At 40.4% G+C, this 61,683-nt stretch overlaps 4 protein-coding genes across 4 annotated transcripts; 2 read left to right on the top strand and 2 right to left on the bottom strand.

Moving 5' to 3' along the window:
• Positions 1 to 3,339: 3,339 nt before the first annotated feature.
• Positions 3,340 to 10,234, bottom strand: vsig10l (V-set and immunoglobulin domain containing 10 like; the record flags this gene model as incomplete). Its single annotated transcript, XM_080500512.1, has 12 exons — positions 3,340 to 3,456; positions 3,564 to 3,650; positions 4,221 to 4,261; positions 4,356 to 4,475; positions 4,558 to 4,782; positions 5,154 to 5,246; positions 5,910 to 6,188; positions 6,261 to 6,503; positions 6,753 to 7,019; positions 7,116 to 7,388; positions 8,205 to 8,534; positions 10,051 to 10,234. The coding sequence occupies 12 exons, from the start codon at positions 10,232 to 10,234 to the stop codon at positions 3,382 to 3,384; spliced, it is 2,217 nt and encodes a 738-aa protein (XP_080356638.1). The 3' UTR covers positions 3,340 to 3,381.
• Positions 10,235 to 10,394: 160 nt separating this feature from the next.
• On the bottom strand, positions 10,395 to 16,888 carry etfb (electron transfer flavoprotein subunit beta). Its single transcript, XM_080501412.1, has 7 exons — positions 16,749 to 16,888; positions 14,989 to 15,147; positions 14,064 to 14,222; positions 13,891 to 13,953; positions 13,129 to 13,287; positions 12,779 to 12,995; positions 10,395 to 10,974 (listed from the first exon to the last, which is right to left on the bottom strand). Exons 1-6 carry the CDS (start codon positions 16,800 to 16,802, stop codon positions 12,825 to 12,827), a joined length of 765 nt encoding a protein of 254 aa, XP_080357538.1. The 5' UTR covers positions 16,803 to 16,888; the 3' UTR covers positions 10,395 to 10,974; positions 12,779 to 12,824.
• A 1,286-nt stretch (positions 16,889 to 18,174) lies between these two features.
• On the top strand, positions 18,175 to 33,571 carry usf2l (upstream transcription factor 2, c-fos interacting-like). Its single transcript, XM_080500685.1, has 11 exons — positions 18,175 to 18,356; positions 18,786 to 18,826; positions 19,148 to 19,242; positions 20,210 to 20,329; positions 21,877 to 22,030; positions 26,569 to 26,656; positions 28,121 to 28,159; positions 29,975 to 30,033; positions 30,361 to 30,455; positions 30,529 to 30,672; positions 31,479 to 33,571. The coding sequence occupies exons 1-11, from the start codon at positions 18,322 to 18,324 to the stop codon at positions 31,566 to 31,568; spliced, it is 960 nt and encodes a 319-aa protein (XP_080356811.1). The 5' UTR covers positions 18,175 to 18,321; the 3' UTR covers positions 31,569 to 33,571.
• Positions 33,572 to 40,124: 6,553 nt separating this feature from the next.
• Positions 40,125 to 40,698, top strand: hamp (hepcidin antimicrobial peptide; the record flags this gene model as incomplete). Its single annotated transcript, XM_080501009.1, has 3 exons — positions 40,125 to 40,262; positions 40,363 to 40,440; positions 40,591 to 40,698. Exons 1-3 carry the CDS (start codon positions 40,176 to 40,178, stop codon positions 40,696 to 40,698), a joined length of 273 nt encoding a protein of 90 aa, XP_080357135.1. The 5' UTR covers positions 40,125 to 40,175.
• Between the last annotated feature and the right edge of the window lie 20,985 nt (positions 40,699 to 61,683).

Below are 61,683 nucleotides of genomic sequence, written 5' to 3'. Positions count from 1 at the left end.
AGATCCACATACTTTTAAGATGAACTTTTAACCAGAAACAATGTCATTTCTTGACACTCTTAACAAATTTCCTACTTAGAAACAGGAACTGCTGTGTATCAGATGGCAGACAGGGCTTTTCACTGTATCATATTACAATCACACCGTTTTACTGAAAGCAACATCTGATGTTACCATCTAGAATGATGCATGAAGAACTGACATGAAGATATTACAGTTAATCCACCAATTACATGTTGTTACAGGTTATGTGTATCAACAAAGAGCACTGCACGCATGTGAAATATATAATCATACAAGCCACAATTTAACATGGTAATTGCAACTTTTTTTTTTTCATTTCCTCTAAGATTGAATATGTTTTTATAGTCACAGAGGTGACAAATGCGTCATATCGCCCAACCACAAAAAAAAAATTCCAAATGCCACAGACAATCCTGTAAAAGAAGCAGCATCGGACATTAATTATGCCTATAGATGAACATTGAAAAGTATAGCGAGTGAATAGACTAGTTCTTTACTCTGAAGAATAAGAGACAACATAAACCCTTATAATCTGGACTGTAGGGTCAGTAGAAGATGAATGTTGGGACTTTTTTTGGAAGAAATGCAGACTGTATCTTAATGCATCACTATATTAATAATTAACACGATGTTGGAAAAGCCCCAACACAAATATGTCTATGAAAAGGTGCAATGTATGGGGTCTGAACTCAAACCCGCTTCTGAGGAAATGAGAATGAAGGCCTTCACAGTCTACATGAATATGTAAATTCTCACAAAGTGTCATCAGCCAACAACAGAAAATAGAAGAAGCAACACCATCTTACCTTCCTCAGAATAAATCAACCCTCTTAAGTATCAACCTTTCCTCAGGGAAAGAGTGGGAGAGAGTGCAGGCCAGGAGTGAGCAAAACGTCAAAGAGGAAGCCCTAGGCTGAATTCCAAAAGGTTATCCCCTCCACTTTTCTGTTGATGGAGGCAAAATCCTTTAAAACAATCAGCACAGAACAAATGCACTTGAGCTGGAGGGCCAAAAGCCATGTGACTGGTTCACATTGAACGACGTGGGAGTGTTTTTCTGGCGGGAGGGGGGTTCAGGGGGTAAGGGGAGGGATGATGGCATTGGGGGATGGGAGAGGGTCTCTGGGATACAAGGCCACGGCACCACAGTCCATGTCTGTTGTTCTATGAGGCGTTCTGGAACTGTGGATGTGCAAAGGCTTGCAGTACTGCTGTGGTCAATGGAACATGCTGAAGCGCACACTTTCTTTCAGTGTGGGTGGGGTGTGGACTCACACACACACACACTTGGGACAGATACATGGCCAAATGAAACGACACGCTGCATGCAGTGTGTGCTATACATGTTCACCCCGAACGCGTAATGACATTGAAGAAACACTGCACTGCCGGTAAATGGTGAACTCATATGGTACAACATGTTGATATATTTGAAAATAAGACAAACGCATTATTCAACTGCAACATTACGATGAGCATTGCAATCCTCCAAATCAAGTTAAACGCCATACAACAGCTCTACCACCATTGCATTGGGGATCATAATGCATAGGCCAATGTAGTGCAAGCATATGAATTATCACATTAATGTATCTGCATGTGTTGTTTGCAGTAGTGTTTAAATGAATCGCATCACTTTGAGAACACAACTGCAAGATCTTCCACATCTAACAAAGAGAAAATACCAAGTTGAATCTTTAACCAGGAAGTCTGACAAACGCCTTTATAGTAACTCCATCTTTTATATTTAATTCTCGCATTTTGTAATAGGAGAAAAAAATAAGCTTTTTCCATTGTAATTCAAACCATTTAATAATTAAAAAAAATCTATTAAAAAATCCTTAAAGCTAAATAAATTGATTAAATCATTTCTTCAGCATAAGTATGTACACCCACTTTATCAGTGTCATACTTACTCAGTACTTCAGTTTCAGTAAATACGCCCCACCATTTGGCTTGCTAACTTGCAACTACTACACGCACAGATGCAGAAAAGCCTGTTGATTCAATTTCATATTATAACAGTCTCAACATCTGCATAATTAATAAGGGAATGGTGCTCCTTGCTCTGCTCCGCAGCACCACCTACTGCACAGACAAAACACTGATTCACTGCAATGAAAACTATAAAGGCATCAGTCCTTTTTTCTCACTGGTGACACTTCTATTTTTCGTCCTGTGTTCACTACTTCTCCATCTCTGTGGACCTCAGAGAAGTCAAGGAACATCTGAAGAACGGAAACAAAGGCTTGACACTTCATTCTGCAGGCGGTGAACGTATTTCTGCACCAGAACAAGTATAAAAGCAGTTGATCTCCGCGAGACAAGATTAATACTGGAATCTAAAGGAAGGACGGATGCTACAATAAGACGCTGACTATCCTGAGGAGAACCGCCGCATCAGTCACAGGAGGAAATGAAGCAGATCAGGCATCCTTGCAAATGCTTTATCTCATTATCGGCCCACCCAGAGCTGAGGTCATAAGCAGTGAGACTTTATGGTGAAAACGTATTGCAAAGGCAATTTCTAAAGATATTGTGTCAATCATTCCTTTCATAAGGAAACCAAATGCAAAGCAAAAGCACAAAAACAGTGAATGCAGGTACCTTTATAACAAGAACAATTTATGTAAACCTGCTCTATGTTTCTCACGCAAAATAATCACGGTCCCAAAAATAGGACTACCTTGGTGGTTTTGAGCAGGCAGCATAACGGGTTTTTTTTTTGGTGATTTGTCACATCAGTTCTCCCAGATTCTGTTTTGTAAAGACTGTGAAACTGTAGCAGGCTACAACAGGCGTCACATTGAAAACGTGCAGGACTGCGGCTCTCGAGGACCAGGGTTCCCTACCCCTGCTATACAACATTGAAATAAAGCAGTGGGTGTTCAAAGTGCGGTGCACACCCTCCCCGAGGGACAGCAGAGCGCTTCTAGTGGTGTACAGGAACACATTTTCCCCAGCATGATAGGAGAAGATATTGTGATAATAACGAACTGTAGGTTCCAACTAGTTTGATTTCAAAACACATTTTTAGAAGAGCCTCATCCACACACCATTATATATCCCTGAATTAAGTCTCAAAATAGACAAGTAAATATGACTTAACTTGTACATGCTGTAAAAAATATTCTGACATTTTCAACCATATAACAAATCATACAAGTGTATGTTTTATGTTTTAATTTATTACCATGAGAAAATACCGTTACAAAAGAACTTTTAGTCATGTATATACAAGAAAATTAAAATATAGAAGATTGACGTTAAAACAATACAAATATAAATTTAAATTAAAACTTTAAAATAAAGTATGCTGTACAAGTTCAACATTCATATCCCAAAACATTGTAATGTTTAAACCGTTGTAGCCACTCTGACAGGCGGTGGGGGGACAAACATGGGCAGGTCTACAGATCTTTCAGATGGAGTCTGAAAATGGAAAAAAAAAAAGACAAGCCTGTAAGGTAAAACATTTGCCTTTAGCCCCCAAAATAAACCAGTTTTTCGTCAATTACATTTATTATTGTGACCACTACCTGGTGTAATCTGTTGTAGTCAGGTGGAGACTTCAGCCCTCCAGCCAGCAGGATATGAGGACTTTTATCTGGCTGGGCTGCTTTTGCCTGCGGGTGAAAAGAAATTACATTCGTAGAGAAGTTATTGTTGTAGACAGGTAATTAAAACACACTTAATCTTAAAAAACAATCTGATGCACAATTTGGGCAGTGTGGCATAAACAGGTTAAATTACATCCATCATGCGCACTATGAGTAATAACTATATCATTATTGTACATTGATCATATTGCTAAGGAGCATGTTCCCCTTTGCATCAATATTTGTTTCTGCACATAATCATTCATATTGTTGACATTCCTTTATGCATTTTTTTCATAAAGCAAATTGTGAAGAAGGGAGCCATTTAAAATTGTTTTGGCTGCTTGTACATAAAATAATCAAATTACTGCATTAACTAATATACATGCAAGTCGATGCCTTACTGCATCTACAAAAACAACTTAAAACAGAAAGCTAGAAAATAAGATTGAGATAACATTTTATCAACCACTTAAGGCCTACTATTTATTTGTATCAAATTTGATGCCTCAAACACCATGTTAATCGTATGTCCATTTTTATTTCTCATTAAATAACAGTTACAGTCCTCCATAGTGCCACTGAATTTAATCCAACCTTCTCAACAGCTCTGGAGACCGGATATGGAGTTTGATTGTCTGCAAAATAAAAAATTTAAAAAAGTAAAAAAAAAAAAAAAGAATTTACCACAGAAGATAAAGTAATTTATGTTCAGAGCTTCAGTTCACCTACTTTTCCTTTTGCAGTAGGAGACGCATAAATAAATGAGGCAACACAGCAGGAGCAGGAAGAGAAGGCTGCAGGGGATTCCAGCTGCAATACCAGCGATGGCTGGACCACTCAGTCCATCACCTGATGCCAACATTAGAGCCAGAATCTAGGTATTCCACAGTAAACATCAACAACTGTGTCATAGGAAGGCTTGAACACTCACCTGGGCCGATCCTGTGGATCCCGGATGGCTCCCCTGGTGTCAGACGAGCTTTGGGAATGATCCGAAACCGGTAGGTCGATTTAGGATCGAGGACAAAGACGTCCGTCTTCCTTTCTAAGCCAGTCTTCCTCTGGATGGTGCGAAACCCATCTGACCCGGCTTTAGTGCGAGTAGCGTTAGGAGTGTTGCTTTGCAGTTGTGGCCCTTTCATTTGAATGTCAAACCCTTTGCAAAAGCACATCACGGATCAGTTTTTGTTTTTTTTTTACATTTGTTTGGACATTTCAACATGTCATCCTCATTTCACAAGATGACATTATGTGAATATGAGCAGCCATGTCATCCTCCAACTGCTTTTCCCAAAACAGAGTACGACTTCACACAGTCCATAATAAATACACCCTTATTTTTCATTGTCAAGCTTTTTGTTTTCAAAACTGTTCTCCCAGGGGGAGTTCTGCTTAGACGGACAAATTCAAAACAGGAAGTTTAGGTTTGTGTGTGCAGTCAAGAGAAATTCATGAGAAGAGGAGTCAGCAAACTGAGGCCTTCCAGAGGTTTAAAAAAACGGGAAAAAAAAAAAAAAACAGCTTTACCAGTAACCACAGATGCGTTTGGAACCTCCCAGGTCAACGTGATGATGGTTCTATCTTGATTAGGGAACAAACTGGAACGCGAGATCGACGGTCCTAGGGAGGGAGGGATAGTGAGCCGGGTGGGTTTAGATTAAGAAAGAGCAGAAACAGGGAGCCGAGGGAATACCAAGACTGGGGGGCTTTGTTTAAAGGGAAATAGCAATCTCAGGTATTACTTCGCTCTCCTTCTGAGAGCCCATTGTGTGTTTTCAGTCCTGCCAAGCAGCCATCCAAATTAGAAACTGAGACATCAAAGTCCTTCCAGTGTTTACTCTCAACAACACAGATTCATACGTGCATGCGAGTGGAAAAGCAAGTTACCAAACCTTTTACTACGATCTAGAAATGGACATAGTTCTTTTCTTCCAGTTGAAAGCTTGGCCTTCATACTTTTATATTCCTTAACTTTTTCAAAATAGCTTTCAATACTACATTACAATAAAACACCACAGAAACCAGACAATAGGCCTTATAATAAAGGTGAACACAGGTACCATGATGCTTTCACAGTTGTTTATGCAAATATCTTTCAACATTTGTCAATTTGGATGAACTAATAGTTGAATAGTTTTCTCCTGTAGTTGTATTTTTATTGAAAATACGACTACGCCATTAACTGTTTACCATAAAATTGACAACATTTTATGTCTCAATTTGTTAAATGTCAAGTATAAAACCTTCCACACAGTACAATCACCAAATGCAGCCAAGGTTTACCTTGTAGCTGGATTTCCCTTCTGTGGCTGCCCAGTGGGTTGCTGCATGCGCACGTGTAGTTCTGGAGGAGAAAGTAGCTGGCATTAATGTGGCGGATTGTGAGTAGCGTGGTGTCCCTGCTGATGTGGTGCGTTGTCCCGCTGGACACAGCCTGGCCACCTCTGGACCATGACACCACAGCCTCAGGTGAGGCTGCACTCAAACACTGGATGGTGACCACTATTTTGCCGTCATTGTCCACTTCGGTTCTCACGGAGGGAACAAACTTTAGGGGACTCCCTGGGGAAACACAAAATTATAGATCTGTATTCATTCATTCACCTGAATGACTAGCAAAATCAAAAGACATACTTGTTGTTATGTTGCAAGAGCGGTTCTCCAGTGTGTGCTTTGCAATGCATTGGGTGTTCTTGCCGTTCAGAGAGTCAGAGGCTTCCAGAGTCACGCTGAAGTTCCCGAGTCCATTGCTGGAGGCACTTATGGCTGGGAAGGACAGCTCAGCTTGTGGCGTTCCTCCCATCCACCCACAATGAAACAGCAGCCTGGTGTTATTCAGCGACTCCACAGAGCATGTCGGGTCATTCAGCGGCCGCTCTAGCCCAACACAACATTTAAATGGCATTAATGTGAAGCAATGGCACTTTAAAATTGGACATTTCCCAAAGTGTTGAAAACAAATGTCTTAGATAACTCGATGTGAATAGGCATGAGGACACCTGAACTGCATCATCCTGTGTTCCTTGCATTAGTCAAAAAAGGCTGATAATCTGACAATGTCCTACAATACAGATACGTGAAAGAATGTGTGCATCCGTCCCAAGTTAAAAATTTTTTTCCACATACCGTAAATGCGTAATGTTACGGTCTTTTCGCGCTGTTCTTTTGTGTCTTCGTTAAGCAACGTGCACACATAAACACCTCCTTGACTGGCCGACACATTCGGCAGACTTAGGACTCCTTCATGGGAATCAGTAAGGATTTTGTCGCCAAAGGTCCACACAGATGTTGGCTGAGGGAATCCGTCAGACTGACAGGTGAGATTTAAGGACTCTCCAGATACATAAAACGTCTGAGGTGGATGTGTTGCCAGTTTGGGCTCATCTGGTCCATCTAAAATACAGACCGAAACATGTAGAAGAGAATTATTTTTACTGAAAGATACATAGACCCTTATACAGAAAAACATTCAACTTATTTTAAACTTACAGCGCACAGCGACGTTCGAACGGACCGTCACTTTGCTGAAGGGGTTTGTGAGCAGCACTGCGTACTCTCCCGTGTCGCTCCGGTTTGGACCGAGGATTAAAAGGTTCTCCTGCTCCATCAGATAATGCGAGTTGTTGTTTATCTCTCTGCCATTGAAAAACCACACCTGATGCTGGACCACTCCTCGCAGCATACTATAGTGTAACGTGAACACGTCACTTCCCTCTTTGGCGAAATCCGGTTTTGTGTTCAGAGTCACATTCTGGAAGGTTTCTACAAAACAACAATGTGAAAAACATGGCAAAACAGGTGGATGAGGCAGTCTGGTCAACACAGCTATCCCTTAGAAGAAAAAATTAAGTACAAATGCAGTCTCAGTAAATCCAGGATGTGGTTGAAAGTCAATTAGCTGTGAAACATTCTATATTTCTGAGGGATTTTAATGAGTGATCAGTGAAGCTGAGTTTATTCTAGGTCAACGATAATCCTCGAAAGGGTTCGGAGTCTGTGTACCGCTGGGCCAGGAGTGCCACATTTATGACCAAAAGAGCCTTTTTGGTCACATTTCACCAAATGAAATTCATCTGGCGCTACAAAACTTGTAACCTTTAATATTACAACAACACAGCACACGAAACAGATTTTTTCTTGCCATATCTACAAAAATGGACTTGTGTTGCATTAATGATTTATTGGTACCATTTGGAATGGTAAACATTTTGTTTGATTTCTTAACTGTATTTAGCAGTTTCTCCCCAACATTTAAAGTATTTTTAACCATTTTGATCTTTTTGCTTCTCTGAATTTTTTTTAAACTGGTTGAAGCCATTTTACTCATCTGAGCCCATTTTCAATTAATCGTTTTCCGGGAAATTCAGTTACTTCTAGTAGTTTTTGAGCTGCTGAAGCAGTTTTGAAAGCAGTAACTGCTGCTTTGAAAAAACATTTTTTTCTCATTCATCAACCAGCTTACAGACAGTTCTCATTACACAGTGCAGTAAATTATCAGTATAAATAATTTTCAAGCTCACAGAGCCATTAAATATCTTCCTATACTGAAAACAAAATTGCTTTCAGTCAGATACTCACCAAATATTTTGAGAGTAAAAGATGTGAGCGCTTTTCCCAGTCCAGATTTGGTCATTTCAACTGTGTAGTCACCGTCATAGGCGAGAGGTACATTCACAAAGGTAAGGGATCCATCCTTCTCAATCCTGAGCACATCCTTCCCGTTTATGTCAATGTCTGGAGCTTCATTGGAGTTTAGAGTCCAGGTGACGACAGGTAAAACCCCCATGATCCAGGTGACCACAGGGTCAGGTGCTCCACTGAAGGACACAGCCAGAGTTACATTGGTGCCAGCTATTACATTGACCAGGGTGGGGCCGACTGGAGAGACCACCAGTTGACCGTGTGCACCTGCCAGGAAAGAGCCAGAGAATTAATGTAAAGTCAGTGACGGTTTCCTCATTTACCTTATGAGGATCCTGAAGGAACAAGTTGGAGTAAGAAGAACATAAATCACCAATAAATGGGAATAACACTGGCCATCGGCACAAACGTGAAAATATATTCATTCTCTTTAGTTCTCTTCTTGTAAAATACCACGACATGATCAAAGAGAAGAAAATAAAGCTCGAAGTTAATCTCACCTTGAAATGCGCTCCTGAGTAAAAAAGCCAGAAACACCGCAGCCACTTTCTTAAATTCCTCCGGACAAGTCATTTCAGCAGGCAGTGATCACATGTGTCGTTTTTCTTCTCAAAGGGATGAGAGTTTGCAGCTTATTTCTATTTCCAGATCACAGCATAAAGTTGCATGGGTCGTCTTTGAACACCTCAGTGGCACGAGCTGCTGCTGCTGCTGTCAGCCGAGCGCGTGGGCTGCTCACCTGTGTTGAGTCACACCGATGAAACCCCGCCCCCTCATCACATTACATCTCTTTACACACAACAAGGGCGCCATTATTTCTGCTTCATGACCAAGAAAATATCTTACTAATCTCACATCACGTAGAGGAATAAATACTGGAAATGCATAGTTATTGTTAGTGTATTTCTTTCTTTCAAGCTCTGTACAGGTTTGTGCTTGTTGACATTTTTACGCAACCAGAAATGACATTTGGATGTACCACTATGCACACGCGCGCGCGCGCGCACATACACACACACACAGACACACACAGTAAAAGAGTGAGCACATCAGCTTAAAACAGAACCAAAAGTGTTAATTATCACTTATCAAATCATTTGACCCAAAATTCCACATGCATGAATATAAACATACTGTAAACAACAAACTCTAAAATATGAAGTATTAATTCACCTTTTTCAAACTAGCTATTGAAAACGTATATGGTTAATAATAACTATTAAATACAATAAAAACCAACATAAACAGAATGGGTGCAAATGAATTCTTGCAGTGAAACAATGACTGGAAAAAGAAGTCATTTAATTTGGTGGCTGAGACAGATAGAATTTTTGCAATGAGACTACTCAGTTGAAAAGAACATCACAAATATTCAAAATACAGGAGGCCAGAAGTTTTCAAAACAAAGAACTGTAACATAATTCCATCAAAACAATTACTGAAGAAATCCCATAATTAGACAAAAGAAATACAAAAACAGTCTGGAGACATCGTGGAGAACATGCTGCTCCAGCAACATCCTCCAGCATGACCGGTTTGGTGGTGGGTCAGTAATGGTGTGGGGAAGCATTTGTTTGGACGGCTGCACAGCCCTCCATGTGCCCGCCAGAGGTATCCTGAGTGCCCTTAGGTACCAGGATGAGATCCTCAGACCCACTGTGAGACCAGATGCTGGTGCAGTGGGCCCTGAGTTCCTTCTCATGCATGACAATGCCAGGCCCTCATGTGGCAGAAGTGTGTCAACAGTTCTTCCATAATGAAGGTTTTGATGCTATGGACTGACCTGCCCTGCCCATTCCCCAGACCTGATTCCAATTGAGCACATCTGGAACATCATGTCTCGTTCCAGCCACCAACCACACGTTGCACCACAGAATGTCCAGGAGTTGACTGATGCGTTGATCCGAATGTGGGAGGCGATCCCTCAGGAGACCATCCGCCGTCTCATCAGAAGCATGCCCAGGCATTGTCGGGAGGTCATACAGTCTTAAAGTTCTTTTAATACACTAATTTTTAGAAGTAAAAATCTATAAATCTACTCCCAGCTATAATTTAAAACATCCTGTCATGACTCATTGTCTGCAGAAAGATTGTCAAGGGGAAAAAAAGAAAACCCAATGAAACATGTTTTTAGGTATGAAAAAGACTGGCTTGCTTTATTGTCATGGTTACCATCTGTACAATCAGAATTGAGGCGCTTACGGTAAAATATAGATTGATGATGTTTTCCTCTCATACTGAGAAACGCCGTCCAGTCAGTCCCAACACTTCACAACTTTCCCATTAACTATACAAGTTAGCAGTAGTCATGACAGTTATCTGGAAGGAAATGATCTTCTACATCACATGTTTGGGTCCATATTTACAAATATCATTTACAAAAACTGCACCTCTTCACATGTGTGACATCGGACAGACGAGCTTCAACCAGTGAGAGCCAGACAACATGAAAACTGCTCATGGAAAGTTTCACGGGGATTCTGTGACACACGAATTGACCCATGGCAAGGTAAAATGCAAAGACAGAGATGAGGGTTTTTTCGGACTGGTGTGACTGCAGGACGGCGTTTCTCGGTACTCCTCCCGTCGGTACCTCGCTGCACATCATCGGGAGCCGCAGTCTCAAACAGAAAGGATTAGACCAAGAACATAAGCCGGTCCTCCGGGCGTGCTTATGAGACGTGGGTCTGTTTTTTCATTTAGAGTCCTGCAAGGGGAGAAGAGAACATTGATATGTGATCCAAGACAAGAGCAGCAATTAAAATCTATAATTAGTTTTGCTTCCATCCTTACAAAACACATAATACCTTTTGTCAAAGCAATTAAAAAGATTTTCCGACAAACGGAGATGTTGATACAATGGAGGATAATAACGTTCATAGCAGTAATTGTAACAGCCTCTGCATGAGGAAAGTGTGCTGCACATATGAAAGCTCCATTCAGATTAATGAATGGATTATTAATTTGAGTTTTTCCCATAAATTAATCCAGAAGACTCCAGATTGCCTTTCCAGAAAACCTAAATAGATAGGTGAATACTCAATATGGAAAAATAGGAGGGGAAAAAGTGAGGATTGTGATACAAAAAGGATTTTTCCACGAAGAACCTTTTTCATACTGAACTGAATTTCAGTAGAAACTGCACTGTACTATGCATTACAAATACAGCCTTATTTTATCTTCAGATTATTATCATAAAGTATTTGGTTCTGTGTTGAATGTTGTCCTGAATTTGTTCCATAACTCCTTCCGACTATCGGACCTGCTTCAATCTTTGTTTTAACCTCCTCGGAGAACATTTCAGAGTTATGACAGAATTGAAACCAGCTGAAAGTAACGGTTATATACAGTATATTAAAGAGGCAGAAAGTGATTTAATAGAGACCAACAATGGGTGAATGACAGGGCCTAATGTTTATCATTTTAAAAAGAACTCATAAGAAGAAATCCATTGGGCTGTATATAAAATCTAGCAAAGTTATGACCTCTTTTTGGAATTTTTAACATTTCTGACAAATCACCACTCAAATTCAATGATGATCTGTGTATTGCTTCGCTACTGCATCAACACTGAAATACCTAGTATTACCATAAGCACACATCTACAGTAAGTGCATAAAACCACATTCACATTCCAAAAATTGTTTAAGATGCCTTAAAAATTCAGTATATTAATTAAGTAAAAATATTATTTCTTTAGTACGCAAGAACATTTCAGACCCTGTACTTTCTTACTGTGACTTTGAATTGATACTGAAGTACTTTTTCTTCTACATCAGTGGAAACTAGCTGAAAAGTAAGATTTAGCTGAAGATTAAAAGAAAAGCACATTTGTCTCGGTACACAAATGAAAAAATACATTCTTTACCAACTCTGGCATAGTTGATTTAATATTTATAATGTGTAGTGTCCAAATAAAAGTTCTGTAGTACAACTGGCGATGCATACATCGACTTGTCTCATCAAGAATGAATTTGCAAAAATTAGAAGAGAAAAAGCAAGAGATTTCCACACAGATGAAGTTGCACCGTAAATCAAACACTTATGGCAAAAACACAAGATTTATTATAAAAACATGACTTTGCCAATTCTTTTTTTTTCTTCACCTTAACTGAACTTTGACACAACAAATATGATCATGCTGATATTATTCATCATGACAAAAAAAAAAAGAGTGAGATGCACGCTTATTCTAATTTCGTTAAGTTTGACTCATGATTTATTTTGCTTTCTAGTTGCATCTGATCTTGGATTTTTTTTTTTTTTACTTTGCATTACATGGTTTCCTTTGAAAAAGTTGGAGCAAGTCAGTTGATCACAACATAGAAAATAAATCAATGACACGGATGCTTCCAGTAAAGCCATTTCTGTGTCAGCTCATTCTATGCATGTAAAGACAGCATACTAAATTTCCTCCACAATAACACAACGTCTTGATATAGACTAAACAAAAACAAATACATCCATCTATTAAAAAAAAATATTGTTACGCTCTGCTGGTAAAAACTCACCATTCTGCCAGATTCTGTGCTCCCCTGCTCAGATTCCTTGGAGCCTCTATACCCTCCCAGCCTCCTTTAGTTTGCCCACCAGGTCCTCCACCGTCTCCACCTTCACTCCCGCCTCCCTCTGCGGGGGCTCGTCCACTCGCAACACCTCCACACGCGACGTGAGGTCTACCCCCAAGTCAGCTGGCTTCACGTTGGCGATCTTCTTCTTCTTGGCTTTCTGAAAAAGTTTTGTCAGGGTTTTATTGGGCTTCACTCGCATAAAGTTCATCGAGTTGCAGCGGCATGGAAAATTTGGAAGAAGCAACACGGTCTTCATGTTTGAATCGAGTGCGCTCTGACCAGATACCTACCATGATGTTGGGCAGGGTGGCATATCTGGGGGTGTTGAGTCGAAGGTCTGCGGTCAGTACTGCTGGTGTGCTGATCTTAATAGTTTCCAGGCCGCCGTCAATTTCCCTCACCACCTTAATCTTGTCTCCTTCCAATGACACCTCTGAAGCAAAAGTACCCTGAAATCAGGAAAACACAGCTCACATTAATAACCTTTTCTGAAAAGAATCAAACTTCTTCCGTCTACAGTCCATGTCTCAGCAGATAATAATGGTAAAGTTTTTTTAAGGTCATGAGACTGGTGAAGTGCTACCTCTGCTGGTTGACTTGGGTATAACCGATTGCAATCGAAATAATTAATTTTCAAACAATCTGTCGAAGTAACAATATGCAAGAAAGCAATCATCTAATCATTTACTATCAAGATGAGTAAATGATTAGACAATACACGCAAGACCTGAATTTATATGAACTCTAGTCAGTGGGGCACCACAGGAAGTGCTCCATCTATTGCCTCAAATGCAGAGCTTCACTTGATCCGTCACAGTGGAGTATGACCTGCTTTTACTGCAGCTCTCACCGACTCAAACCAGCTGCTGCAGACCGCGATAAGAATGTCGACTGGAGCTAAAGTGACACTGCTATCAGGATGAGTACGACCAGGAAAGAAAACCTGATAAAGTTTGACTGGCGCGGAAAAGCAAGGTCATTTAAGGTCAAATGTGGATTTGTGCCTGAGGGACAATCCTATTAGAAATTACTGCATGCAATTTCTAACTCACCTGAGGCCAGTCGAGGAGAGCTGCCGTCATTTGGCCCGTCTGATTGCAGTCATCATCGATGGCCTAGAAAAGCAACACGTGTCAATAATAGAAAGTAACAGCAGTGTGAATTTTCATTCAGTTTATGAGAAGACAAAATGTAGACACAAAGTGAAACAATTCTCATATTTCACCTGTTTTCCGAGGATGACGAGCTGAGCTTCCTCTTTTTTGGCCAAAGCAGCAAAGATCTTTGAGACCTGCAGTGGCCCCAGAGTGTTGTAGTCTTTTCCTGACACCTCCACATGAATGCCCCGGTCAGCCCCCATGGCAAGGGCAGTGCGGATGGTCTCCTGAGTGACGGAGAAATGTAGAAAAATAAGACATCTTGGGATGGAACGACATGTATGGTTGACACATTATCTTGTTGTCGTAACAATGCTTTTTGGTAAGAAATCTTACAGCATTTAATGCTGTATTCCTTCTGTAAATAAGACACTGCTTACAGAGGTAGCGTTAGATTAACTGCTAAAAAGCATTGCAACATCAAAGAAATAATTTCTCAAAAACAAAATTCCTTATTTATTGTGTTAGTCCAGAAACATTACGAATTGTGCCAAAAAATTAATTAATTAAAAAACCAACATTTATCTGAGGTCTTAGTAACTACTTTATAATGCATCACTTCATACATTTTAAATGATTCAATCCTTTTAATTATAATACAAGTCTAAAAATCTGTCCCTACATTACATGTTGTGTTATCTGTTTACTTTATTTCAAAACAATGTTATTTTATTCATTACTAGCTGGACTCATTACATGCACAACAGTGTTCACAAGTATTTAACTACTTGCAAAACTTGATAGAGCAATGCATGCTGGACCATTTTAAAGTGATTTGCTTTCCACATTTATTATATATTGATAATTGCCTCGAACACCTCTCACCCACAGCATCATTCTGCTCCATTACTCAATTTGGAGTTCACTGGAAAACTAGTAAATCTTTAAGCTACTCAAAACAACGCCTCCAAAAACCGGCAGGCTGCCAGACTACACTCTCCAGAACATTGGTTAACAAGACAGGGTTGCTGAGTCGGCCTCCGTTTCTCCCACCTGTGCCTGCTGCGGCCCGCAGCTGACAGCCACAACCTCCTTAATGAGCTTTTTCTCCTTCAGCTTGACCGCTTCCTCCACAGCGATCTCACAGAAGGGGTTCATTGAGTGTTTAACGCCATCCGTCACCACGCCACTGTTGTCCGGCTTTACACGGATCTGTGGGGGAACAAAACAGCAGGACAGAGTCACTCCAGGGTTGATATAAGCACTGCCAGACACGCTACCGAAACTTCCATGTTAAATGCTGAACGACATCCAGCCATGTGTATTCAAACGGGAGCTCTCTACCTCCCTTTTCTACTGGATTGTATTGTTTTACTATAAAAATTTACTTCTAAATGTATTAATTATGCACACAGTTACAACTCATCCCACTTCACAGTCGTCACAAGTCGTCACAAGGAAAACATTTGTTTTGACTAAGGTTAGGCTCTGTGCTGACAAGTTTAGCTTCTAAATACCAAAGTGTAAAAAAAAAAAATTTTCTTATAGAGTTGGAATTTAACACTTGAGCTGGTGTTAAACACTCAGCTCATAGATTCACTATTTCTTTTTACAAGTAGGCATGTTACAAACATCAAATCAAAAATTCACAAGTAAACATAACTCTTGGACCCAATCACATCCAGAAAATTTAAAAACATGGATTTTAAAAATAAATAAATTAGATTTTAAAGTGTTTATAGACAAAGGATGCAGTGCCAGTACAGTACAATTTGGCCAATACAGAATACTTACTGTAATTGTATGCATTATTGCAATAGTAATCATATATTAATAACATAATCAAAGAGCCAAAAGACCAAATGAAGTCCTCAGTAGAACCCAATCTGAGATAACAAATCAAAGTAAGTAGTTTTCGAACACACAATTACAGCCATATGCACTCCCCCCTAATGTGCTACATTATCATTTGTATGATACATTGGCCTTCACTTGTTAACACTACAAAGTTTGGTTCATGAACCATGTTACTGCTTATATTTACTTTATGTACATGTGCACTTATTCACAGTGTAGTTTCACTAGATCTCCCATCATTTGTACTTATCTCAAGTCATTTTTAATCAAGAACAGCCGTTTTGTGTGTGCATTAGTACAATTTAAACAATAAAGCAGCCGATGTATGTGAATACAATCTTCAATCCTTTCCACCTCTGTGCATTTAATGGATTGATTTGTAACTAATGATTTATGTCAATATGCGTCAGTATCAAACTAAGCAAGACGTGTCAGTCCTGATCACTGTATCAGTGTTCAGATTATGCTGTGAGCAGCTCCTGCTGTCACATGAAGAATTTGCTAATGCTCACTGATAACATAGTTGTGCCTCATCTCTACAAACTGTTCACAGGTATCCAGATTAGAACGACATATGGCGGAGCCATACAACACTGCCTCAGAGGATAGTTTAAGATTAAATGAAAGTTCCAGAGATAATGCCGGGCGGGGGAGCTGCTACTTTTCCAACCAGGCATGTTACACAACCAGATAACAACAGCCAGACAAAGCAGTTCAGGTGATTTAAACATTTTTTAGAGAATCAGAAGCAATAATCTGAGTAATTGGCAATGATAGCAAGTGAAATTAGTCGTAGACTTTAAAGATAAATTGATCACTGTAGTTTTTCTCCTGTAACCAGCCGACGCTAGCAGGCTAACACAGCTAGCACAGTTCCGAAAGTCAAGTGAAATGAAGAGGGGGGAAATCGTTCTAAAATGTAAATAAGCCAATGACAAAATCCTGCAGGGTATTACCTTTACTGCGTAGTCAATGACACGTTTAACTCCGACGAGAACACGGCCAGACATCGTTGCTGAAACGTTTAACTACAATTGACAGACAACGTTAAACTGTCTCCGCAATGAACCTTCACCCAAGGAGAGGTCGGACTCCTTTCAGGGTGACACCAGACGGACCGCCTCTCATTTCAACCAATCAGACAAAGGGTTATCTGGCGCTGTGTCTTCTGATTGGCTGACACGTTCAGAGTCGGTTGTTTTACTCAACAAGAATGAGTCAATGTCTCAGATGTATCAACTGCAAAGAAGATATAACTCGTTTTGACTTTTTTTTGCAAGTCTTTATATCTCTCACTATTACATTTGTAAAATATTCTTTACTAAAATTGCTCAAAACGAGTAAATATAATAACCCGTGAGAAAAAAAACGTGGTGTTTCACCTATCTCTGTCGCAAATAAAACCCAAAGTTCCGCTTGATGTGGGGCAAAGTTCATGGTATTCAGTATGGCAGTATCGAGAAGGTCCAGTCACTTATTAATATTTAGTACTTGATAAGCATAGTATGTCGAGTATAAACATTCAAGAAAATCGACAACTATATATCATAAATGGACAGGCTTTTGAAATTGTTTAAAAAAAACATTTGTTCTGTCCTGAGATGACGTTTGTACACTACAACTTCACCCAGGCTACATTAACTGCATTACATCAACTGGAAACTTTTCTCTGCACATTACACAATGTTCAAAAGTATTACGAACTACATTCTCGAGTAAATTCTTCAACCTTAAAACCCCAAATAAAGCCTATAAAATGACATCTGCAGAAAAAAGAATGCAAGTATGAATGCTGAAGCTGAATGAAGCTGAACTGTAATAACTGATAAAGCTGAAGGAAGTGATCATTTTGTGTGGGACATTTTTTCGTAGTTTTGATATTCAAACGGTTCAAATGTGTTAAAGATTGCAGGAGATATAGCGCAGGGGTAAAAAAGAGAAGTAACAATAATAATAATAATAATAACAATAATAATAATAATAACAATAATAATAACAATAATAATAATAATAATAATAATAATAATAATAATAATAATAATAATAATAATAATAATAGGGAGCGGCTGTAGGAATGTAATTTGGATTCACATTTAAACTTTTTTATCTGAACTTGTAGGTAATACGTTTATTATAAGCACGCAAACTCAACCTATATCCACATGTGTATTTTGATTGCTTGACGCAAGTTGAAGCCTTTACATGCTTGTTGTCATAATTCCACGGTAAATTGGAGACTTTAACCGGAGTTTGGAGGTGTTGATCGCGGTCATGAGTGGCTGTAAAGCCGGCTACTGATCGCCGACAGATCTGCCGCAGATGAAGCGGAGTCAGTCACCTCGGTTCACCCAGCGGCGGCAGCAGCAGCGGCAGCAGCAGCGACTCCGGCCTCCATTTTAACTCCCACACCGAGCCAGACCTCACGTGTCCTGGGCTGTCTCTCTCACATGACCCGAGTGTTTGTTCCCGTGATCAGCACTTCCATCTCCCTCCGTGACACGCCGAAGATCACTTTTTATTGTGACCCCGATGGATATGCTCGAACAGAGCCTGGACACCGCAAGGTAACCGAGACTCGGTAAAATGGCTCACCGACTGCAGCTAGCATCCGTGTGCTATTTCTGAATGCTACTTAACGACGCGAACAGGCCCGACCTTTTAAAAAAAAGATTTTAATCCGAAGACTCTACTAAAGTTAGAGGAAAAAAAGTGGATAGCTTTGTTGGCTGGCTGTATCCTGAGAAATAAACATTATTATAACGAGGTTACCGACAGCCTTCGCGAGCTAATAAAACACAAATGAACTGTCAGATACGAGAAGTAAACCGAGAACAGCCGCAATATCTTGTTTTAATGCGATGGCGTGACTCGACTTGTTTGCCATCAACTTAGAGGCAGTTTAGGTTCACAATCTTTATATATTTTATTGGGAAATGTCAGCCAGTTGCTTACATTGTAAACCTGAGTGATGTGTGTGTATTTTCTTTTTGCAGCCAAGAAAAACAAGAAGAAGAGGTTGTCCAGATATCTGAAGGTAATCTCTAAAACCAAACTGCCACGGACGATATCTTTCATTTGTGCATTTTCTCACGAAGTCGTGTAAATGTGTCAGGTTTGTAGAAGTAAAAGTAGTTTTGCTTCCCAAGAGGCGTGACGAGCTGCAGCGTGTAACATGTTTCCTGCAGCTTCTTTCCATCCTCACTGCTTGCATTACTGATTCGTTTGTAAATAAGACAACCGAGACACAAATACAGCATGCATCTGGCTTTGTTTGATCACTGCAATGTAAATGCATTTGAAGCATTTTACCTGTCCTGGTGACTTTCTCATGATGGCTTTCCCATGTGTTTTCCAGAAGAGCAGCCAGCTGTTACAATAGCCAGTGTTCAGCAGGCTGCAACCTTTCGGGACAATAACATACAATATCAGCTCCGCACAGAGGGTGGGCAGGTAGGTACCTATTGCATTGAAGTTTGCCACTTCTGACAACTGTTGCTTGTTTATTGCACTTCTCTGAGAGGCTCTTGGGTGCTTTTCATAGCACACCATAACAAGTCGGGGCATTTAGGGCCAACATCTTACAAATGACTTGAGATGTCGGGCTGTTTGACTGTCCAAGAGGTATTTGTGCAGAGATAATTAGCAGTTGACATCCAGTGTAATAACGTTAGACATAACATGATTGTAAGGGAATTAACATTTTTGCACCACAGGTTCATTATTCAGACATTCATTATTCAGAGTGCTCTGTGATTTAGGCTTAGAAATACCAGGAGTTTTCATATATTTTCTGCAGTTGCTTCAAATTCCTACCTATTCACAAAAAAAATGAGACGGTACAGAATTGTTAAATGACCACAGAGTGTGTGTTGTTTTTTTGTTTTGTCCCCCCCCGACCGTATTGTGTGCGGTCATTGATGAACAGTGGGTGAATATGAAGAACTTGAAAAGTAGTCTTGACATTCATCTTGGTTTATCCTTATTTGGGTAACTTACACTGTAGGGAGTTAATTCAGTGGTCCAAGTGTTTAATTTGGGGTAAATGGGGCTGGTGTGAGCGACCATGTGATTCTGACCTGGTCCAGGATTGGCATGGGGCTGCTGTCACATGTCAGTCAGGCGGTGAGTCACATGATAGCGGGACACAAATACTGATTCTAGGAACAAACAAGCTCATTTTCTTTTACTTATTTCTAAAATTGAATCAGGCACATTCTGATGCCTAAGCATATTGTTTGGGAGAGTAGGATCAATGCAGAAACTGAGGTTTGGACTGTAGTGGCAGGTTACTGGGCTCAGCTGAACTGAGCAACCGATATGATAAACAAATCTGCAAGACAGGTAAGGTCTGCTGCGCCAACACCTGCTGCAGGATCTTCTCACTTCCAGCGTTGACCTGTCTTCTTCCACTCCGTAGCTCACATATCAAGTCGTTCAGGTCCATGACCAGCACCTCGACGGGAGAAATGAAGCAGGGGGAGCTGTAAGTGTCGTCTCCACGTCTGCATTTGCTGGTGCTCCTCAGGCTGTGGCTCAGGTAAGAACATCTTTAACCGCACAGCAAGAGATCAGTGTTCTTAACAATTTGTAAAGCATTTTCAGCATTTTGTTCCACCAGAAGAATAATTGGTGCATTTTTTTTAAATTGTTGTTTGTTGCATCTAACACCGTTGCACAGTAGCACAGCTTATTCTCATTCTGTGCAACAGAATCTGTGTGTAAGAGACTGTGAGCAGTTTGTCATAAACTGGTTTAATGAGCTGAATATAGTCTTATAGAAATGTGATGCTTTTGTGTGCTCTTACCTACTGTCAACTTAGTGTCCACTCTGAGCTGGTACATTAGAGTTAAAAAGGTGCTCGTTTCTCGAATAGCAAATCATTGTGTTCTCACAATTGTTACCGTTTGTTATTAAAGAGAAGATGTCTGACCATGACTCTCGTGCAGGTTATTTCCAGTTCAGTCATGAAAGCATCCCAAAGTCTCTGAAGGACCTTCACTTGTCATCCAGTGTATTTGTCTTCTGGACAAAGTCATATCATCAGAAGAAGCTTAAGAAATGTATCCTGTATGCTTAACAAACAAGTGCTTATTGGTTACAGTCAGTAATATGCACTTAAATGCCATATTGATAGCATATAATAATAATTAAGAACATTCTTTTAGGTGTTGGTGAAACGAAAAAGTCGATTACCTGTGATTGTAATTATTAACTCATTCATGCGTGTACGATAATGTATCACTTTATTTATGAGTCTGTCAATGGAACACAAACTATTATATCCTTCATATCACATGGACGTATGTCTATTGCCATTCGGAACAGATTTTTTATACTCATTTTGATTCACAAATAGATATGTTTATATCGCTAGGTGTTTGAAGATGTGCATTAGTTGATAGCTGTAGATGCTATGTTCATATGAATGCATTTGTCACTGTTTGTATAGTATCTGGGCATAATTTTTGTAAGTTTTGAATTAATCAAATTGAGTTTTCCTTCTTAATACTTCTTTATTTGTTTACTTTTCAATCTTAATTATGGTTGACTGACTTTTATTTTATTTCACTCACTCGAAATAAAGATGTGAATCAATCAAATCATAGATTTCTGCTGTTGTGATTAAAGCTGCAGGTGTAGTTAATTCCTCTCAGCTGACGGAGCAGCACAAACAATGAATCCTGTACAACGTCTGCCAGATGCGAGTGGGATTAAGATGCACTTAGAGTGTTGTTCACACGAAGAGATTTCAGTTATTGTTGTGCGAGCTTTGTGCAAAACAGGTTTTTGATTGAAATATGCAAGTTTGGTTTTTTTTCCCCGCAAGAAAAGACAAAATTTGTTTTTCATTGCCTCTGTACTGAAGCATTCACTGACCTTGCTGTTATCCCCACTAACAAGATCACCGCAACTTATTTTCCTCCCTTTGTCCCAGCTGTCAAACAGTGCTGCGTCTTGCTTGGGGGTCCAAAGTGTATAGCAGTATTGAATTTGACAGAGAATGAGGTGTGCGTTTACCTGCTGTGACTGCTCCATTGCTACTTGTTCATGCCTCTCCTCTGTCTCCCTCTTATCTGTCACAGGCTGTGATCCAAAACCCTTTCAGTAATGGAGGGAGCCCAGCAGGAGAATCAGTGGGAGGGGAGACCCGCTTCGCTTACTTCCCCGCAACCGCGGTGAGCGACGGGACCGTCTCTGTGCAGGCCGCCACGGACCCCACGCTCACGCAGGCAGGAGGTGAGTCAGTTCTCAGACTTAATTTGGGCTGAAGCTTATCGCGGCGCTACAGGGCTAATTTATCAATTACTGTCAGGAGATGAACAGGACTTTTGAGAAGTGCTTGAAAGAGAGAACACCCCCCCCACCAACTTGTTGTAAATGAACCATGATCCCCTCAGCTATAAAGGGTAGGAAAGAAATCAGACCAACGGTGCACATGTTTGATATGTGGCCATCTTTTCTACTTACTGTGGCCAATGGATTGTGAAAGGAGTAGGCACAGTTTTCACCAACATCACCTCCATGTTGAATTTGCTCAATAGCCAATGCTTTATTGCTTTATTATTATTTAAGTTTGACTAGTTTGCTGTTTTTTTTTTTTTTTTCACTGAGTAAAATGTCAGAAATTATTTGACTGTGACAGAAAAAAAAAAAAAACCATGTCTGCTTTTTTGTCAAAAAACATTACAGGCCAAGTTATTTACACTGTTTGTATTTAAGTGTTGTTTATTTCATGTCGCATGCCCTCCCACTCTGCTTTTCCTCCTCTTAAATGCCCCAAGCCATTGTCTGAATGTACGAAGTTTCCTTGAAGTTTCACGGTGCTTGTCTAAAGAAGGCTGGTTTGATTGTCTCCTTCCTGATGTGATGGAGGCTCTCACGGCGAAGTTGACCTGATTGAGTTTTCTCAATTAGAAACAAAACAGCTTCTTGTTAATTTGCTCAAAGGCTTAGGTTTAGGTTTAGGAAGCACATGATAGCTGTGGGTGGAATTGATTTATTGATATATTTCATAATTTAATAAATAACTGTCCGGAAACAATGACAATCTGCAAAGTTTCCTGTAGGAGACAAAATGTCTCCTGGCCAGCAGTTATTGTTGGAGCCTGTAATTCATCACCTGATGTTTTTCTGCTTGCTGTATGTGGGTTTCTTTTGTTGAATTAATTTTTCTTGTCGGTTTGGCCCATATACGAAGTCTGAAAAAGCAGAAAACTGACATCCAACCGAAGCTGTACCTGCTTTTCAAAACTGAAATCACCGGCACTATTTTAATTTTGAAAATAAGATCTGGTGATCACATCAGGAAGAAACCAAAACATTTGTTGCCCCTGTGGACATGCACGTGAAATGAAAAATAGAATTCAACTGTTTTTCCACACATGCAGGAATCATAATGAAAGGCTTTAATTTTTCTGTATTCAGTTTAGTTTTTCGGTGGTGTGCTCTTGAGCACTCATGGTAAGATGGTCTCTGGTTAGAGTCCAGGTTGGGCTTGGTGGATTTTCTGTCAAATATGGAATTCTGGTTTTCTCTACCACTCACATTTGTGTGAGGCTGATTACGTAGTCTAACTACATTAGGATACAGCAGTATCTCCATGTGCTTGGTGATTGTCTGAAACCTTCATCCTGTGAGGGCCTGGTGACCCTGTTTGATGATAGCTGAATGGGATCAGCTGCTGTGCCCCACAACCCTGAGTTGGATAAAGCAGTTTAAAAGATAAATGATGTATCTGATGGTGTGGGTGAATAAATGCACAAATGCAATCTCAAATACACTAGTTTTATTGCAAACCTTATAGAGAGTTGTGCTCCGAACCCTTAACAGGAAAGTGTTTTGTTCTAAATGTAACTTTCAACATTGAATTTCTCACATTTTATGGGAGTAAAGTCACAATCTGTAGTCTGGTCTCAGGCATCTAATCTAATTCTCCTGAATTATATAACCGTCATCATGCGTTGAGGTTTTCAACACTTCAAGCGCACCATGTGAACGCCCTGCATGTAGCTGCACAGATGGGAACTTGCTGTTCCTGCTATACTAAATGTGCTGATCATGCTTCGCTAAAAGGCATTAAAACATGGCAGACAAGATCCGCAGGGGGATATTTATTGTTTAGATGTCACAATAAACCCCATTACAGAGAAAACTCCAACGATTTAACCACATTTTGCCCAATTTCACACTATTCCATGTTCTATGGTCTATCAAATTCCACAGCCCTGTTGATGTTTTCTGCATCATGCAAATCCAAGGTGCCATATGCACATATGTTTGCTCCGTTTAAAACATAGCTGCAGGAAATGGTCCATATGTCATCGCCTGGCAGGTGGAAGTAGAGCTGGGAGTGAAAACGCATGTTTACTGCTCACGCAAGGTGCCGCCACCTTGATGGTGTTGGAGGGAATTTAACCGATTTACCGATAAAAACAACATCAATGAAGTGTACATTCTGATTAAAAAATAAAAAAAATATACAAACAAAGAACCCCCCCCCACTGTGTCGGCTTGATCAATGTAAGTAGTGGTCCAATGGGTTTGCGATACACAGGGAATTCCCGTGATTGTTTTTTGGGGTGTGTTTTTTTGTTTTAATCTTTCTTTTAAAAGAGAGCAATAGGTTCTTGCTATTGGCCAACAGAATGCCAGCAATTCATCTTTTAAGCCACTTTCTGCAACATATGGCTGTGTGTCAGTGGAGCCAGTACCAGCTGACTTCCTGTGAAGGCAGAGTTCACCCAGTGCAGGTCACCAGTCCATCACAGGGCAAAGTCGCACACTTTCATTCACACCTACAGGCAGTTTTTTGGGGGAGGAAAGTACTGAAAATCAATGTATTCCACAGGGAGAACATGCAAACGTGGCACACAAATGCTCACACACAGCTAATGTAGTCTGAGATAACTAATGAACAGTTATGGCTGCTTCTTTGTGAAGTACCAGCACATGACACTTAAAAATAACTGAATGCATTAAACCACAGTCACTCAAATAAGCCGATTTCTACGTCCATTAATTTTAGCCTGACAAAGCTGCTTTTCGAACCTTGAGCTGAATAGGGGCCTCAAGTATACTCATGAGAAGACCAACCACAGTCATGTGTTACACAAGGTCATGTTGTGCTTCACTTCTTCCTTTTTTTCTCCCCATCATCAGTCGTCTTTGATGTATTTCATCCTCGCTGATTACTGAGGACTGACACGGCTTGTCAGGCTCATGCAGCAACGCATCCACACACCCCGCATCACATGACACACACCCTCAGAGGCCAGATATCCTCAAGGCCGTGTCAGTTGACGCACCGTGGTCGTAACTCGCCTGATAGTCTTCTCGATGCCGCTTCAATAGTAAAATGCAATTGAGAGCAGAGGGTGGCGACAGTTTGGCATGAGAGGCAGAGCACTTGTGTGTTGAGCATCTTTCAAGACATTAAAATGTTGCTGTGCTCAGTGAAAACATCTGCAGTCTGCTCCAGTAGCAGATTGGAGTGTTCTTCGTAAAAAAATAAGTAAATGTTGGGGTTTTTTTAATTTTTATTATTCCTATCTTAGAAATACATGTTTTTCTTGTGTGTTTTGCATTGATTGTTATGAGTCCCAGATCCTGCTGTGATGAGTTGTTGGGTCCAAACAGTACTTTAATAATTGTGTATTTACAAACAATTTTAGAATGACCAGAAAAGAAACAATGTTTTTCGTGTTTGAAGAAATTAGGAAAAATCCTGCCACGACTTACTTTGTGTCAACCGAGAGCATGTGAAACAGAAGCTGTGGTTAGACGGACCAAAGACGAAATCTTCTCCTGTAAACACTTTTATTATATATATTAGACCGATCCTATTGAATCTCCTATCAGATCGGAGACGTTGGTGGAACCCTATATTTTCTGATCAGAGTCCGTTTTTACACAAGTGTTCTCCAGTATTACTAGGTGGCACACAAAATCAAACTGCTCTGAAATATTAAAAGGCTCAAATATCGTCCTGGTCGTAATCTGAAAATGCAGAATGTTTCAAATGGCCAGAACAATCGGATGAGTTTAACTCAGTGTTATTGTAAATGGGATAATGGAATCTCTCAATCAGGAGGAAATCAAACAGATGTACAAAAAGTGACCAGCTGAGATGCTCAGCGGAAATGGGGCTGCTTACAAAATGAGCAGTGTAGCTGTGTGTGACAGTTGACACAGTGCCGCAGTGCGCCCTCAGTTTATGTGATTTCACAGTAAATAGAAGCAAGAACGTCTGAAGCTCCAAGCTAATTTCCTGTCTCACTACCTTCTGATCTCAGCTATTTGTTGATTCAGAAGCTGTAGACTGAGCCGGGATGAGTTAATGAGGATGAGCAGTTGGAAAATGTCAGCAAAACTCTTGATGTGAGGACCTTAGTTTTAATAGAGTGGAATAGAAATGAAAAATAGAAATGAATGCAACTGTATTTGGGATTCTTGTGTATTTCAGATTCAATTATTGTTCTGTTTTGTTGACTTTTTGACCTGCTGCTTTTACACAATCTGATTGTAACCCTATGATACAGTACAAATTGGAAACAGCTGTGTCTGCATGACTTGTAGAGTAATTTGAGCAGTCAGTGTTCATATCGATTATTTTGAAAGTCGTCAGGCCTCGATAAGGACTTTAGGTTACTGCTCTGTTTGCAGTTCAACTCGACACAGGACCATTGGAACTGTGCTCAGATTTAATGAGTATTTATACAGTGAATGTCATCTTTCTTCATTGATTACTAAATATGGCTATGACTTGTCATCCATAGGCCAGTTTTATGTGATGATGACCCCTCCCGATGTCATTCAGACAGGCACACAGCGAACCATCGCCCCACGCACACAGTCCTACCCTGCGTAAGTATCAGCTCTTGTCATTTCCTACAAGATTTTGATGTCATACTGTGAAGCACATTCACTATTATTTTAAACTAAACAGTTCTGGGGAAACACCATTATTTTGACTTTGTGAATGTCACTTTGTAATGATTTATTGGGTTTATATCGCGGTAATTTCAAGTTGGATGAAAAGTTGAAGGTTAAACTACTAAATGTCTTAAATTTGTGTATATTGAAGTTCTCGTTCTGACTTCCAAATCTTTTTGGGCTATTATGATTATGTAGCTCAAATTCTGCATTTCTGCTGCTGCTGTGTTTTTTTTTGTTTTTGTTTTTTTTTTTTAAACTTAAGAATGTTTTTCTTCCCAGGGAAGCTTTTGTGTTGCTCTGAGTTCTCTGCGATGATTGATTTTAAGGATCCTTGTTTTTCCCCACATAATGGTTTGGCTCCCCGTCCCCCACCTTCTCCTCTGAAACCCTATGTTGTTTATCTCTGAAATTCACAACATGCATCATCATTATCATGCATCAAAAGGGACCCGTCTCAGACTCTCTCCAACTGTTAGCCACATGCTGGTGATTGCTGTTATTAAGATGATCAGCGGGCTCACCTGCGCAAAGAGTTTGTCATTTTAATTTGCGCGATACCAGACGGGCTTGGGCCCACTACAGATACAGAAGAGGAATTAATTCAGTCAATGCCAAAAGCTCATCAGCACACGAGCTTCTGAGAGAGGCTGAGACCTGCAGTGTTTCAGACTGTCGTATAACTAATAACCTCCTTGTTTGGTTAAACACTCATTTGCCTGCTTGGTCACTAAAAACAAGCATATGACCTGTTATCAAATTGAGTTAACTCTAGTCTTAAGTGAATATTCCTCTTTTTGTCTTTGCACAAGGTTTCTACTTAACCTCTAAGTGGATGGTTGTCATTCAGCCCATTCTCTTATAAGGAGTGACTACTAATTGTTATTGTACACAAGAACACAAAATGCATTGTATCATTTGTAAGGATCCCATAAAACAAAAAACAACTAATGGGCTCATCACATTATCAGTAGTATATGATTTTCATACGATGTTTGACACTTTAGGTCTACAAATCAATTGCTTTTGTGCTTCTGTCATTTCCAAGAACCAATAGATGTGAGTTACTTTGTTGCAGATGGCTTTAAATAAGGTTGTAGATCTGCCTCACGTTTGGCGGCAGCTTGATATTTACAGCATCAGCAGATATATTTGCAGTTGAGAGTAAAGGGCAGCGTTTGTTGTAGTGTATGTCTACGTTTCTGATGAAAGTGAATTGTTTTGTCATCTCTCAGAAAATGTTTGTTTCTATACATTTCCTCTCGCATGAATAATTTACGAGTGTCAGTGTCGGGAGTTATATTTAAGTGTAAACTAATAAACTTTGTCCTTGACATGTGAACAAAGTGAATGAAACCACCCCCCCACCCCCCTCACCCTATCTGCTGTTTGCAGAGATGAAAACGAGCTGCTGCAGCATGAAGGTTTAAACTGGTGAGGACAGTTTCCACATTTCACCCACACTCTCCCCCCACCCCTTTTTTTTTTTTGTAAGCAAATGAACTAATCGAATTAGATCACAAGAAGAGAAGATGCACGAACCCCTCCCCTGCTCTCATCTCCGCCTTTCGCTTCCCATAAATCCCCAGTGATTTCTCCTGCTCTTCATGTGCGATGCACAGATATCGTGTTTCTTCAGTGTTGACCCTGATCTATTGTTGTTCGCTGTACTCGTGGCAAATGTATTTTTCTATTCAGAAACCTAGAAAGTGGGTCATTGTTCTCTAGCTGGAAATAAATGGCTCGCAACGCACTTTTCATTTTAGCATAAGTGTCAAAGTGTCCTCTGTTGTAGTTGTTTGAGTTTTGTTCTCATTTAGCCTGAAGTCAGCGATGAAACCATTTGCTCTGTGTTTGAAGTGTTTTGATGCGCTATTGGAAATGTTGAGACAGCTGAAGCATTTGTCAGTTCCATGATCTCTCCTCTGCATAGCCATTTACAGCTCACAATCTCATCTGCGTTCAGACATTCATTGGGAGAATATAAAACACAAACTGCTGTCCTTTGTGTCACCTTGTGCACTTTAGTGATTCACTGTCTGTTCCTCGGCTAGGTAATATCAATAGTAATACTGTAATGGAAGAGAAGAATGTTGAAATTGTAAATTTTTTCTTTAACAGATCTATATGACACTAGACAAACTTAGTTTTTATTACTTCCAACACTTCAAATGTTGTGGAAAACATCCTTCAGATTTTCTATCGTTAACTCTCATGAGCACTAAGATGAGGCCTGTGTCCATTTGTCCTCTGTATCGTGAAAGCAGGGGGAGGGAAGAGATTTCTCCTGGTCTGTACATTTAGTTATTCATACAGTCACCCACTTTTTTTTTTTTTTTACACTTTGCCTAAGAGTACAGCCAGGCCGAATCCATTATGTTGCTGAAATCCCATTAAGATGCGCTGAGATACAAGAGACGCTGTCGTTTGGCTTAGTGGACTATCTCAAATGAAGCCATCAGCCGTCGAGTTGTGTTGATGGGACATAAATGATTTACTGTGGAATGAAGATGCGTTGTAGTGGGACAGACGAGACCTGACAGGTTGTTCACTAACTTAATGTAAAATAATCCCCCAAAGAATTAGTAGTTTTCCTCAGAAAGAGTCATTGTTTCTTTTCTTTCGTGACACGTTTGTCTATTCTATTAGTGAGGTAAAGGCATTGGTGAGATATATAGTCGTCGCCTACGATTACACCTTAATTGTATTATTGGTCTATTCACGCTTTGCTGGGTTAGTTAAAGTCTCGCCATCATATCTCAGGGACTTAATTAACAGAATCCTAAGGGAAGATAAAGAGACAGTTGTGTCATTAGGCATACGCCCAAACTCCGTTAGGCAGCATCTGGTTTTCCACACTGTTGTAATTTTACAGCATGATAAAGCAGTTCTTCCTCTCCAGGCCCTCACCTGGGATGAGGACAGCCAATAAGACTAAGAACATTGGCCCTGTCTCAAGTGTTTTCCAGTCCAGGTAGTCCAGCCTGAGGCCATGAGCCGGGCTTCTCATATGGCCCAGTGTGTCTTTGCATCCTTCCACATCTTTACAACACAACCTTAGAGCCTCATTCTAAGCAGCAGTTGCAATGAGCTTGAATTCAAAGATAAAGAGGGGAGAATGGGTTTTATTAGGCACAGGATTAGTTGAATTTGGGGGATTGGATTGGATCTGTGCCTGATTGCATGGTACTCAAAGATGAGAGATACTGTCTGGTATAAAAAGTGTTTTATTTTTCCATCTATCTGCAGGAAAATGGATGGACCCCGAACACCAAGAGATGAAAGGAGGAGAGCGCAACATAATGAAGGTCGGTAATTAATTGTGATTGTGGCCTTTGATTTCATCAGACATAATAGAGTGTGGTGCCTAAATGGAGCCTGTTTATAGTTGAAGGAACAATCACCAATCCCTGTCAAACACTCTACTAATAACATAGTAGTTTACCAGATGTGTATTCAGGCTGACCACTAGAGGACACTGTGGAATTATAAAACTCAGGCGGTCGTATCGGTGTCTGTATCAAGCTTAAGGGATAGTAAAATATGTATTTTTCAACATTTGATCTCTGTGTAAGAAAGAAATGCATATTTCCACGATAAAATAATTTCTGTTCTGTTATTTCTTATTACATCAGTTGAAAGGCGACGAAGAGACAAGATCAACAACTGGATTGTCACACTCTCCAAGATCATCCCAGACTGCAATATGGACAGCACGAAGACAGGAGCAGTAAGCAGACTTCCTGTTCATTGTTACCATGCGTTTCCATTTCGAACACTAACATCTCTACTATTTGACGAAGTCGATGTCCTCCCAGAGCAAAGGAGGCATCCTTTCCAAAGCTTGTGACTACATCCGCGAGCTGAGGCAAAGCAACCAGCGACTGCAGGAGAGTTTCAAGGAAGTGGAAAGGATACAAGTAGACAACGAGTTGTGCAGGCAGCAGGTATGAAAAATCGATCAGCGCTCTATGAATGATAATTCAAAATCACACTTTTAAGCAGGTTGGGCACAGCGGATCAATAAACTTTCACATAATAAGGTCATATTGTGCTACATATGTGGCTGTGAAGATTTCCACCACTGCCTTGAATAGATTAGTTTGCTTTGTAGTGCATTGCAGCATTCTTTCACTTTGAGTCTGAGGAGCATGAAATCCACCTCGCCCCATACGCATCTCCGTTTCTCCAAAACAGAGCCCCGGGGACCCGGGGCTGCATAGCTGATCATCACAGCCTGACAAAGACATTCAAAGAGTTTGCACTCAAATAATGAGAAGTGTTACCTGAAATCAGTGCTCTGAGAGACTGTGGGAATATTGTACACAGAGGTTGTGTGAGAACTAAGTGCATGCTAATGCACTCAAAGTATTGTGAAATCTTGAGCTCTGAGGCTTCCACGTCTCTCTCTTGAATCCCGGGCCTGCTCGGCAAAATATTCGGATTCTGATGCTCAAAGCTCAATACCCTTCCTTTAGTCTCTCAGTGTGAATTTAGGATTCACCCAAGGGAAGTATAGTGGAGATGACATACCTCTAGATTTGATAATCCAGTTGGTTGTGGACAGGGTTGTCTTTGAACACACTACTCTCTAATCCCATGGATTGCACAGCGCTGCGTCTACATTACACTCAGCCAGCACTCGCAGTCCTCAAATGGAAAAAGTTTGTTTCTGTAAACTTCCAGCAGTATTTGGCTGTCACGGGGATGAGGACGTCGATGATGAGATTTTGTCTCGTTCTTTGTTCTAAAGATCGAGGAGCTCAAGAACGAGAACGCGCTGCTCCGAGCGCAGCTCCAGCAGCACGGCATCGAGATGGTCGGAGAGACGCCGCCGCAGTGAAGGAGGACCAGGGAGGAGCATCGCCACTCAGAAATGCACCCGACACGGTTGGAAACCAAGGCAAGATGATAGAAGAAAGACTTGTGGAGAAGCACTTCTTTCACAGTGAACACATCCTTTTTCCTGGGTTCCCAGGCCACAAACCCTTCACCAGCCCCATGTGGCTGCACTTGACTGTTCCAATTCCATCGAGAAAACCACCAACTCAGTAGAAACATGCTTCAAGGAAATGAATAAAGGCCCACTTGACTCCATCGAAGGGCTTTCACTAGCACTAGCTCGAGAGAGTACCTCTGCTGAACTCCTGTGTTTTGTATTTATGTAGCTCTCACGGACACTGATGTCTGCCATGTCATGTTCCCTGCCAGTGTATTTCGTCCCGCATTTATTCATTCTGACTTAGTTCATGCTTTTATTCAGTTTGTGTGTTTGAGTTCTGTTTTAATATGTTGTTTTTAGGTACTTTTAATTTATTAGTCCGCTTGCTGAGGGAAGCCTCGACGGAGACCAGTTACGATCAAACCTGTGCACCCCAGAGAAAAAGCGGGAATGGATTTTAAAGTGTGAGAACATCAAAGTATGCAAAAGATATGAGTGAAATAATGTGACCCACATAGTTTAAGCAGACCCAAAGACAAACGAGGAGCCAGTTGAATGCCAATGCTTCTGGACTGATTTATGTAAACATCTTTATTGAAACGCTACATGTGTCACAATGTTTGAGCCGATCATCTCTGGGAATCAACAATCAATAACTCATACTTGCCACTTTGTCAGAATAATTACCATGAATTGTGTGCAATCAAGACGCCTGATTTGATGAAAGAAGCAGTGTACTTGAATTGTTGGGCATTTGCTTTCAGAGGAAAAACATCTCCACAAGTCATACGAATTATGATGCTGTGCAAATAGCCAAACTGTTCAAGTTGTATTTTTTTTACAGATTGAAATACAAACATTTCGTGTTGCACTGCGGGTCACTTATGAGTGGCGGAAATCCAAATTTTTGGGGGGCAAAATTCCATTCAGGTGCTGAGTTTTAATTTTCATCTTTTGTTCAGGTGTGATTTACCATTGCGTCCTCAGTGCGCGTGTGAATTATCCTCACATTTCAAGCTGTTTGCTCTATTTTGGTATTACAACACTTCAAATGAAGTACAAGGGGTCGGGGAAGGAGGGAGGGAGGCACCCCGGAGAGCGCCGTTCAAAGACGGCTCTCTATGGAAAAGGAAGTGCACAGAAATTTTGTCGCACTTCTTAGTTGAGCTCGACTCATTCTCCTTGAAAAGATGACAAAAGTTGGGAAATGTAACTCGGAAACTCTCTCATATATTTCTCCACCCACTCAGGCAAACAATAACTAAAGTGTAATTGGTTTTACGAAGCCAATATTAACTCTGTTGATGATGTTGTGAATGAATACACGTCTTTTTCTTTCTGTGTTCGGCTTTGGGCAATGCGAATGAAAGTGAGGGAAAGAGAGATATCAAGCTTTGGAACTACTTATTAGAGCATGATTGTGTCTCCCTACATCAACAGCTCAGGATCCAGCTAAGCAAAACCAACACTCAGACCCCTGGCGGAATCAGGCAGACGATCACATTTTAATATCTCAGACTGTGTAAGTTAACAGCTTGTGCTTTGGCAGCGCTGTTCTGCTACAACTGCTAGATTCAAACCTGATGGGGAGAGTGCAAGTGTCTGATCTATCAACGAGGCTCCTCGCCAATGTTAGATGATAGATGTTTTCCAGTAGAGGGTTTTTTTTTTGTTCTGTTTTTTTTACACATCAGTGAGACGAGAGAGGCAGAGAATGTGAAGACGTGAATAACGTTTTGGAAGACGGATGTTCACAAATGAAAGGTCATTTGTCGATAATTCTTTTTTCTTTCGCAATTCTTTTTTGAAGTTGCAAAAGGTAAGAATAAAAAGACTGTAGCAGCCTCACTGTTCTCAGGTTAGAAACATCTTTTTCTAAGTAAAATGATGGAAAATAATAAAACTTTCACTCGCTAATAATCTCATTGTAGTTTGTGTCTCTTTGTACTCCAAAGCATGCAGCAGACACAAAACACACCCATCTTCCCAGATTTTAGAACGGTTATCCAAGTGAGGGGACTGGACTCTGGTCGAACACTGGGAAAAGATGGTAACAGTCTCCCACACGAACATCCACTCCCACAGACAGAAGTGTGGATTGTGGAAAGAAGCCAGAGTACCTGAAGAAAACCTATGCAGAGGCGGGAAGAACATGCAAACTCAACACTTGGTCTGCTTGCTGTGAGCCAAGCCTGTTAATCTCTGTCAGTGTACAGCTCAAGTTTATATACACTGTGTTTATACCTGCCTTTTTAATCACAACTACAGTTGAAAAAATGTCATAGTAGAGGCTTTTCTTTGACATTCGTCAAGTCATCGATATGTCAATTACATACAGCGTATTTAAATTGCACATTCTACAGACTTGCAGTGCAATAACATCAAATATCCTGTCCATCTATATCCATCCATCTCCTATACCGCTTGATTCTGTTCACGGGCGCTGGAGCTGATTGTCCATTCACCTGTCTAACAGCGACAGTGGAGCAGATTCTGCACACCTGCCTGAAATGGTTGTGATAAATTTGATTCTCAAATATGGATGGCTTTATGAGAAATAGAATGGTTAATGATAAGGGCTCTTCAATCAGTCTCCCTTGAAAAATGTAATCTTCAAGAAAGCTCTCATGGACTTTTGTTTCTCCTCTTTCTCTCAAATTTTTAATATGTTAATGGAGTAAAAGTCAAAATGTGACAAAATGGTTCCCAACCTCTTTTTTTTCTAATCTTCTGACTGCCTCTATGAAAGGTGGATCCAATCTACAAACCCGAGCTACAAACCTTTATCGCCATATCATATGTACAAGAGTGGGTTCATCAGAAAAATGAAATTGTAAGCAGCAGACAAAATGCCAAGAACGCAATGGACAATATCATTCCTACCAGGTAAATAGGACTTGCCAAACACTGGAAGATACACCCACTTCCACCAACATAGGAAAGGGACCTTCAATATGAAAGCAATGGCCAGTTTAAGTGTGGTCTATAGGAGAGAGTGTTTTTTATGATTTTATTTGAAATGTGATGTATCTTATTTTGACAAACCTCAAGCAGGCAAGACGCAGAGAAGGGGCCCCTCAGCCACAGCCTGGGAACCCCTGGTGTAATAGATTACAAATACATGCATCATTATATATATACCAGGATCATGTTTCTGATCTCTCAGATATATGATATCAAGCAGATACATTATTAACTCAACTTTTAAATACAATTATGTTTTTGACGTATTGGTGTACACATCTCTGTCCATGTTCTTAACATGGGTTCTCCGGAAGTCAACATTTGGCTTTCAGTATGATCATCTCTCAGGGTGGGTGCAGATCTGATTAGAGGTACAAGCAATTTCTTGTATTTGAGTCAAATTATTATGGGGCACATGTCGTTGCAAAACGTGTGTGTCCTTTGAGCGCTCTGGTTCATCCAATCAACTTATCAACACGCCGGTAAAACTGAGGCCAGCTTGTAGTTTGAAGACTCAGAGGGCACCTTGGGTGAGCGAGATCAGTGGCAGATAAAAGCCACATCCAAGGCCTCAGCGAGATTGAGTTTGACACAGCAGATCTGAGACATTTAAGCATCATTCTGCTGTTTTTTTTTTTTTTTAAGAGGCAGAGAGGTCGTTATTTCGCTAAGTTTTAGCTGCAGTCTCATGCTGTACACATCCTAACACACAGCAGAATCCCAACCAGTTGGGCTGCAGAATGTCATTTTCCATCTGTATTCATTAAACTGACACTGTGTATTAAATTTACTTTGTTTTTTATCATACAACCCCCCCACCCACCCACCCACCCACTGTTTCCAGCCTTGTCATCTGCCATTTAAACATACACAGATAGCCAGTCAGACAGGCGTCTGTGTGTCCCGGTTTCTGTTTGAAGTGGATGATCTCTGATCCTGCGTACCTCTCGGATTGGGACATACTCTGTCTCTCCGTCTGTCAGCCTCCTTCACAAAAGCTCGTGGACAGCGTTGAAATGAACTCAGTCTGAATAGGAAAATTAAAAGACATAGAAAGTTTCATCTCCTAAAAATGAAATATAAAGGGTCTGCCAGGGAAAGTGACCTTCACCTCTCAGTGCAGATAATTCACCAAGAATTAATTGGTGCATTAATTGGAAGAAGAGAGAGTTCCCACTCTACTGATATGGATGGAATCATGTTTAATGGATTTGAGACATGGATTTGTCTGGTCAATACCGCATGTTGGCTTGGAGGATGGGTGGAACCAGTGATATGCGAAATGTAAAAGCCTTTAATCTAATATTTTGGGGGGAGGTTTTACATTCAGGTATGTTGAGCAAAACCGCACGGTTCACTGATTTTTTTTCTTTTTCTTTTTTGTCCCACGGAAGCAATGCTTACCTACTATTCTGTTCGAATCGGAGCGCCACACTTTGATGTCCTCCATGTTTGTCTTTTTTTTTTTTCCTGCTATAGGAGCACCCTGTCAGGAGCACACATTGTCCACTGGCTCCTTTCTCAGATGTTATTTGTTGAAAATAGCTGACAGAAAAGGTCTTATTCTGCCTTGACATACAATGCGGGTATGCATGTATCATGCGGGCTCTCATCTTTCCTGGGCTTACATTAATAAGGACACACCACCTTCCTCGCTCATGAGAGCACTATGAACACAAAGGTCTTCTGCTGCTGTCACAGATGGAGGACAGAAATGAGCTCCACATTCTTTCTTTGCTTTTATATTATTTTATACTTTTTTTCTTTGCGACCAGAGTTTCATGTTTGACAGTATTTTGATGAAAATGACAGATCAAACTGGTTGCACATGTAGAGGGACATGTTTTTGCTCTCCTTGAAGGCTTGAGGACATATTGCTATAGATTACTCCTGACAGTAATATTTATGACATCATCAGAAGAAATAAACCTCAAAACTGTAAAAGTGTCTGGAATTGTTATATTAAACAGTTTCTGAGCAATACTTTGCATTTCTGAATAAAAATAGGAGGAGCTTGGGTCTGTGTCTTTAGATACCGCAGCAGAAATAAACCTTTTCCTCCACATTTTAATTCAGTTCCTTTCTGTGAAGCCTCCTTGGTACAGGAACTACTAAATTAACACCACAATAACAGAGAAAAAAATAATAATTTGACAAGAGATTAGTGCACATCAAGCAGTAAAAATGTCATGTAAAACATTTCATGTAAAACCTTTCACCGAGGTAGACAACCTCTGGTGTGTTTTTACACTGTCATGACAAAAGGTGCATCACACTCAGATTTGAGCTTTAAATCACACATCAAGAGAATGAACAAAGCAGAAATATTTCAACTTGGTGGTATGATCTTTCATGAGGCTACAAGTTACTAAAAAGATAATTCATTTTCCACTTTCAAAGGGAAAGAGCCTGTAAGCCTGTAATTATAAAGCACTTTTTTTTTAGGTAGTTGTGGATTTCGTGAGGGGAAAAAAGCACATTAAGTTGTTAAAGGACATCTAAACACACAGTAGAATTAAGTCAAATAAAACTACCTCCCAGGGACTTGTTTGCGTTTAAGTATTCATGAAAAATGTCTTCATATAGAACACTTTTTTATATATATACACTATATATACATTTTTCATGCATTTTGGGGGGCATTTTACTTTTACCTTTTTTATTTGGCAACTGCAATGTTTTACAGCTCTGAACTAATGTTGTAACTTGCGAAGTTCATGAGATATTTATTTATTTTTCTCTATATATGCTAACTATGTTTCACTTTTTAGAAGCCATTTAATGCCTTAAAAATTGCTTAAATAATAGAGGAACATGGGAAAAAATGTGCATCAGCGTTAAATTTTTATATCACGGGGATAATCCTATTTTTCAATCATGATAGACAGGTAGTTCAGTAGGTAGATGGCAAGATGAAGAGATGGATAGATGGATGGATAGATGGATGGTAGAGGAATCTAAAAATGTGGTGTCACTCGGACATGATCTAAGGACTGTTCTGGGAAGTTCCAGTTTCATATTGAGATATTCACAAGTTACTTCACAGTAAAAAATCCTTCCAGTCAGCAGCAACCCAGTAACCTCAACTCAATACTGCCCCCTGTGTCTGAAACTAGTGATGCCTTTGTGTGGCGAAGAGCTCCATGACTGCGAGAGGTCATATATTCACATGGCTATGGACAGATTTACTTGTCTGTGATGTACACACTCACACACTTGGACATCCTTGGCCCAGTTTTGAAGGACTTTGTAAACATAACAGCTTGGCTGCTGAGAAGAACAATATTTTGAAGAAGGGCCAGTTGCGGATGACTATATTGTGCACAATGCCTTCTAGCTCCATATAAAGCTGGTTGGGGCAAAGGGGGAGGAGGGAGAAGGCAGGGACATGGGGAGAGGACGATGATGAAACAGGAACCGACGGGGGCAATGGCCTCTACTAGGAGGGAAAAGGTACGAGTGGCGCCTGCTGAGGTGAATCTGTCCGCCATGCTGGTGCCTGGTTTTGTTTGGTCAGAAGATTCGCACAGTGATAGCCTCAGGGACTGTTCAGAGGACACCACATTCATGGAAAGCCCAATACTACAAGTTCCTTTAAAAAAAACAAAAAAAAAACATAATACAATTTGTCATGTTTTGACCTCTTTCATCTTATTGACAAACAATGTGGATGGATTACTCCTCTATTAGTAAAAGTCTTTTTTGTTTGTTCTGTTCAGATGTCATGAACTGAGTCACAGTGTGTCATGTGGCAAACAAAAAGACTTGTTCACCATGAGTGCACGTCATGTGCCAGGTCAAGCAGTGAACTAGAACCCCTTTAAGTTATATAGTGGAAGACACACGACAAGTAAATGTACACTATGTTCCGACAACATCATGATCTGACTGAATATCAGAAGGTATGAATACGGGTGGATTCCGGCAGATGTGGAGCCGTTCATGATCGTATTTGTTGACACTGATGTTGTGGTCACCCAAAGCAAGCACGCGGGCCAGCGGGGTTATCAGTGAACGAGACAGACTGACGCGGGGGTCCTGCTACATGTTGTTTCCTAATTAATTCAGCTCTCGCAATTTGGAAATACTTTGAAGCTATAATGAGAATTCAAATCGCCTCTGATTTTATCAGCTCACAGTTTCACACTCGTTTATCAGTTTGCACCTTTATTTTCCAGTTTTCTTATTTCATTTCCACCATTATTGATTTTTTGTTTTTATTCACAGCCTGATGTGGTGGAATAGCTTTCTTACTCTGACAAGTTAATTAATCTGTAGGTGTTTATCACTGTTTCTGTGCTGAGGGGGAAAAATTATTCCCACAAATTCAGCGGTATAGTTTTCTTCTGAAAATGTCAACAATCTGGATTATTATCATTAGGTTACGGTCATTTAAGAAACACCATTTCAATTTCACACTGTTTAATGTATAAATGAATTCGCTGGCATTAATTGTTATGCAGAAAGGTTAAGAAGTATGTTTCACACAGTGGGTTTATTTCGTTGTTAATGCTCAAAAGCACAGAGAAGGCATTAAAATAACACATGGACTGTGTCATGAAGTGAAATGTGATATACATCAAATGCAGGTGGAACCACCTAAAGCCTAAATTCTTTTCTGTCCAGACGTAATAAACCCCATCACATTATGTTATATTCATTTTTCAACTAATGCACATTGAAACACCTAGACTCAAATAGACGTTTTTAATCCTGGCTACTACTCAGCAGCTCTCAAAAGGATTTAATTTGGTTCAACTGCAGGTTCCTGTGTATTATGCAAAAACGGAACGTGCTGAAAATGAGGGGCTAATTATTCCATTTGAGAGGTTGTAATTACATCCTTTAGACTGAGCAATGGATATTCCAAAGTGGCTCCTTCTCCTTAGTGAAGGATTTCTCAGGTCGGAACAAGTGCAGCTCAGCCAGCCGTGCAAAAGATTGACCTGTGCAGTGTTGGCCTTTTCTGGGGGAGCCACAATCCGCAGTGCTCCTGTCAGGTTGGTTCCATGAAAGCTCACATTTCCAGCGCACGTATTGCTCTCATATACTCTAGAAATGATGGGCTTGAGCAGCTTGTAAATGTGTGGAATTATGTGTTCTCTGGGCAGAAAGTAATTTCATTTCCAAGCCAGTAGTTGGTTTGATATTGCTGACAGTGTAGGCCCACAATCAAAAATAGATCAGAGAACCCCCACCCCCGGTGTTGCAGCATTACAAATATGAGAAATGGGGAGGTCAAAACTTCCCCAGTGGTGTTAGGTAACTTCTGTTAGCAATGGGCAGTTCCTCCAGCGGCGATGAGGCAACACCAGAGTTAAGTGTGTATAAATACTGACATGCTCCGCATGCTCAACCATGAGCCAGTGGAGGGACTCAAACAAGAGCAGACAAGGGTCAAAGGCCAGAAGGAATCCACTTGCCAGAAAATCACCGTCCATTGCTGAAGCTGAAGAATAGATTGAAGCTGTTGTGCCCATGACAAAGAAGACCTATCGACTCTGATCTTCAAAGGACTTAACAACCAAACCGTTTAAAAGCAAAATGAAGGCATTCAGCATTGCAGTTGCAGTGACACTCGTGCTCGCCTTTATTTGCATTCTGGAGGGCTCCGCCGTCCCATTTGCCGGGGTAAGAATCTAACTTAAACTCACTTCATTTGCCTATTAGCAACAAATGTTTTGTCAGGATGCTAAGATGTGACACCTAAATGTGCATAATTCATTAACAGGTGCCGGAGCTGGAGGAGGCAGGGAGCAATGACACTCCAGTCGCGGCACATCAAGAGACGTCAGTGGAATCGTGGATGGTATGTTCAATTGACTGAAGGAATTACGTCAATTACTATGAGCAAATTAAAACTTAAGTGGACGTGTTTTCCCCACGGAGTCGCCTCGTTCTTCTCCCACATCATGAAGCGATGGAGATAAATGCCGTGCTCTCTTGTCTTTTCCCACAGATGCCAAACCACATCAGAGAGAAGCGCCAGAGCCACATCTCCTTGTGTCGCTGGTGCTGCAACTGCTGCAAGGGTCACAAGGGCTGTGGACCCTGCTGCAGGTTCTGAGGATCCTGACAACAGCAGCAACCACAAAACATTAATTTATTACGCTTTTTGTCGCTCCTCCACAGCTGACCTTTTCTTCACTTCTATTGCAGTAACATTTAAAAAATAATGGAGTGCTATGATTCAAAGAAGAGCACTGACACTTACTGCTCTCTCGTATTTATTTTGTATGTTTTCTAACCTTTTTATTCCCTTTTTTTGTAACTTTCTTTCAAAGAATAAGTCCTGTGTGGCTGTTTTTTCACTGAAAATAAGTGTAATAAGTTTATATTTGGTGGTGAATAAATAATGAGCAAATGCTGATATGTTTTGTGTTATTGATGTTACAAACTCAAACAGAAATAGGTCTTCCAAGAGTAGTACACCAGCAGATCTATATTACTGATCTATGAATATATAGTACCAAAGCTCTATAATACAGAAATACTACTGCATATCTTGTCTAGATTTAGTTAGCAAATGAAAGATACATTGTAAAACATATTTTCATCATTGAACACATTTATTCTATTTTGAATTCACATTTTAAATGGTTATCTCCAACCTGTAGCGATCCAGTACCACAACATAAAACAATGGAAGGTAAATGGGGGAAAAAAGAAAAGAGCAAGAAACCACTCTTTTGTTATCTTTTTGAAACCTATTAATTAGGTTACAGAATGTAGGAAAATTCAGATTGCCATCGTCCACAGTGGGCCCTCTGCTTGCTCAGCCAAAAATAGCAGTTACAACTGGTGCGTAAAAGAGAAAAAATAAACCCGATTTGTATGCATCTTCACAGGTCCACCTCAGTCAGTTTTATATTTACCACCAAATCCTGGCAAGTCATGATAAAAAAAAAAAAAAAAAGAAATTGAGAATAGAAATAAAATTGAGTTTTAGAACTTCCCAGGATGTTTCCGCCAAAATAAATAACCAAGAAACTGACCTTACTCCCAGGTTTATCAAATGAAAAATGGAAAAATAAATGATTTTAGGCTGTGTGCTGCTTTTACACCCAGAAGCTAGAGGTAAAAAAAAAACCACAGCTGTATGGTGGTGTAGTGGTTAGTGCTCTGGCCTGACAGAGAGCAAGTATGTGGTTTGAGTCTGGGCTTGTGGCTCTTTTTGCATGGAGTTTGCTTGCTTTGCATGCTTGGGTGAAAAAAAAGCAAACAAAGACTCTCATCTGTTTCCAACTGTCAACATTAATATTATAATGGACACATCCCCTTGATTATATTTTTCTCTCGGCACATTTGATAAGCGATTTAATTCAATCCTAAGTACCTTTAAGTGGTGCAAAGCAAGAACAGCACTGCTTTAGCATTGTCAATAATCACAGTGTGACATTAATTTCAGCTTCAGAGTGAAAAACATCCGAAATACACTCAAGGTGAATTCAAGGATGTAATAAGTCTAGTCCTACACTTTTGGTTTACACTAATTCAAGGTTTTAGTTATATTACCATTTCATAATTCAGTGGATGATGGCAACTACGATCAACCCTCGATTAAAAGCATCGGGGCGTACGTCCCTGGCTACGAGTACAATACTGCACTTCATAAAAGGAATGCTCTGAAAGCTCTTTGCAAACTGCTGCCAAATGGAGACACTCAAAGTTTAAGAGTAAGATGAAAGCTTGAGCCACTAGATATTTCCATTGGTAGAAAGCAAGAGACCACACTCTTTGTAGAATGTTCAGCAGAGGATTAAGAGTCACCAAATTATCTCAAACACATGTTTTTGGGACTGTAGACAGAAGCTGGACTACTGGGGAGAAGCACAAGGAAAACATACATACAGCACCCTAGATTGAAAGGCCCCACCTGGCCCATTCCAGGACGCAAAAGATGGACATTCACGCTACGAGGCTGGAGAGTGAACTGCTACACATCTATGTAGCCCTGCGTTCATGTGATTGTTTGGAAATTATAAATCTGTCTTGCACATATGATTATGTTATTATGCCACACTGAAGCATTTTGTGGAGTGCAGTGCATCACCAGAGCAATAAGCTCGTAACAACAGCATCAAAGACGCTGCCAGAATAAACAACCTCGTAATTTGTGATAAGCCGTGACCAGATCGGGCAGCATGGCAACGCAGACAAGTCAGTTCAGGCCACCAGGCAAACTGTTCAATGTTTTCCCCACCCACCCACCCACACACACACACGCACGCACGCACGCAAGTACGCACACACAATCTCTTGACAGGATTCCCGACAATCTGTCAATTCCGGCAATGATTCCTCTTCTGAATGACCCACCTCATGGTGGGTGATGATTTTATGACTTGCTGTGTCTTTTGCGTGTTGTCATGTCATCACAACTGCCATGGAGACTCGAGACCAAATCAAATCTGACACCCATCAACATTTATTATGATCTAACTGCAGCCGTTTGTAAATGTGACTGTCACTTCTTTCCACATGGTGGATGCATGTGAACATGAAAAGTGCATTTCTGCATGAACCATATTTTACGCATTTCTGGTGCTTTCGTTGTCGCGCTGCCTCTTTTTTTTTTTTTTTTTTTTGAAAATACCATTTTGTGGTTTGAATGATAAAATTCATTTAAATTTATTTTGAAATCACTAGCACCTATACATTGCCCTGAGTAACCATTGCTACATTGAAAATAGAGTTCAAATATTGTCATGGGCCATACATATTATTTTGTATTCATGCAAAAAGATGGTCATCAATCAGAAATGTCAGATGCAATGTGGGGAATATCGCATTATAAAGTATCACATAACTGAAACCGATACCAATAACAAGTCATTAACGAGTTAATAACTGCTGACAAATGTAAAATTAGTAATACAGTTACAATTAGTGAAGTTTCCATGAGACTGGTATGGAGCTGTGTATGAAAAACTCAAGTTAGCCTTTCTCAATAGTACAAAGTTTTTTTTGTAACCCCTAGATTTAAAGTCGGTCTGTTGTTTTTGGCATGCTGGTGGTTTATCTGTTGTGTTGTTCGTGTATTTTTCCATTGGAAGTGTCTTTCAAGAACAAGTATTGAATCATAAAGTTTTGCATCAGTTCTACACCTGCCATTGAAGTCAATTTTGAATGTTGTTTTGTCCATTGAAATAAATATTTTAGTTAAACGGAATAACTAATTAATGCCTTATAATTAATGTTTGGTCAAATGTATTAAATTGATTTAAACATACACATCCATAGATAAGATTGAATAAATCATTGTAGCCATTGTTTCATGTATCTCTGATATTATTTAATTTAGTATCTTATATTCAAGCAATTGGTGTTTATGCAGGTTTAATGGTATAATAGTGCATTAAACACCAGTAATCAAAACTGTGCTTAGTTAAGTAAGCTAACCTTAACACAGAAGTACGACAACATGCAAACTATCTTGTATGAAAGAGATCGTTAGAGGTAATACAAGTTTTTTTTTTTTTAAGTAACTAAAGTAAACCCAGGGATTATTAAGTCTACATTATATGTGCTCAGTAAAACATACCAAAAAGCATTCCGGGGTCAATGCTGCATTATATCTACTTTCATTCGAGTACTAGAAAACATCAAGTAAAATTTGAATCCTCAAAAATCCATTTGATTTGAGTGCATGATTTGTTTTTGTTTTTTTGCAATCTAAAAGTTTATATTATACACTTTTTTTTTCAATGATTTGGGCCTTTTGTGAGTATTATTTAAAGCAAACCTTGACTTATTCTCTTGAACTCAAGTGACTGCCAGAGGTCGACTGCTGCAGATGATGGGTAGTATCTCACGGCAGCCTCAGTGTTCCATGGAATAAACTCCTGAACGTGCTTAGTCCAAGCCCAACCAACAAACTCTCTCTCTCGCGCTCTTTGCCTATTTATTATATTAAGGGTTTGGCCTTTAATACATCCAAGGCATTCAAATGCTGAAAGGAGAAAATAGTCATCAAAAGAAAATCGACATTGTTGAAGACAAATAGGAATTTTAATGACTAAAGAATGAAAGCCAAAGGCAGAACAAGCACAATGACCCTTGCGTTGTCGCATCTTTGATAGCTAAGCAGTTTCACCCAAGGCAAGTTTGTTTATTGGATTCCATTCAAATTAAAGTTACCTCATTGAGTGCCAGAATATGTTTGTTTACAAGTTTATGCATTGGAGAAAGAAGTGGTGAAGAGTCTGGCCTCGGTACACATGATTGTCAAATGACTCAGAAGGATTTTAGAGAGGCGGATTCAGGTTCACGGCTTCCTACAAAGTGGTAGGGGGAACCAGAGAACAGGCATTAACCAATACACAGCATATATCTATCCATTTGAATAGAATAAATTCAAATACAAGATACACCCCCTCTATAGCTACATATAATTCAAAAGAAAGAGCTGTGCGCAGACTGTCGAACACACATTCAGGTCTCATGTGAAGCTCAGTGAGGTCATCTGGTGGACAGGTACGGTAGACAAGACCACGAAATGAGATGAGCCAGACAGAAACACGGTTTTGCAAGAAAAACACATTGAAAATCCAACACCTATTTTAAGACAAGCATGAAATCAGGTTGTGGTTTCAGAATACCAAAATGTATTGAACTGAGTAAACCACATGGGAAATGTTGATGCTTTGGAATTCCACTTCATACATGCTCAACAGAGGCATTGCGAGTTCATTCATGTATCCCATTATTTGTTACACTAACAATAGCACTGCCAATAATTCTCCTTTTGTGATGCTCACAGATTTGACATTTTTGTTGACATGGTCAGGTGGATTACAATCCAAGTCAAATCTGTCACTGTGAAATTTTGCAATAGAAAAAGACTCGCAGGTGGGGGGATTGAAACAAAAGGTAATCCTCGATGAAACAAACAACAACAACAAAAAACAACCACTAAATGACTGAATGTAGAACAAAAAAACACAGGCATGAAACTAAAACATGAACTAATACCTTAAACACATGGAAACCTGAGGGAAAATAGAGGAACCAGAATTAAAAAAAAAGGGAAAACAAAAAATGGCAGCAAAACAAAACAATGATCACAACACAATTCAATTCAATTAAAATTCCATTCAAATCTATTGAATTCAATCCAATGGGAGGGGAAATAAAAAGCCAAACTCGTGCATGCATAGGGAGAACATACAAAACAATCATCTCAGCGCTGTTCACCTTGAAAAGTCAAACATTTTGGTCTAATTCTAAATTAATAATCCCACATGAACATAATGACAGCAGAGAGGAAAATCTCATTTCAGAACAGTGAGAAACCTCAGAGGTGGCGGCCATCTGCCTCCACGGTTTGGGGTGAGGGGAAAAAGGGAAAATGAAGACAGAAAAAAGACAAAAGAAGATGGCAAACAATCAACAATGAACACGATGAGGCCAAGAGCCACAAATCTGTAGCTCAGCTTCAAAGACAGAAATTGAGACAGTTTTGCAGGGACATGAAATCCCCTTGACATTGCACCTATTAGGATTCACATCTAATAATCGAATAATAACCAAATAAAAAAAAGTTTAGGTTATACAGTTCCTCTGGGGTTGTGAAATGAGCACATTTTATCAAGGATGTTTCAGCAGGTAAGTAAGCCCTTGACTCCTTGTGAAGCCGTCAACATATCTTTAGTGTTGCAGAACTGCTCCCACTGCTGCTCCACCTGTTTGAGCATATGCTATCCGGTAGGGCTTTTTATACATCGTCTCTGGGTAAAACCAAAACTGGTTCAGTAACTCCAATACAAATGCTAACCTTTTGCTCTGTATTGTCTCTCTGTGACTTGCACCTGAAAGACTTACTCAGCATTGCCGCCACTAAAAGCAACAGATATGTATATGAATATTTAAGTAAATGTATACTGCAGACCTTTTGTCTGAGACAGGTTGCTCCCTAATGGTTTATCGGAGTGTATAGCCTGATAAGTGTAGTCGAGGCTAGATTAATATTTCATTACGACGACTGCAGCCACATGAGTATTGAGTGCATGCAGTAGCTATATAACAAAGGCTGTCGAAGGGGCTTTTTCGTTGCAGTCAGTTTGGCTCATCGAAAGAGCAGAAGCACGAGCGTCACTAATAGCTTCAATTGTTCTAAACCAAACTAAATCCACCATTCATTAATATTCTCAAGACACCCATTTGTTGACATCACTCACTGTGATTTCCACATCATCTGTGCTTTGATGGCAGAATCGGGAGAAATAATAATTCCTGTCTTTTTCTGTGTGGCAGAGGTTTTTATTTCAGCTGCTGGAGGATCATAGGAGAGTTAGTGTAGCATATTATACAATTTCATCCTGCTAGTCATTTAAAAAAATTCAGCTGGATGTGATACCTGCTGTCAGGGATGATTCAGCTCAAACCAAACAGCCATCATCTTCCTCAAACTGCCTTGTATTTATATCACTTTTTACACATTTTAAATCCATCCTTACTTTACACGTTTGATAGCGCCAGCAATACCACAAAGGTAATTATTTGTCATAATTATGGACCTGTGATGTGCAGCCTTTGGCTACAGCTATTCTCCACAGTGCGTGCGTGCATGTGTGTTTGTGTGTGTGTGTGTGTGTGTGTTAGAGGAATGCCAGGATGGCCTCAGGGATCTCGAGGCCTGGTGTGATTTAAGAAGACAGGGATGGGAATAGACATTGTTGCTTTCTCACTTTCTTCCCGTCTCCCATTGATCACCAGATACTTCAAAGCCTGAGAAGAGAACATGTTAATCGACTTCTTAGCAGCACAGAGACAACCTAGCCCATTCCAGAGGTTTTGGAGAACATTTAGAGGGCTGATACTGCTATTGACTGAAGCCATCATTTAGATTCCACCTTCTTTTTTTGCTTAAAGAAAGGATCTTCTTCCTGCTGCCCATATCAGTTTTCCCCACACCCTGTATAATGCATCACATTGTACCATTTGCATTTAGATCACCCCTTTTTTCTTGCATTGCACATTGTGTGTCGGGATTTGAGTCGATACTGCAGTGGGCTCCTAAGGAGAATAGATGGAGGTGGTAATGAAGGCGAACCACCAACACAAACAAGCCGCCTGGCCGTTCCTCTGCCCGGCACCATGCAGCACCTGGAGTCGTTAGTTTTAATTAGCGGAGGGGAGTGATAGGAGCTTCCCCTCCCCACCCACACACCCACCTATCCCCTCTGGTGGAAAGCCGCTGAATACTGATTCCCCTTTTATACTTCTGCATTATTTTTTTTTTTTTTTACACTCCTCTTATTATTGGTGTTTAATTGCTCTAGCAGATGCATATTATAATGAATTGAAAATGTTTGGATACCAAATTAAATCACAAGGGTGACATACTGATAAAATGTATTGCGTAATCATTTATTTAGTTTTTTTGTAATTTTTTTTGCCATTGCTATGGGAATTGGATATTGTGAGTGCAACAGTAGAGAAAGATATCAGCTCGGAGGGAATCTGGGTTGTCACATGGGGAGCTTTCCACAGCTATTTCATGGAATTAACCTCCTGACAGCTGCAGAAAGTTCAGGAGTAGAATCCAGATCCCCTCCTTTCTGTAACCTTGCTCTTTACACTGATAAGATAGTGGAGTCACCTGCACTGCCTTGACACCCCACCCACACACTGCACGATGCTACATTTGTTAGCTCAAGTGGAGAAAAAAAAAATACCCTCACACACCTACTGCACCATCCTCTAAATTCAAGCAAAAGTACAAGATTAGCCAGTAGGCACTGATAATGTCTTCTGATATCTCGGAGAACAGTATTGCAAATCTGCTATTTGTCTAATATTACAGTTCCTATGATGGCTCCTCCGAGCCTTATCAATTTCCTTCTTATTCAAAGCTGCATTTGGAGGATTTGGTTCTAGATAGAATCACTCAGCTCCCACCCCCTCCCAACTTCTCTCCACTGAGGCATATTCCATGATTTACATTACCTATCAAATCTTCCACTCCCTCGCTGTCAAATACTCTACACAGCCTTCCAGGGTACTGGAATAGCTTAGGCTCTACCTCATCCTTGCAGTGCATGTGTGCCAAATGGAAGAGGTGGGAGGGGTTTCTAGTGGTTTTTACAGACTTATTTCCCAAAAAATAAGTCCAGTGTTTTGGAAACCTGCAACACTCTGGCAATCCCATTTGTATGTAAAGTCCTATCTTGGCTCAGACATGTGGAACTTTTTTTCATTTTGCAAAGCTTCTTGAATCCAGGCCAAACTGTAAAAATGTATACAGTGTAACGCTTTTGTACGCTTCCACTTCAAGCTTACATTGGGATATGAGACAACTTGTGCGGATGCGGTAATGTATCTGAGGTGAAGCATAACCACTGAGCCAGCTTGTCACAGTTCGTTTCGGCAAGGCTGAATTTGAACTTTGCCAATGTTTTCCCTCTCAGAATGTTACCTTGTGTGCACATCAGATTGTGCATACTGTACACTCACGTACAGAATACATGTTTACATGTTTCATTGCTGTTCAAAAACCATTAAAAAAAATAGTGGCATCTCACATGCATGCAATATTGCGTACAGCCATGTGTCGAAATCTGCATAAATCACGCCGGTGTAACTCCGACTTATATTACTCCTGGGAGGCCTATGTATGTATGTCTTGTGCAGTACCCCCTGGTCCATGTTGATTATATCAAACAATATGCAGCCCGACTGGAATACATAAGAAGAGTGGGCACACCTCCCCCCACGGCTGAACTGTATGAGAAGCCTCTTTATCTCAGGGCTCAGTTTAATACTCCAGACTTCGGAGGAGCCACCCTGGGGTGGATAGATAGGGCTTGTCATTGTTTTACTGGCTCACACTCCACCATGGAGCTGTATGGGCTCCCCTGTGTGCTTCTAGTCAATGTAACAGTGCTACAAAATCATACAGCATGGATTTGTCATTCCAGCTTTCACACACGTTTCATCTTGTTCTAGCCAATGTGTGCCGAGACACTAAATGACATTCATTTTAGTGTCGCCGCACCACCATAACTGTTTCAAATCAGAGGGAAAGATGAAAAGAAGATAATGAGATTCTTTGTTCCTCCTCAATCGAAGGAGACATTTTCTCAAATGTTGTGTGATAATATTTTATTGTATGGCCTTACATCTGTACACACCTGTAACAGTGGATCATATCGCAGAACTGCAAGAGCGTGTCCAGAGTTAAGTAGGTAAATTACCCTGGAAATGATGTCGCAAACTAATACAATGAATACATATTGCATTGAGATCATGCACCAGTGCAAATTCATGTAATGCTATGATGCTGTGGATGACTTATTTAATCTATTCTCACACACTAAAGGTCTCTTTTTTTTCTCTGTCTCTCCCTCAGCTTTCATTCACATCCATCACCATGAATGGCCGGTGGCCTGAAACAAGCCTGCCCTCATATAATGGATGGTTCCGATTAGGCACCTCTGTGTATATGCTCAACAGAGGCATTGCGAGTTGAGCACCGTGAGGTCGGTGATTTGTGAGGTCACGTGTTGTTGTACAGTGGGAACGGATATTAGCACGCTGTTTGGAGTCCCAGGAGCACTATGTTTCCTGCTGACTCCATCACATATAGGCATATATGCACATGTGTGCGTGGATCCTGGTTTCCGACGCCCAGCTTTTGTAGTAACTAGCTTCCACATGGAATTTAGAAAATGAGCTTTGGGTTGCACCATCCATTGATCTGACATTTCTCTTCAGTCTCCACCTCCTCGAGTGTTGCCATCATCCTCAGTCAAGACAACCCCGCGTCATATTCCTCAGCTTATGTGCCTGTTTCCTTAGCTACACAAACTGCCCTGTGCTATTCATTTTTGCAATTTCATTTCCGTTCGATTCAGATAGGACCGTGACAGGTTGGATAAGTATTGAAGAAAGAATAACAAATCTTGATGTTAGTTTCTCACAAAGCCAGGAGAAGTGGAGAAAAAAAAATCCTTTATCTGAAAAATAGGTCAATGAACAACAAGAGAACATTTAAATATATTTCATCGAACAGCACACGTGCTTACAAGTGGACAGCTGAATATCAAATTCATCTCTGGCTGCACAGTCAAGGCTGTTGCAGCCAAACGCGTTATAACAGCAGTAGAAAATGCATTTGTAAGTCATGCTTTAGAAGAATCATCCCTCATTAAGTAACTCGTGTTTGGTTTCCCTTTGCAGTGCTCTCGTATGTTTACGCCTCCCAAATTCTTTACATCTGCTTATGTAATTCTGAAATGACTCCCCGGGAGAAGGCCTTAGAGGGATTTTCAAAGCACCTCTTTGAAAGCAACACGGTAATGATAAAAACACAGCATTATTTGTTTTTAACGTCACCTCGGAGGGATTTCATGAGAGGTGTCTCTGTTCCTGAAGCAGCTCACTGGAGCTTAATCCCTGCTTTGTTGTGCACATTACATGTTTTTGTCTATGTGATGATTCAGCTATTTCATCACAATTTGAATGATCAATAAACTTATCATAGCTGTCGTGCCGTCACAAGTCTCCGGGGGATGGTTCTCATCAAAAAACGATCACACAAGCTCCATATGGGCGGGGCAAATGCCTGCAGGAGGTTCATCCTCTCTCCTCTGGGAAGAAAGTGGGTGAAGACACAAACTTGAAGAGGAGTTATTTATCAGGGACACATGCAGCGTGTCTCCCTTGTGCTGATTCAGCTCTCCAGTGGCACTACAGAGCATAAATCAGCAAACTCAAGCCTCTTTCCTAAAACATTCATCTATCTGTCCCTGCTCGTGACCCTGTGAAGTGATGCAATGCATGTCTGTCATCGGCTGAAACCAAACACTCCTCTCAAACCAAAGGTTTCCCAAGGTGATTGTATCCTGAGAGTCAAAAAGGGCTATGGCCCGAGACGTCCCCTTGGCCCTTGAATGTGACTTCCTCACAAAAAAACACCCCATCTCTGATTACTGCAGCACGACAGGCTAAATGGAGATAAACAGTTTTGGGAAGGAGACGAGAGATGCTGTTCCTGCAGTTGGAGAAATTTTGCCAGTCCTGGCTCTGGTCAGCCTATCTTGTTAATCCATCGCAATCACACCTATGAGCCAAGTGAAAATCCACCGTAGATCACTTTACTACCTGGATGACACATCCTCCAGCCAATTATGGACAGAGGCATGGCCAGCGGGGTGGTGAGGGGTGGATCTGGCCCGTGCTTTAATCTGATGCCCCCTATCAGAGACAGAAGTACACTCTGCAGATGGAGCAGTGAAAGGGACAGCCTGGCACAGACCCATGGCCCCTGGACTTGATTCTTTGGAGGGAGTGTTTTTCAACATCATTTCTTGAAATGCCAACGAAATGACTGCAAACAGATGCAAAACTGCCATAAAGATACAAACCAACTGTACTAGATTAGATGAGACAAGATGTCGAGCACAAATGTAGACTCATCAAATGCAACTTCAGGATATCAACAAATGCTAATTCATGTATCTTCATAATATAATACTCGGACTTGCTTATTTGGCATTTGTTTATGACAATAAAGATGCAATAAAGCTACACCGAAGTTCCTTTCTGCGGAGGACCAAATCTTTATAGGCTCGTTACACGTTCATACTCGCTTTACAAAGGCATCCACCACCAATCCAAAAGTACACCAGTGGCATTGAAGCTCTCAAGGCCAGAAATTGAGTAACACTACAAGGAAAAATCACCATGCTTGGAGAGACTTTTCATTTTCCCATCTTCTCTAGAAATAGTTTGTGGTAAGATAAGATCCCGGGGGAAAACTTGTATAAAAAACGTCTTCCTATACGGCTCCCAGGTTTATGTTCTCCATTATTCTAGGCAGGCTGATAAAGAATCGACTTCTAAGCTTGTAAACCATTATGACCTTTAGCTGTTTCTCTGTTGACAATCATGGCAAGACAAAACAAAGCCACTTACCAATGACTATCTACTCTCGGTGGAAGGCGGAGTCATAAAGTATGCAGCAGGGACACAGAATGATTCGTGAGAGTGTCACAAGTTAGCTTTAAAACTTTAACTTGGATTTTTCTAAAAAGTTAAGGAGTTTTGTAAATCGAAGCAGTATACGGAGTTCAGTTAATGGGCTCATAACCATCCAGCTAATTCTTTTTGAAATATAATTCATGAATGAATCGTAAAGAACAGCATTATGACTCTGAGCCTCTTTATTCTGTCGCATTCTCAGTGCTTGGGGTATTTTTATGGAGCACTTTATTCCTCAAATGTAATATCTCTTTCTTCTCTGCCTGCTGAGCCTCCCTTAAAACATAAATCCACTCCAGACTAGCGTGCTCCGCAGTCCGCAACGATTCCGCCGTCTCACAGATTAAGGCAGAGTGATCCAAACAACTTGGCAACACTCTTCCTGACACTGCACTGATTTGCAAACTGATTGCCATATAAGAAGGAAAGAAATACAGCACTGGATCTGAAGAGGTGTCATTTTCTTTCTTCAAAAAAGCAACAAAAATTTTTTTTGCAGAAAAGGGGCGGGCGGATGAAAGAATAGGAAGAGGGTGATGGAAAGGTTAGGACAAAAAGGGATGGGGCAAAAAGAAAGAGACCATTGTACTGATTTGGATGATGTATTCCACAGGATGTGGACAAAATGGGAAGTGGCAGGAAGAAGATGGTGAGCTGCTTTTAGACAAGCAAAAAATAAAATGGAGTGTGGGGATGAAGTAAAGATGAGAGAGCCACAATTCTAGCATCTCTCAAATGAGAAATTATTAACATTATTATTATTATTTTTCTTTTTCTTTTAGATGAAGTGGTATCGGACAAGGTCAAAAGCATGAAGGCATAAACATCCGAGGAGCAACACTCTGCCAAAAATAAATGTCACGGAAAACACGGTGATCCCATGTTGCTATGGGGGAGTCTTTATGTCTGTCTGTATGCCTGTGCACTCAGCTGTGAGCCCGCCGCCAGCCTCCTGATGTTGGGCCCGGGCCACAGTCCAGAGAACTCAGGTAATTTGACGGATCGCGCCACTCAGGTTGGTGATGCTTGCAGCTCCCCCTTTGCGAGGGATTGTTTCCCCAACCTTGTTTGGCCAGGCTGGCAATGCCGGCATAAGATGAATAGCGGCTCCTTCTCCCTGCCTGTCTGTCTCTGATCTGTCCTCGCTGCTCCAAGGTCAGCCAGCCAAGGAGTTGCGGAGAATGGGAATCCAGACCTGGCTGGCTGGCTGGCTGACTTAAGGAGAGTGAGGGCAAATACCGAGGTGGGAGGCAGCTCCGTGTGTGTGTGTGTGTGTGTGTGTGTGTGTGTGTGTGTGTGTGTGTGTGTGTGTGTGTGTGTGTGCATGCGAGAGAGAAGACAGATGTCAGGGAATCTACAAGCGAGGTACATGACTTGGGTCTGAGCAGGTCTGTGTGTGCCCTCTGTTTGTCCTGTGGGTTTTTTGGTGTGTAGGTGTATTTTTTATTGTGTGTGTGTGTGTGTGTGTGTGTGTGTGTGTGTGTGTGTGTGTGTGTGTGTGTGTGTGTGTGTGTGTGTGTGTGTGTGTGTGTGTGCAAAAAAAATGATAAAAAGTGAGAAATACATCAAACACCATCAGCATGGTGCTGAGATGGAGCGTGCCAACATGCAGTTTGCTCGGCCCACCTGTGGTTAAGTGTGTTGGTCTCGCTTTGGTTTCTGCAGCCTCCCGAAATGGAAACCAAGCCAACTTTCTGTGTTTATCCAACACTCCTGTTAGAAGATACAATCATCCTTAATGGATAACTTGAAGGGGAAAGATATCATATATGGACTGTATTTCACTCAGTGATGCTTTCCGTCTGGAGACTGACCATTTAAAGAAGATAGTTATGCAGTTTAATTTTGTGTGAAAGGGGCTGCTTTTTACCACCATGGTGAGAGTCTGGGAAGAGATCGATCCTCTCATAATAATCATGCATGACCAGGGTGCAATTTATGAAGAAAGGAGAGGAGGAACAGGGTTATATATTGAGAAAAAAACATTTTAAAGAAAAACTAAAAAGAGGGCTGCACAGGGTTTTTAGTAGTCAACACTCTCACCTCTGGTCCCTGGTTTGATTTCTGGCCTGGGGGCTTTTTCTGTGTTGAGTTTATTAGTTGTCCTTGTGCATGTGTGGGGTTTTGTTCGGGTGCACCTCTTTCTTCCCACATGTGGATTAAGTCAAATGTGTGTGTCTAAATTGGCCGTATGAATGAGAGTGTGTGTGATGGTCTGTCTCTCTATGTTTTCCCATGACGCTTGTGTCGTCTGGGTGTATCCTGCCTTTTACCCAGTATGAAGCAGGTATAAATATTCGCTTCAGACTCCTGCAACATTAACTTAGATAAACCATTATGGAAGACGGATGATAGGGGAAAAAAAGAGTGTGCAGAAGGAGAAACTGATCTGTTACTTACAAAAAAACACACTATTCGAGTGAATAATGTAATTTAAATTTAATGAAGCCAAACACAATTTATTAATCAAGTTATTGAGAAGAACCTTGAGCGTAGTGAAAAGTTGCAGACTGCACTTACAAACTTTTTCTTCGAAAAGCCTCGAGTGCACATGTATGAATCCCAACAAATATCGACAACATCTATTCTTTTTCTGTGAAACAAGCAAAGTTTACAACTTGCCACAGTAATATTGAACACAGTATACTCAGAGATAATTTATTTATCTGATTTAAGGTACACAGCACTTTTGGCAGTTAAAGCACCTGCATTTTGTGCTCCTCCCATTATTCTGGGGACCAAGAGTGGATAGCATGTAGATCCTGTGTTTTGTGTTTGCAAGTGAATGGTAAAAATCTATTAGTTGCACCGCATAGGAATGATGGTGTGTGTGTGTGTGTGTGTGTGTGTGTGTGTGTGTGTGTGTGTGTGTGTGTGTGTGTGTGTGTGTGTGTGTGTGTGTGTGCATGGTGTGAAAACACATAACGCATAACCAATAAGTGAAATATTGTGAGGAATCAATTTGTAAACATGTTTAATAGCAAACAGAGACTTCATGGCTCACAGTTTATATCCCTGTGTTAGTTTTGTGCTGGTCGCCGACACAGGTGGAAGTGCATGTGGTAGCCAAGTGTTGTCAGTGTGAGTGTGTTTGAATAAAAGCTGTTAAGTTATGTTCAGATGGGCCGTTATGGTTGTTTTCGTACACATCATTTTGTAGACCAAATGGGGATAGCGTGTAGATGCGAAGCAGTCATTCTGTGTTTTGCGTTTGCAATTTGCTGGATTAAAAGGAACTTGTCGGACCCATCCGTGAGCTGACATCATATGCATGAGTATTGCCCTCACGTGGCTCTTATCAGCTGTTTCATGTAGATTTCAAGATACATCTATTAAATGTATTTTGTCTACCTACCGTTGAATCAGATTTGCTCATGAGGGTGAGATTGTTTTAATTTCCCCTGTGCCAAACATTCCCCCAGCAAATTGCACCCATCTTTGTGGAAATAAACATAAAATACCATATTAGGAGAAGGCTGCAGGGGTAGTTAGAGGTGCTGCAGTGAAAGATTCAGGCTTGAGTGCTATTGTCACTGAAAATAGTGATAAGTGTTGAGTCATGTAATTAACTGCGTGGCTGCGAATGATCCAATCATCAGGCAAAGTGCTGCAAACAGCTTGTGCCAATCAATACAAGTATGATTTGTATGCGGGAAAAGAAAATCAAAAGTCAAATTTTTCACACATGCAAAGAACATTTTTTCAAGTCAACCCCATCAGCAGTCTGTATCACAAAAATTGTCCACTTTTTTTCCCCCCCACATGTCTGGATAAGCAAATATTTGAACCTCTTTGATGCAGTGCCTGCAGATAAAAGGTTGTATGCTTGTAACACATCACAGGGAAATTTTCCTTTTTATTTGTGTATTCAACAAACAGAACCGTAAATGTGATATTTTTCTCTTCTGGTTGGCTTCAAAGTTAGTATTTCCCAGTTTCACACAAATAACTTCTTTCAAGCATTTTGCATGATTGTCTGTCAATCTTTCACTCTGACTTTCTAAAGTCTGAGCACTCTCTTATTGCAAAATCCTCCAGCTGCAAGACGTTCGAATGTTTTGATGGGATGTCTTTTTTCTTTTTTGATACATTTGAATTATTTTACAATCTGTGATGTTTTTATTCTCAAGTAAGACATTTATTTCTCCCTTTTCAGTCTGTTCTTGCTGGATTTGTTAGTGTCCTTAGATTTGCCATGCCTGATGAAACAAACATTTCTCGTTCAACTTCGGCTTCCGTGCAGATGGCCTCATATTATCTTCAAGCACTCTTTGATATGACACAATTTATACAGCAAGCTGCCCACTTCTTGAGGCAGTGCAGCGACCCGAAACCAAAACATTTGCACCATTATGTTACACAGTTGGTATGAGTGTTTTCAGACAAGTTGTTGCTGGCCTGTGCCAATCATGTCTATTGTTATTATGGCCAAATGGGAGTACAATACTCCAAAATGTTTTTTGTCTATATGATGACAAACATGCATCAAATGTTTGTCTGGAAAGCTATTTTGGCCTTGCAAGCTTTTTTCCGTTATTTAGGAATTTGCAGCAAATTCAATGATGAAAATCTTTTATTACTGCTCAAGTGTAAAAAGATTATTATAGTAGGAGGAAACAACTAGATGGTTGAGACAGCTTTTTAAATATTTTTGCCAAAGTTTTATGTATTGCATGCTTTTGGGAGTTTTTAGGAGCTTGACATGAGGACACCATACACTTCAACAGTCAGGAGCATGTCAGATCTGACACAGAAGGTTGAAATAACCCAAAGGAGGGACTGATATAACCCATTTCTTTTGCAAGTTGTTGTATTATATTGAAACACAGGCTCTGAACAAAGATCAACATAGTTCAAGACATTTAAAGGCATGCTTCAAATGTCTTGAACTCATCATTACCGTCACATTGTTCTCCTCAATCCGAGATTAAAAAGGATACAGATGCAGGGTAAAACAAATTTTTTTTTTGGCATCTAAAATGTTTTATTGAAATTTAGGTACATCTTAGTGTAACTAAGATTCATATAAACTAAGAAATGTTTTGTCCTGCACAAAACTGTGAATGTAACAGTTTTGACCGTTATTGGTTATATTTGAAGACTTTCATAAAATCAGAAGGATTTTTACCCAACAAATACTTGGAAACACCTATATTTCTCTATGGATTCCTCATCATCCTTCCATGGCAAAAACATTATTTACTATGATAATGCTTGGAATGAGACAGAAATATAAATTGTTTATTTACATCAACTTTCAATACCATTTCAATAATTTTTCAATCTTATGTCCTTAACACAATGAAAATATTAGATGAACCAGAAGATACATTAGCCAGAGAGAAAGAAAGTTTCACATACAGTATTTGAGGTGGAAAAAACAACTTTGCACTGATTGGTGATGGGAGAAAAGGGAGGGGACTATGTTACAGAAGATGACCCAGATAAAAAAAAAAGAAGGCTTCTTTTTTAAAATCACATTTTAATAACAGCATTGACGACATCATTTTAAAAACCTTTAAACTGGTTTGCACTTCTGCAGCTATGAATTAAAAAAAAAAAAAAAAACATGCCTTTGAAACTAACGAGTGACTCCAAGATTACACTGTGTTTGCCTTGTGGTGGATGAGTGACCTGTCCAAGGTGTACTCTGCCTTCACCTATGGGCTCCAGCGCCCCCTCGCCCACACTTGCACGGGCACTGCACCTTTTTATCTCGTTCTCTTTGAAACAAGAACCAGATGAAAGCATTGAATTTTTTAAAGGAGATCATTTGAATTAGGATCGTAAAGGTAACGAGTTAGAGCTGAAGAAAAAAATCAAAGCATTAAAGCACATTTGAAGTGATAAAAGCATACATTACAAACAACAGCACAGCAAACACACCTTTTTCACTCACACACATTGTTATTCTCTCTTCTGCACCACCTGTGGCTCAAACCGCTCCCTTCAGATCATCTTGAGAAAGTATGATTGGACTTTTCACTTTGTGGCTGACTAATTTCTACTGTCTCAAGCTGGGAGAAGGAGGGCTGAACGTGACTTGCAGTGAGAAACCTGTGAGACATGACTTGGCATTCAAGTGGTCAAGCATAGTTACCTTATAAGCCATGAGAAAGAAAGAAACTGCATTTCTAAACCAGTTAGCTTAATAAATCACAATGCAATGCAGTGTTATGGTATTTTTCATGTGTGGCTGCGTATCTGTTTTCCTGTGGTAGTTGACACAAAATCCTTTATTTTCTTCCCAGCGAGTGATATACTTGCTTTCGGCTATTGCTGTTCTTACTCATCCACATGTTTAGGTGGGTGCACGTGTTTAGCTGTAATATCTGTGCGTTTACATTAGTGAGGAGTGCTGGTGTGTTTACATCAGTATGTGTATGTGTGAACCTTGTGAGTGCACTGTATAAATGTCACTAGATCATCTCTTTGTGGATCCGCCTGAGTAAGTATAGCTCAGAAAAATCAATTTTGTGCCCCATCAGGGCAACATAAAACCACATAATATGCTTTTTTTCCCCCCCCGACTTCAAAATGTGTTGTCGAAGCTTTAGTATTAAAGCTTGCCCTGCAAATCACACAGATGAAATAAAAAATACCAGTACATGTGGACACAGCTCTTTCTACACTACATTTATTTCTAGAAGACAACTGTTTAGGAGCCGCTTTAATTAAAATGTGATTTCCCTGATGCAACATTTGATTTGTGTTGGAAGGGAACTTGTAAAGCAAATGAATTGTTCTCCTGTTCAGGGAGCTCGTGAAACATTTGTCTCTCTTAGAAAAACGCAGCCTCTCGTAACGTGAACATTGCAGCCACCAGTAATGAGTATTTGATGTTTTTTTGGGGGCGCTTGCATAGACTCTGCACCATTCCTCAACTTATTTCATCAGACCCCCATTCTACCTTGTCTCATTCACTCATCCTCCTAACTAACTTCCCCCCCCCCGCCGCCTCTCCTTCTTGGGCCTGCCACCCTTCTTCGCCACAAACCGCACCGCGTTGTTCAATCTCTGCACTGTCAGTTCGCGGCTCTCGCTTCTCCTTCAGTCATTGATCACGGTGGCAATAGCGCAGTGTTCGCCTGGCTGGAAATGTGTGACTCGGTGGGGAAGGAAAGGAGATCAAACACTTTAATCAAGGCAGTCTTGTAGGTGGTGCCAGCTACAGGCAGCAGTCATGTAACAAGGAGAGGCAGAAGAGAAAACATGCATGCATCAGAGCAAACACCCCTTTACTTCCATTAGTCCTGATGCACTCAGTCTTCCACTTAGTGTGTCATGCTTGCACACATGCAACGAGAAACATATCATCCAATTCTTGCATTCAAGCGTTCTGCGGATATTGACGGGTCTCAGACATGTCGTGGGCATGTGCAGTGAAAGCTCTGCTGAACTTATTTAAAGGAGAAGAGATCAGTCACCGGTGCTTGGAAACACCATAAAAGCATAAGAATACGTACCACTTATTTTAAAACTCATCGAATGTCCTACAGCCATTTAAATTTTTTTTCAAAAGAATTACCTCAGTTTGCATACATTTTAACCTTTAAGAAATGCAAAATCCTGCACAGCTTATTTTATTTAGGACGTCCGTTGCTATAATTCTAAACACTCACTAATTAAACAATTTTCCCCAGAAAAAGCAACATCCCGCAAAACCGAAACACCTAATCTATTTCAGCTTTGCTCATTTACTTCATTACAACCACTTTAATCACATAGTTTTTCACCTGAACCACAAAGTTATCCCCTAAAAATGCAACCTTCTGCAAAGCCTGAGCTTCCTCGCAGCATCGGCTCTGATCCCACAGAGAAATACACAGGAGGAGGGAAGGGCTGACGTCGGCCCGCCCTGTGATTGATGTCCTGTCTCGCTCATCCTGGTGCTGATACAGTTCTTCAAGCATTGTGGGAACCCGACTCTCTACTTCACTAGTTTTTATTCCTGCCAGGTAGAGCACTCCTGTCACTCAGGGCTCAGCCATTACTCCACACAGGAGCAACCAGCTGATCAGAGGTGTGAGATGCCTGCACTTGTCAGTATTATACAGTTTGTATAGCTGTGGGTCGCAGGGATTTGTGAGGTCAACAGATATGGGAGAAGGTGAACTGCAGGTCAAGAAGTTCACCTGGAAACACTGTCAGATTTCCATGAATATGGTAACAGAATGAGAGAAAAATGAGAAATTGTCAAGCAAGAACAAGAACAGGTAAATCATAAAAAAACATAAAAAAAGAGGTAGATGATGTGATCTAATTACTGCTGCTACACAAAGCCTTTTGCTGGTGGGATTTTGTTATAATTGGTCAGATTGCTTTGTTTGTGGTCTTCTGGCTTAATGAGCAAATTAGCTCAATACTGATTTTAGCTCAGCCTGAGCGATAAAGTGCTTTCATTTTTCTTCATAAAAAAATGGAGCATGCGGGAAAAATGTAATCAAGGAGACTAATTCCATCTCATTGTTTGCAAACATAATTTATATTTTCCTTGAGAGTCTCTGCAAGGGACGCCGTCTCTCAAAGGCCATGATAAAATAGAAGAGATAATTGGAGAGATATGTAAAATAATACATGTGAAAAGATGACTGCATTTGTCTGCCATTTGATTATTTCTCACCTCTACAGTCTTGCATTGTCTCCTCAAAATATACAGTTCTTACCGGCCCCAGAGGGACTGCCAGAGACATATCAGCTTTATGGTTGTTTGGGCTGGCTTGCACCACAGAAATAGATTTTTTTCATAAAGAAGCAAGGTCTTTGATATGGCGGATCAATTTTTCAGAAGTGTTTTTCTTTGATAAACAAGGCCCTTTTTCTCACCGGGTGAGCACAGGCGCTGGCTTGGACCTAACCCAGCACAGGTTGGAATGAGAGCAGTCAAAGAAATTACTGAGGAAGGAGAAAGAGAGAGAGGAAGGGCAAGCGAAGAAAGGGGAGTTTCGAAGAGGAACCGATGAAGATGGAGGCAGCAGCAATGAAGAGTAGAGAATAAATATTTATGTCCTGTAATGTTTCTGCCTGACAGATTCTATATTATATTTGAATGTGGCACTACACCTCA

The sequence above is a fragment of the Blennius ocellaris genome (assembly GCF_963422515.1).
Source record: "Blennius ocellaris genome assembly, chromosome: 8".
NCBI lineage: Eukaryota > Metazoa > Chordata > Actinopteri > Blenniiformes > Blenniidae > Blennius > Blennius ocellaris.
This window is presented reverse-complemented; position numbering and strand designations above follow the sequence as displayed.

Bases quoted from the DNA above. Each gene is read 5' to 3' on its own strand.
- etfb (XM_080501412.1), bottom strand. From the start codon at position 16,802: ATGTCTGGCCGTGTTCTCGTCGGAGTTAAACGTGTCATTGACTACGCA. The intron at 14,223-14,988 runs GTGGGAGAAACG...TCCGTCACTCAG, and splicing joins GCGGGCCGCAGCAGGCACAG to GAGACCATCCGCACTGCCCT. The intron at 13,288-13,890 runs GTGAGTTAGAAA...TCCTGATTTCAG, and splicing joins CTCTCCTCGACTGGCCTCAG to GGTACTTTTGCTTCAGAGGT.
- usf2l (XM_080500685.1), top strand. From the start codon at position 18,322: ATGGATATGCTCGAACAGAGCCTGGACACCGCAAG. The intron at 28,160-29,974 runs GTGAGGACAGTT...ATCTATCTGCAG, and splicing joins CAGCATGAAGGTTTAAACTG to GAAAATGGATGGACCCCGAA. The intron at 30,456-30,528 runs GTAAGCAGACTT...TATTTGACGAAG, and splicing joins ACAGCACGAAGACAGGAGCA to TCGATGTCCTCCCAGAGCAA.